Source organism: Dipteris shenzhenensis, chromosome 4, assembly GCF_047967505.1.
Source record: "Dipteris shenzhenensis isolate YYH24624 ecotype China chromosome 4, Dip_SZ_1.0, whole genome shotgun sequence".
Classification (NCBI taxonomy): Eukaryota; Viridiplantae; Streptophyta; class Polypodiopsida; order Gleicheniales; family Dipteridaceae; genus Dipteris; species Dipteris shenzhenensis.
The window spans coordinates 44,403,345-44,475,433 of record NC_141599.1 but is presented as its reverse complement, the minus strand read 5'-3'; the positions used below and the strand labels follow the sequence as shown (position 1 = coordinate 44,475,433).

The window sequence follows — 72,089 nt, the reverse complement described above, 5'->3', positions numbered from 1 at the left end:
TATCGGGATGTCAGTAATGTCCATGACAGTTCTATGGTCAAATTTTTCCTACATGTACTGCTTGCCTTTGTGTTCATTTCAACACGGTTTAATTGTGCTAGCAAGGTGATTCTTTAAAATATTGGAGTTGATGACGAGGTAGGTGCTGACAATGTTGTAGCGTGATCAAAGTATGGTCAGTTTTCATGACATCTCTAGAGATCATTCACCTTTTTTTGACTAAATCATATACTCTATATGGTTTGAATTCTTTTAAATATCCTTCAAAAACACATTTGATAGATTTAACATCAAGTTTGTTCTGAAGTTCATATAGAACATATGCATAAGCTAGAGATCCAATGGAAATACTCTTAAATGATTCGCTGAGGGCTTAATCCATATGAATGCCTCTTTTGGTGTCATATTTTGCAAGATAGCAGTAGGGCTTCTATTCATTAAGTAAATACTTGTTTTATAAGCTAATGCTCAATATGACCTTGAAATTTTATTTTCATCAAGTATAGATGTGCTAATTTTACAATGACTATACTTTCCTTTCTACTACTCCATTAGGCTTATGCATGTGAGTTGTCATTTTATCCCAAAGTATTAGCAAAAAGCACTGAATTCAATGAACTTGTATTCACTTCATTATCACAACAGAGGGCCTTGATGAATTTTCTAGTTTGTTTTCATAGGTGCTTTGAAATCGTTGAAATGCATTGAGCATTTGATTTCTAGTTTAAGAAATATATCCGGTGACCTCCCAAAGACTATGGTGGCCTCCTTGATTTTTTGCTAGGTCACAAACACCTTTTTACTACCATCTCACATTGCAAGGTCACTTTTCCTAGTCCCCAAAAACTTAAGAACTTGACATATATGGGAGAAGTGGTCATTGACTAACAAAATGGAGGAAATCTGGTTGCTTGGATTATGCAATCTTTGAAGCATCAGTGACCATGCAAACCTCCATGCTTGCATTTTTCGCTCCCAAGTTATAGAGGGAGTTGTAGTATAGATTTGTCTCAAGGAGCTCTAGATTTCACTTCTTGAAGCTTTAATTACGTTGGTTTGAATTATGTGATGCTCATTTGATCTTCTAGAATGATTTATAATGGCTTGACAAAGGGAGAAGAACTAGAAGGAAAAGAGAGAAGATTTGTGAGACAAGATTAGAGAAAACATAGGAAAAACAAAGTCGATATCTTTTGGAGCCTCATGATGTTCTTCAAGGCCTTGTTACATTGGCCTTCAGCTGAGCATTAAGATATATAGGCGTGCTCTAACATTGGCAGAGCTTCTCAATAGTATCTCCCTAACTTAGCTAGCCATAGTAATATTCGAATTGGCTTACATCCCTTGCCACAACTTTAAGCATCATTTGCAAAACTTTCAATGAATGTGAATGTCATCAGTGAAAGCGATGAAGGAAAAGGCTCTACCTATGGTAGGCTAGAAGCATAAGCCCTTAAGTAAGAATGAATGATCTAGAGAACATCTACGCTCTCATAGACCATGATGTTGGAAATGGTTGCATGTCCTGCTTTCCCATGCAACATGATTCACAAATTTCTTTATGAAAATAAAGAAATGGAAGACCTTGTATCATATCTGTAATATTGAGGTGTCCAAACATCTTATTCCACAATGATTCTGATGATGAGAAACGAGTGCTCTGTGGATTGGAATTGTTGATGAAAGCTTGGACATTCTGCCGATCTTGGGACATTCATGCTAGAGTTTGGCAGGTCAAATTCATCCATACTTGTTGAAAAAAACTTCCATATGATGCTCACTCACTTGACCAATGGAAATAAGATTTTGTGCCATTGTTGGAGCATAGAAACCATCACCACACTTTCTGTAATACCTGAATTACTATGCAATGGTTGGTTACTAATTCATTCAAATTTATGCAGTTTGTTGTCACTCATAATCACTTTCTCTTTGGCATTTTTATTTTGGATGTAGTTCGAAGAACCGATCCTTTTCAGAGGCGTGGGCTGCTTGCACCTGAATGTGGCCACCAAGTATTTTCATCTTGGCGATGATAAGTTGGCTTTCTGTAATCACATTCTCAGAAATGAGAACTTGGTGTTGAAATTGTTCTTGAGAATTATCATTATACTGTTTATTCACATAAAATACGCAGCCCATCTACTTTGATTGCCTTGATTTTGATGGACTGCCAACTCTATTGCACGGACCCCACTGACTATATCCCGTTGTTTCTTCTTGCATTCAGATTCCCAATGGCTTGAAATTCCACAGTAATGACAATTGTGTCTTTCTAGGAGCATTGTTTTGATTATTTTCTCTTCTGGATTTTCGTCTGCCTCCGGGATTCCATCTCCCCCTAAGGGGAAAGATCTTGATGCCGATTATGATAATTGATGAAGATTGTAAAGCTTATAAGAATGTCTATTAGGGTTCTGTGAAAAGCTTCCTCTGGCTTGATTGTTAAACCTGCCTTTATTTCTGCCTTTATTGCTATGAAATCCTCTTCCTTTGACAGAGTGACCATGGTTGACAACATCGACATCTCCCTTCACTTAGTAGATTAACTTTCTCACTATGATGACTCTACCCAAGTTTATATAAGTTTAGTTTGTTTCATGATCAGATCATTAAGGAAGAATGTTTCGTCATTTTATAGCAGGTCTACAAGGTGTGATAGTTGTTGCACATCCTCACCCGATGTTTGCCTGTGTCCTGTTTATCTGTGCCGAGTTGAGAAGCCCAAAACTAGGCGATTTCTTTGTAGGCTCACAAAAGCACCTTCCTTATCATAAAAACTGGGTCTCAAGACCAGATCTAGATTTGGCACATAGCCTTGCCCCTTCACACGTAAACTCAAGACATGTAGCATTGCTGAAATTTCCTTTCCTTGGTTCTCACCCACCACAAACTCATGCACCTGCTTGTTCACCTCTATCAAAGCACTAGCAAGCTTTTTCTTTGCCCTTGCATGTTTTCTCAGCTCCTCTGTTTTATATGCATCATCCCACCTGTCAACGTTTGTATAAATGTTGGCCATGAGCATATATGAAGCAGCAGATTCTGGATTTATCTGGATAAGCTGCTCAAAGCATCTCAGTCCTAGTTCTGCTTCCCCATAATTTTGACAGGCACTAAGCAAAGCTGCCCATGTTTCTTCAGACGGAGAATGCTGCATAGTACCAAGAAATTTCTCCGCCTCATACACATGTCCTGATCGTGCCAAAAGATCAACCATGCAAGTATAGTGATCTACAGTCGGTACCATGCCATACTCTTCTTTCATCATCTTGAAATATTGCTGGCCCTTAAATACAAGGTTGGCACGGCTGCATGCAGTAAGAAGACACATGAATGTTATAGCATCCGGCTCCACACCCTGTTCTTGCATATCCTTGAAACATTGTATTGCCATGTTGCCCTGGCGGTTCATGCCATATCCCTTTATCATTGCATTCCATGACACACCATTTCGAGCTGGCAGATTGTGAAAAACATCCTGTGCCTCAGAAAGTGAACCACACTTGGCATACATGTCCACCAAAGTGTTTGCGACACAAATATACCTTCCAAACCCCCCTTGTGTGACCTCAGCATGTATTTCACGGCCCTTGTTTATGGCTCCTATGCTGCTACAAGCTTTCAAAACACAAACAAACGTGACGGCATCCGGAGAAACGCCTTCCAATTGCATCTGTTCAAAGCAGGTCAGTGCATCCTGCCCAGTTCCATGTTCAGCAAAACCTGCAATGAGTGCATTCCACGATACAACATCTCGAACTGGCAACTTGTAAAAGACTTCCAGTGCCTCTGAAAGTGCTCCATATTTGGCATACATGTCGATCAAAGCATTGCCGATGAAAACATCACTTCCAAATCCCTTTAGTGCCATCTCAGCATGTATTTCTCGGCCCTTACATATGGCACCCATGCAGCCACAAGCTTTCAAGACACACACAAAAGTGACAGCATCTGGAGAGACTCCTGCCAGTTGCATCTGTTCATAACATTTCAAAGCTTGCTCACTAAATCCATGTTCAGCATATCCTGAAATTAGGGCAGCCCAAGACACACCGCTTTGGATTGGCAGCTTGTCAAAAACTCCCTGTGCCTCTGAAAGTGAGCCACACTTGCAATACATGTCAACCAAAGTGCTGCCAACAAATAGATCACTTCCAAATCCCATTTTTGCAATCTCGTTATGTATTTCTCGGCCCTTGTGTGTGGCTCCTATGCTACCACAGGCCTTCAAGGCACAAACATGTGTGACAGCATTCGGCGGGATGCCCTCCAATTGCATCTCTTCCAAACATTCCAGTGCTTCCAGACCAAGTCCATGCTCAGCATATCCTGCAATTAGGGAAGTCCATGATACAACATCTCGGACTGGCAGCATGTCAAGCACTTTCCGTGCCTCTAAAAGCGAGCAACATTTTGAATACATATTGACCAAAGTGTTGGCAACATGGGGATCACTTCCAAACCCTTTTTGTATGATCTCAGAATGAATTTCTCGTCCATTTTCCAGGTCTTTCAGCCTAGCACAAGCTTTTAAGACAGAAACAAATGTGGCAGCATTCAGAGAGAGACCCTCCAGTTGCATCTGCTCAAAACATTTCAGTGTTTCCAGAACAGTCCCATGTTCAGAATAACCTGCAATTAGCACGTTCCATGACACATCTCCTCGAGTCAGCATCCTCTCAAAGACACCTTGTGCCTCTGAAAGGGAGCCACATTTGGCATACATGTCTAACAAAGTAGTGTTGACAAAAAGATCTTTTTCAAATCCCTTTCGAGCAATCTCCGCATGTATTTCTCGGCCCTCACATATGGTTCCTATGCTGGCACAAGCCTTCAAGACACAAACGAATGTGACAGCATTCGGAGAAACACCCTCCAGTTTCATCCGTTTGAAACAGTTCAAAGCTTCCTGACCAGGTCCATGTTCTGCATATCCTGCAATTAGCGCAGTCCATGACATGACATCTTGGATTGGCAGCTTGTCAAAAGCTTCCCATGCCTCTGAAAGGGAACCACATTTAGCATACATGTCAATCAAAGCATGGCCCACACAAATATCTGCTTCAAATCCCTTTCGTGCCATCGCAGTGTGAATTTTTTGGCCATTTTCAATGGCTCCTACCCTTCCACAAGCTTTCAAGGCACAAACAAAGGTGACAGCATTTGGAGAGATGCCACCCAGTTGCATCTGTTCAAAACATTTCAGTGCTTCCCAACCAGGTCCCTGATCAGCATATCCTGCAATTAATGTGTTCCAAGATACAACATCTCTAATTAGCAAATTGTCAAAAACATGTTGTGCCTCTGAAAGGGAGCCACACTTGGCATACATGTCAATTAAAGTGTTGCCCACAAACAGATCTCTTCCAAATCCCTTCAATGCAATCTCAGAATGAATTTGTCGTCCTCTTTTAGTGTCTTTCAGCGTAGCACAGGCTTTGAGTAAGGCTATAAATGTATAGCTGCTGGGATATACACTATCCTCTTTCATTTTTGGGTACAGCATGAGAGCATGCTGCGTTTGCCCATGCTGGTTATATCCTAACATGAGAGAAGTCCATGAGTGTTCATTCCGCTCAGCCAACCTGTCGAAGACCTGCTGAGCGTCAGACACACTTCCACATTTCACAAACATTGGCACAACGTAATTCCCAACAGTTTTATGAGCTTCCATCCCATTATTGCAGATGTGTGCATGCACACGATTGGCATACGCTAGATGTTCTTTTTCCCTGCACTTCTGCATGATGCAGATAAACTTATCCACCGAAGGGAGCTCAGCCATCCTGTCCAAAACCCTGAGTGGCGCCTCCAAGCTCAACATTTCCCAATCAGTGTCCCCTCGTGGAGTCCATGCATTCTGTTGTCTATCCAACCTAAAGCTGGCCTTTCTCCTCCATCAATATCGATTTCCACAGTTTGAGGACCATTCTCAGCCTCCTTTACATCTTTAATCCACCCTTGGTTGAACCACCCGTCTATCCATTCTTTAGTACCTTCATGCCTGAAATCTGGAGCCTTTGGGTTTGTCTGTTAAAAATTCACCAAGGACTTGTCAGTTTAACCGATCAACCTTCTAATTCAGACAACGATCATCAACTGTGCATAAAAAATCATCACTTACTTTGTTCTTTCTGTTATGCCACCTGTGGAAGAGGTACGCGCAATACTCCAGCCATAAACGGTCTCTACGAAAACTTAGCTTTGTTACCGCAATCAGGGACAAAGTAAAAGCTATTGTAGGGGGTATCCACACTCGTGAAGCAACACGCCAGTAGTAACAAGGGTAGAAACATGAGCTCCATCTTGTCAAGGTTCGTCGAAAAAGGTCAAAAACCTGCATGTTGCTCCACGCCGTCTGTGCAACAAATGATAGCTGAGCAACCCAAGAGTGTGGGCGTTCGTGGGAATGTCCTTCCCAAAGCATTCTTCAACTAGGCATGCAGGTTAGAAAGGACATGGCAATGATGCAAAGAGACCTTAACGATGCAGCTCAAGTTATCTCGAGCTTATTCTGGAGGTGGCTATCCTCAATGAAGTGATTACACCTGCCTCTATATATGTATATGTAACATGTATATCTATATCTATAAATATATATATTGTCTAGTAGAAGTCTTGTAAAGTACAAGGAGATGGGTGCCTCGCATTTGAAGCTCTATCCACAAACCCTCTCCTCTCCAATTTGGAGTCATTGTCTACTCTCCTCATTAGTGGCCCGACCTTGTGACCGAGCACTTTCCTCACCCCGAGGGAGGGATTACATAATGAACCTTGGTAGAAATTTGAATTGTGGGGACTTACTTAGGACCTTGTCTTAGTTACATTAATTGTGGACGAGTTAGTTTACTTCAATCTTCGGGAATCTATGCAGAATGTTTGGTAGTACCATTTATGCTCTATGATGCCTTTCTTGTGTATGCAAGCATAAGCACATAATCTCATTTAGTATCTTACTAAGCCTTATAAGGTATGTTTTCCTGTTCCAGACCCGCTTCGTGTGTGTGTGTGCGTGTGCACGCGCACGCGCGCATGCGTGTGTGTGTGTGTGTGTGTGTGTGTGTGAGAGAGAGAGAGAGAGAGGCCCAAACAAGAGATAGCTAGCTATACACTAAGTTCTATCCAAAGAAGCTAAGAATACATGGAGTGCTTCGTTAAGCTTAGGTTTTGTCCAATGAACCCTATTGAGATGGTGCCATTTACACCATTCTCAACACAACCTCTTAAGTTGCACTGGGTAAGTAGAGTCCCTTACAAAACACAATTTTTAGATTTTCTACATGTTGTATGATGGCAACAAAAATATATCAGTTGGTGAAGACCAAGCTAATGTAGCAGTTAGTGAAGACCAAGCTGCGTCAAAAGTGTGCAAACTTGTTGAGAGGATGTTGCTTGGTGAAGATATATGGAAGAGGGGTAGGATTTATTGCAAGTGCCACATACAAAAAATTAGTAAATACTGCCTTGAGGCAAAAATACACATGATGCTCGGGTTGCAAATGGTTGATGCATATATCTCATGTCAATTGAGAGGATAAATTCCAAATCAAGAAATTAGTATTTAAGGTGCATTTGGTGAATGAATGCTTGATCCCTCACATGAGTTGAGGTGGATTTGGGGACACAAAATTTCAGTTTGGTATATGCTGTAAAGGTGTTATGGTTGATGCCATTTATGCTCAAAAATTGAAGCCTGTGCATGCCTAAAAGAGAGGATAAATCTCATATTTTCATACACTTGCAAGTGTTGGATTTGGAGAGGTCTATGCCTTTCCTGTAATTAGAAAAGATGGGAGAATAATTATCAGATTACACAAATTGTGGGTGAGAAACTTACAAAAGATAACTATGGTGTTTGGTCCTACCACATGGAAATTTTCATCATGGGTAAAGGAGTATGGGGTTTGATTACAGGAGAAGATTAGTGCCCCGAACCATTGTGGGATGATTCAATGGAGGAACAAATTGTAATATAGGAACTGGATTGAGAAGTCTAGAAAGGTGTTTCATTGAATATCAATATGCATTTCAAAAACTCTCATTTCACATATCAAGAAGGCCAACACTCCAAAAGAAGCATGAGACATAGTTCAAAAGATGTATGGTACAAGTACTGAAGCAAGAAAAAATCAGCTCAAGCAGAGACTCCACGGAATGTAGAGAGGCAATTAAAGTATTAGATATCATGTTGCAGAAATTAGGCAAATAACGGAGGATTTGGACACCAGTAGTTGCAATGTGGAGGACGATGACCTATTTCCATCCCGCTAAATGGACTAGGGCCACAATGTAAATCCTTGGACTAATCTATCTCTATGAGAGGTTCTATGCCTGATTTTGAGAAGCTGGTTGCTTTATGCACGATGAAATAAGTGAATTTTGGACTAAAAGGATAAAGTTGGCTGCTCATATGGTCATGAATACCCTATGGACAGAATTGAATGTGTGCCTTGAGATTGTGGTTATATAAAAAGAGGAAGGGGATAATCCCCAACCATGGTAGGAGCTAGAAATTGCCTTTTTTGTTGAAATATGGCCATTATAAGTGGGACTATTATGCGAAGCAAAATTCTAGAGGCCAAGCAATCTCACTTACCATTTCCAAAGAGGGGGAGAGAGGGTAGACTCCCTTTGCAAATTGTGCATTTTGAGATATGGGCACCCACCATTGGTAATGTATCAACTAGTGGTGCAAGATATTATATTACCTTCATAGATGATTTCAGCTTTTGAAGGCAAAGAGTGATGCATTCAAGGTGTTTTGCCAATACAAGAACATGGTTGAAAAGGCTTGGTTGCTAAATGCCTTCACACTAATAATGGAAGTGAATATATGTCTTAGGAGTTTGATGATTACTTGCATGATCAACGCATAAAAAGGTGGATTCCTTGCAGGTATACTCCACGACAAAGTGCAATTGTAGAAATAAAAAATAGAGTGATTTGAGACATGGCTAGAGCTATGATGGATGAGATGCATATGCCTTTGACATATTAGATTGAGGCAATGCACACAACGGTGCACATAATAAATAGAACTCCTACATATGCTATACATAGTATGACTCCCTACAAGAAGCTCTATGGACACAAGCCAACTTTGGCATACCTGAAAGTATTTGTGTGTTTTTTTTATGTCCATGTGCCAAGTGAGGTGAGGAAGAAATTGGAACCAAGAACTATAAAGTGTGTGTTTCTTGGATATCCTGCAAAAAGGAAAGGACATACGTGTTATGATCCTACCACAAGGCAAGTGTATGAAAGCTCGGATGTGAAATTTAGTGAGTATGAGTCATGGTATCATCCCAAATCAATTGTGTTCGAAGATTTATACATGCCAAAGGATGATAAGGTTGAATTACAACAAGCATGCCCTTCAAGTAAGCCTATGTCAGGCCCAGCATGAGGAAAGTAAGGATAGTGTTGACCCTTGGAGTGGAAGACTCAGGGGTGAATAATCATGTGGATTAAGGGAAGAAAAAGATTGAGGTTGATGAGAGCATAAAAGAAGAAAGTGATTTATAGGTTGTTAAATCTTAGGATACTAAGCAAGTAACAAAATATGTGCCACCACATGCTAGAAAACAAGTGTCAAGTGCACAACCGTTGAAGAGATTGTAAGTAACCTGTGGATAGATTCACATAAAATGGTTATATGAGAATGCATTATGCTTATGCTTATATGAGAATACATATAATGGTTATATGAGAATGCATTATGCTTATATGACTACAAGAGTACAAAATGTGGCACCCACTTGCTTTGATAAAGCCATAAAAAAATCATATTGGAGGGAAGCCATGAATGAGGAGATGGATGCCCTAGTCAAGAATGACACAAAGGAAGCTTATGAAACTACCTAATGGTAAGAATGCTATAGGCTATAAATGGGTTGATAAAGTGAAGTGTAAGTCAGATGGTACAAGGCACGATTGGTGCAAAAGGGTATGCACAAAAGTATGGGCTTGACTATGATGGTCTAGACATTCAGCCTAGTTGTCAAGATGACAACCATGAGAATCCATTTCTAAATGGTACTTTACATGAGGAGACTTATATGCATCAGCCGAAGGGATATGTGCACCCCACATACACAATTTTTGTGTGCAAATTGAGGAAAGCATTATATGGGCTGAAGCAAGCTCTTAGAGCTTTGATGAAAGAATAAGTAACACTTTGTTGAGTGTGAATTTTAGACAATCAAAAGTTGATAGCTCACTTTATGTGAAGCAAGAGGATTCCTAAATAGTGGTTGTTATCATAAGTGAGTTTGGCATGCAAGACCTTGGACAGCTAAGGTATTTCCTTGGTATTGACTCTCCTCAAGGTATATGGATGGTGCAACGGCAATATGCTCTTGATTTGCTTGATATATGGAATGCCAGCATGCAAACCAATTTATACTCCTCTTGAAAAAAATGCAAGGATGCATGATGATGGAAATTATGTGCAGGATGTTACCATGTTTAGAAAGATGGTCGGGATCTTGATATGTTTGACTATTACAAGGCCAGACTTGAATTATGCACAGTTGGAGTTGTGAGTCAATTTATGCAACATCCTTGCAAAAGTCATGTAGATGCTGTGAGGAGAATATAAGGTATGTAAAAGCCACACTTAGCTTTGGGATGTTTTATGCCAAAGATGGAGAGACATGCTTGCATGTATACATGAATGTCGATAGGGCTAGTAGCATCATGGATAGGAGATCTACCATTGGATATGTTTTTTCACTTGGTAGTATTATGGTGAGTTGGAGAGTAGTAAAAGAAACCTATCATGGCTTTAAAGCACATAAGCAGAATATTGTGGAGAAGCCATTATAGCATGTGTGGAGCTAGCAAAGATACCAATGTACCATGCAAGAACCAAGCATATAGAAATCCACTATCACTTCATTCGGAGAAAGTGATTAGTGGTGAAATAGATTCGGTATATGGAAGACAAATGAGCAAGTAACATATATCTATACCAAGGCATTAGGTGGAGATAATTTTAGAGAAGCTTCAGGCTTGTATAATGTGCAAGCTCATGTTGAGATTGAGAGGGAGCTTGTTCATGTATAGATATATGTATATACTTTACCATATGGTGAGATATGAATAGAGTTATGATGACCATGATATGGTCTAGTGGATTTAGGGATTTTTGTTTTAGTGACTTGAGTTTTGTATAGGGCAGTTGGTAATACATGAGCTTCTCCCTGTAATGAAGAAAGGGGTTGGGTGAGCATTGTGATTCATTCTCTCCTCTCTCATTGTTTCAACATGGAGCTAAACATATGAAAATCATAAAGCAGTAGGATCTTCAACTGAAGAGCCTTTCCTCTCAAAATCAACATTATTGCACCCTAGTGAAAGCTAGGAGCCATGGAGGATAAATTATGGGCACGGCCAGCAGGTCTAAGGTCTCATGCCATACAAATCTATAGCTTGAAGTCTAAATTCAACTTCTGCTTTGCTCCCCACCCAACTCTCATTGGCATAGCTCGCAATTCCATCGATTGAATGAAGAGAGCTGTTGATTTGGTTATGTGCAACATCCAAGATTTACAAGCTTGTCATACTGTTAAGTAATCCAGATAAGCCAAATCGCAACATATTCATGTGTAGGTGCAGTCATGTTTTTCACACTGCCAATAGTAAAACATAAGTAATGTATTGAAGAAGGCAGGGAGGGGAAAAGGAACTTGAAACTAAATGACTTTGTTGTATTTGTAGGCTACTTCCATCCATTTTCCAATGCAAGGCAATGAGCTGGCGTTCCACGAGGTGAGATTCAAATTGGATGCTCTAATGGCATGTTTGATCGACAATAAAGTTCATGCTAGAAAGTAACTCACCATCAAGAGATAAACAATCAACTAGAAGCCTGGTTGTGATTCTCAAATACCAGATGATCAACAAACCAACTAGATAGAATTGTGAGCCAGCTTGCCTCTACTGACGATTTGATCACTCACTAGCTAGGCTGAATTATCAAAAGATATGGAAGGATGGAAGCTTACTAGTTCAAATTTAGCTTGCTTGAATGCCAAAAGTTGGAGAAATAGTGCAACACTTAGCAAGATGTTCCCCCAATAGATCAAGCATCTTAGATCCACTAGAAACTCTGTGAGATTTCTATAGGTTTCATAATTTTTGAGCAAAAGTTACAATGGAATCATTGATTTTGTCACTTTGATCTGATCAATGGATCAATCAAAATTTTGTCAATAAGATTGGCTTTTCTTTGAAGCTGATGATGATCCATCCTTTACTACAGTTGCGGATTAGAGTGCCAAATTATGAATCCCTTACTCTCGGTTGGGTAAGACTACAATTGACACCACATACAGTAGATCAATCACTCTCTACAATTCAAGCCACTTGCATCTATTGTTACTCAGTGCTTGTTGGTCATGATTGTTAGGAGAAGCCTTGCCTTTTGGGTCTTCCAATTCAAATTTCATTGTATAGGTTGCCATGATGAGGAGGTCTTCTGACATGAATGGTGGACTGATAGTCTTGGATATATGTTGGAATCATGTAGTAGGCACCAATTTCCCAACCATTGAAATTTAGTTTTATAATGGCTAAATCTTCACGTTAAGTTTCAATGCAGTTTTTCTTTTGTACACCGCTTGGAATGGCCAACTTAGAATGTGTTGGCCTTTACCAAATAGGAGGCATAGCACTACATCAACTAAAACACCCTCACTACTCTAAAAATTCTATCACACTAGCGTTTGCCCTCCCTGTATAGTGTTGCAACACCTCTTGATCGCAATAGGCACAAGAGGCATCCAATCAAATGTGCCCCTTCTTTAATTCACAATCACATTGCTGGTTTACATCCAAAATACAAAAGGGATTTAGTTGGGGCTTCGGTATCCCCATCGCATTTTGTTGCTATATCCATAGCCTTTGGTAGCCCTGCAATCAAGGGCATAAGGATAGCTCAAGTAAGTGTCCAAAAATCATTGGGATGCAAGTGGATCTGTCAATGAGGTGGGTTAAGGGTTCATACAAATTTTGTTTACATTACAGCACAAATAGTGTTAAGCTTCCCTTTTGAGATGAAAGAAGACCACAAGACAAACCATTGCATGTCACTCCATCACCTGAGAAAGAAGTTTCTCGTTTCAAATTTTGAAGGTTGTAGATGATGCTTGGACTCTTCTATGATTCCACAAGCCTGTTGCACATGAGGCATATTGGTGCTTTGTTTCTATTGCTTTTGCTAAGCTGCTTGATGCTAGAGATCCCAAACCACCTCAAACACGTAAAAATAATGTTGCATGTGAAGAACAACCATCCAATTCTAACGTCACTATTGAATGCTAGTGACGATGAAATTGTATTCTACAGGCTCACCAATTATGCACAAATATTGGCATAGGGCATCCATGAGCATCGAGATAAATGCATCCCTTGTCTAGCATCCATTTATTGGGATTAATTTTTGGCTCATAAAATGACATTGTAGATGGTGTGTTCCTCATTGGACTGCATTGTGGCCCTTATAATCCCTGGCAAATTGTGTTAATAATAGGTGGTTGGTGTAATAGATTACTTAAAGCCATTTTCTCAAAAGCCTATCTTGCACAACACTTCCACGACACTACAAGATAAGCATTAAAAAATGCTTTGATTTCTATCTAACGACTTCATAGCCAAATTAAATCAACTAACATTGATGAAAAATTGCCAAATCAGGACATGGTTTAGGGGGCAAAATTGGTATAAGTGATAGCTATCGAGCCATGCAAGCACCAATGTAGGACATTGCTACATTGAACTTCAGAGCAATCCCCACAAGCAAGGCCACCATTGAAAAGGGTTGCTTTCAAAATTTTCTCACCTAACTGGCCTACAGATATGGCCTACAGATAATCAAGTCTAGGTCCCTCACTCTTCCTTTAAGGTAATGAGATAGTGGGTGTTAGAATAGGTTCAAGTAAATTGTATGTGCATTACAAAATGATGATCACTTTTGCTATCATTTGTATGCGATGGAAATTATGTCTATCGATGTGTGCATTACTTATGTGATGTCATTGGTCAATGTTGACATATTTAAGATTTATCATTTACTCAGCATGTCCTCCTTGCCATGTAGGTATCTAGTCAAATATGACTATTATCTACAAAAGTAGTGCACGAGCAACTTGATAAGGTAGTTTCTAAAGGAAGAATGTTTTCCATCTCTAAGTCCTTTGGTTATAAAAGAGCCATTTGAATATATTAGAAATGAAGAAGAGGACATTGGTGTTGTCAAGCCATTGTTGATTGTGGACACTGACCATTTGTCAAAATTGCCATGTTTGAAGGAAAGGTTTTGAATAAGTATGGGACATTTGAGATTAAAAACGTTTCATTTGAGAGAGAGAGAGAGAGAGAGAGAGAGAGAGAGAGAGAGAGAGAGAGAGAGGGAAAACACTTTTGGGGGGAAAAAAATCCCGCCTGCGGTGGTTTTTGTTGTTCCCCCCTAGTTTTTTGTTACTTTTTGAACCCCCCCTACATATTGCTTTTCAATCTCTCTCTGTACAAAGAGAAAGAGAGAGTGAAAAGAGAGAGAGAGTGTGAAGAGAGAGAGAGTGTGAAGAGAGAGAGAGAGAGAGAGTAAAAAGAAGAAGAAGAGCAATTTTAATGTATTGGAAAACAGTACATACACATCGTGTAGGGGATAATTAATAAACATACAAATTGGGAGAGAGAGAGAGAGAGAGAGAGAGAGAGAGAGAGAGAGAGAGAGAGAGAGAGAGAGAGAGAGAGAGATGTCATAGGGAGAGGGGTTATGCTGAGAGAGAGAGAGAGAGAGAGAGGTCATGGAGAGGGAGAATGATAATGTGTTAGTAAGAGATCTCTCTCTCTCTCTCTACTCACTCTCTCTACGAGAGAGAGAGTGACTAGAGAGAGAGAGAGAGAGAGAGAGAGAGAGAGAGAGAGAGAGAGAGAGAGAAGGGGGGGAGGGGGGGGCGGGGGTTACAAGTGGAATAGGTGGAACAAAAAATGGTGGTTGCCAAAAAAAACTTGTTTCTCAACTCACTCGAAAAACTCACTTTTTGCCCATCCCCTCGGTTGAGGAGTATCTACACATGTGAATCGCATTTGGATTCAAAATCCTTACAAAAGTTTATAAAATTGGAAGACATATGTTTGGTTGAGGAGTATCTACACATGTGAATTGCATTTACAGAAGTTTATGAATTTGGAAGACATATGTTCACCTTTTTTACATAATCTAAGAGATTTGATCATTTTGCTTGTTTGTTCACTACCATGACTTTGAACACTTGAAACTTGGCGAAACCCTTAGATTTCATTGAGGAAATAGCTCAAAGAATATCTATTGTAGCTATCAATGAAAGTCAAATAGTATACTAAACCATTTATTTTGCAGGTTTATGCATGACCCCCAACATCTAAATGAATCAAATCAAGAGTCTAGGCTTACTCTGAAGGTGCTTCTTCCAAATCTAGCTCTTGATTGTGAGCCAAAGTAGTATGCTTTGCAAAATTTCCAAAGTTTGGAATGCCGATTACCATATTCTAATTTCTCAACTGCATCAAACTTTTGAAATTGACATGTCTACATCTCTCATGCCATATTGTGGAAAGTGGCATAGTTGATATGTAGCTGACACCGCATGCAACCTCTTGATGCTAGCACTCTAAATAAGTGTTCTCTTTCAATCCTTTTCCAACTAGCTAGCCTTGTTTGGTTTGTATTGGATTATGTAACAACAACGAAGGAAGTAGCTACAAAAACAACCTAATAGCAGAGAAAGTAGCGCCAACAAGTAGAGCAAAGGTCGCATAGGTTCACACAATGGATATGTAGACCCACTTAAGGCAAATGTTTAGCATTCTTGGGCTATAAGTAACACTAATGGTGCTTGCTAAGTGGTTGATGCAACATGGACCCTTAGAATATGGGTGATCTACATTGCATATAAGATGAAGACAACCTTGACTCCAAGGCATGGAGTACGAAATATGCAAAGGTTTGTGTGCTCGAATTCAACTCAAGCATAGGACATAGCCTTCAATCCCAAACATGAAAATTAATGCTTTAATTGCTTCATCCTTGCCCTTTCTTTTTGTAGAGGAAAGTGGCCTAATTATTTTGTAATGTATGTGGAGGAGAGTAAGTAGTTCGCTTTAGGTGTTATTAATACACCATTTGTTCTAACTTATGGCTTCACATTGTAAACATTGGAAGGGCATCCCAAGACTTGTTTCCAAATGAATTACATCATATAATTAAAACATCATGGATGGGCATCCTGATATTTAGAATAGTCACAATAAGGCATATAGTAGTTCCAAAGCATGCATAGCTTGAAAACTCATTAACTTATACATTCTTGGGGAGCAAAACATATTACAAGTCATAATAAAAAGGAAACCAAAGTCAAAATCAAGGAAAGCATATTAGTAGTCATGATTAAGAATGTGACTAATGTCAATTTGCTAGGCAAACTTATCATCATGATGTTGGCCACTATCAATCAACTATCCATGCCAATGGGATGAACCCCTTATCAAAATTTTAGTAATGTCAATCATGAGCTTACTTTCTTTATGGAATGATGAACTTACAAGGAAATCTTATTATCTAGCCCCTCACAATAAGATTTGATTGTGTGGGGCTAGATAATACTATTTCCTTGCGAGCTCATCACTTCATGAAGAAAGTAAGCTCATGAACTGATGAACTCACAAGGAATTAAGCTTTTATTAAGGACCACTCTCCAAAAGTATGACAAGCAACTAGTTGCTTGAAAATGTGGGGCATACAGATCCCCCCTTGTGACAACCATGCAAGACCCTTTCCACATTGCTAGGACAACTTCTAAAAACAACAGTTTGCTAACTCGACAAAAAATGAAGTTTACACTTGTAGGTAACTAGTCTCAAAAATCTTAAAATTGAGGTTGTGTATTTTTAAAAAGAATGAATAATGTGCAATCCCCTAAAACGAGGCCAAGTAAAGTTCGAGAGATTTTTATTGGGAGAAAAAAGAAGCAAAATCTCTACCGATTTGTGGCCACATGAACAATTACAATTACATTGAAGGTGCATGCAGGGGTCTTCCTGAGTGGCCTCTACCAGGGGGACGATCTTCTTTAGGGAGTGGAATGGCTCCCCTTTTTTCTTGAAGTCCACCACAGGTTTGAGTTGCCATTTTCACCCTTAACGTTTGAGTTTTTTTGGTTCTTCTTAACGAGTAGTTGTCGACCCATTCAAGGTATTTTGTTTTTCATGGTATGCATGTTGTACTTTTGCCACGAGCATTTGCTCTTGGGGCTTTTTCATACTTAATAGAAGTCTTTTCATTGAAATAAAAATTACCTTAAAGGTTGATTTGAGTAAAGTTGGACTCACAACCATTCGGACAGCTGCATTATGAAGCACGTTCAGACACACCCGCTGGTGATACACTATTGATGCATGTGGAGCAAAAATCTTACCACTGCAAGGACCACCAAAGTCAAGTGTCTATGCCTTGGGCAGCATGTTGAGGTTGCTCGCCATTCTTTTTTCGATGGCACTCCCATCGGCCTATCATTGTGTGCCACTTCTTTCCCACGCCCCTTTTTCTTTTGCCTGTCTAGATGGTCGCTTGTGAAACTTGCCTAAGCACGTCTAGAGTATCTACTGACCATTTGGAAAGCTAGGTGCACAGAGTGTGAACTCGCTCTTTTGTCTGTCATAAAGTGCAATCTCGTTCGTTGTGCAAAAATCTCATTCGGCATCAACGGGCGGCCACTGTGCGGACAATGTGAAAAAAATATAGCTTTTCCGTTGCCTCTGTCCGCCCAAGTGTGAACGAACGCCCCCACCTGCCCCCTTCCTTCCACATGAACCGTCTCTTTGAAGAGGAGCTGGTGTGTGCCTAGCTAAGTGGTTGGACGTGTGCGTGAGGGAGGGAGGGGTGTGTGTGTGGGATCACTGGCCAGGTCTATGTTGTGCCCCACGGGTGGCCCCTGTGGTGAGGTTGAGGGGGGGGTGGGGGTCACCCGAAGCTTGAATGTGAAGAGTCTGGGATTGGCATCATTGGCCTACTATATAAGAGGTGTATGAGTGCTTATTGTAAGAAGTTCATTTGAGGCAACCATGGGGGAGACGGTGTCTCCTCCTCGTCGTGAAACCACCTTTAGCCTTCGAATTGTCACTCTCGATTATTACCTTGCTCCCCCTCTTCCTCACTTAGACGTCTGCTACTCTTCTTTCCAAGGTCAGCATTTCTTTGCTCCACTCAACATCCTCCTCCCCTTTTTGGGTCCTTTGCATTCACACGTTTTTCCCCTTCCAGGCTCTCCCATCCTCGAAGTTCCAGTTGTGAGAATTTTCGGCACCACTCTCTCGGGACAGAAAATATGCCTGCATTTGCACAAGGTTCGATGTGAACATGCTCAATTTGGTGCCTTTTGATAGAAAGGATCACCTCCGCCAATAAGTCCAACGCGTGAAGTCCGCAGCTTGAAAGCATAAGTTTTATACATAGGCATATGTGAACCTCTTTTCAGCACCTGGTGGAGAGTTCCATTATAAACTTAACAAATTACGAAGGCCCTATGTAGCATTAGCTCTCTCACCTTCTTTCCTATCTCCTTTCCGGACTGATTTTTCAAAGTTTGGGACTTCCCTGCCTCTTCGCGTGGTTGAAATGCAATTTGCTTTGCCAAATTGGCACCTTTCTTTAGAGAGCTTTATTTCTTCGTTGACTTACATGTTATATGCAGGCATTTCCTTACTTTTACGTGCCATATGATGAAGAGCTGCCTCAAGACTTTAATGAAGGTAAGCCCGTACACTTAATTTAGAGTGCTTTGGTGCTCCCCCTTTATTTCTCGGTTGCCATTTTGATTACTACATTTATTTTTTCCTTTCATTACGTCAGATTTTAAAGTGGCTGAGTTTCTTTTTGAGCAACATGGAAACATGTAATCGTGTCCAATCTCCTGTTTAGATAATAACTGCAAACACCTCACCTTCCAATCTCTCTTTAATGTTGGTTCATAACAAACAAAGCATCTTGGGAGACAATTAACATAGCTGCGGGTGTGACGAGTGAGTAAATGAAACCACCCTGTGTATCCTTGGCAAGCTTTAATTAATTAATGATCTAACAAGTTAGAAACACGTGGGCACCTAAACTCTTATCTAGACTCTCCTTATTTACCATCTGTTATGAGTACATATAGAGGAAAAAGGTCTTCTTAATTCAGCTTAAAGAAAGCTAACAGAAAAATAAGAACTTTATGAAGGTTTTGTTAGAAATCAATGAGAGGGTATGCATAGTGGAAAACTGATAGAATAGACCGGGAGCTCACACAGTGGTGGTGTGGGTGGAATCACATAACTTCCTTACTTAATGTGCTTCACATATATGTGCAGATTAAAAAGTAGACAATGCTCAAGAGAGATACAGGACCAACAAAATATTTTTGCCCAGTGGACACAATACAACAGAGGGCCAAAGTCCCACCAAATCGTGGTCCTTTGTCCTCACCAAAAGATGCTGTCTTACTACCTCAGACACACTCCTAGATCCCTGAGTCCGCATGCTTCCTGATGAGCATATGTAGACTTCAGTCTCCGTGTCTGATCCCCTCACCTTGCTGCCCTAAGTGTCAGCCTAGGTGTGCAGCCCTTCTTCAAGCTCTTTGTCTGCAGTACACAGCCTGCTTGGACCTAAAAAATGTAGGCCCCAATCTGCTGCTCCTCTGCTCCAAACCTGCTCCCTAAAGGCTGCCCTGGTGGAAAATGAATGAGGCCGTAAGGGGCCCCTTTTATAGGGTCTGGTAGTCCCCTATCTGCACCGACCTAGCAGGGCCAAAATGGCCGACTGCTGCAGGTCTGCAAACTGACCCACCAGCCCTTTATGGGCCTGTGGGGACCCTCCATGGGGCTGTGTGCTGGGCCGACCTGGTTGGCCAGCCGGTCAGCCAGCCCTATATAAGTGCAGGGGACTTCCCCTTTGCAGCCATTGTTTCTGGCCCCACCCTGCCCCAAGTAGAGCGCAGCCCTGCTACCTTATTTCCGCCTGATGTCAGGCCATTGCCAAGCCCTGGAACCTCTCCAACAGTTCCGTACACCCTCTGCAAGTATCCTGTACAGCGTGCGCCTGTCCTGCCCTTTCTCCAGGTCTCCATACAGGCTCGCCATCTTTTCCTAGGTACACCCTCCCACATACTCTCCTCATATGGGGGCTTACACATGGGGAGGTACACCCTCCCACATATTCTCCTCATATGGGGGATTACACATGGGGAGGTGACCTTTCCAACAGGTTTAAGGTCGTCTTACTCTTGAAATTGTCCTTCATAATGGGCAATCATTCCTCAAGACCCTTGTTCTTTAGATCTTTTTGCCATTCATTTAAAAAAGGTATCACAACTTACAATAGAAAATTCTTGATAACATTCACAAAGCTTACAAAAAACATGCTGCCTTAGCAGCCCACAAGTAAGGGCAATGTTTTCCTTGCCAAAAACTTTATAAGAATTAGGATTCCTCTTTCCTCCCAATGTTTCTGCCAACATAATAGTCCTAACTAGCTCTATTCATATCTTAATGCATGCATGTAGGTTAATCCTTGGGAATAAGAATAGAAAGGGGTTTGTTTATGGATGAACCTTGCAGCAGACGAGCATGGAAAGCTCACATACTCCCATTACATTGGGGAGTCATGCCCCTTGAAAGTTCTCTAGAACTATACAGATGGGGGAGTCTCCTAGAGCACAAGTTAAATCAATTGGCTTACATGGAAAGACAAATATGACTCCGATAGGGAGTTCAAAGTAGTGGAACAAGCTGAGCATCTGGAATAGCTTGTCGAGATCCTGAATTTATGCTCTGACATTGAGTCTTCTTTTTGCATCCTTCCCATTTCAGGAACGAGACCCTTGCCTCATTACGGGTTTGATACATTGCTTCCAAAGTGTAGCAGGCATTTTTAGAAGTCTTGCATGACCTAATATGAGGTAAATGAACCTCTTCACTGAAAGTGCAATTGAAGACAAGGCCTATGCATCTTAGGCATCCCATCTCTCTGATTTGGTGTCGGTGGAGCAGGTGCCTTGCCCTGGACTTGCTGCCCACGATGGTCAGCACCTCGACATGTGTTATTCCCCAATAGAGCTTACTTGAAATTCACATTATTGCATTTGTACCTTAACAACCTCTTGCAAGTTTGCTTATGATGGTATGAGATGTTTGAAATGAATTGACTTGAGTGTGGCTACTATTTTTATTTGACTTACTACCCACACTCTAGTCCTTCATTTCAATTAACTTGGAAACATGTCATATTATCACATGAAAACCTGTAAGAGGTTGTTAATGTAAGGATGGCAAAAGGTTTCACAAGATCAACAAGCAAACATTTTGTATATAGCACAAGCTGATCGACTAGCATGCAAAACAGATCTTGTTGTGGAGGAGTGGCAGGATTTGGCTGAAATCTGACTTGTACCTGCGAGGGCCAACATATGCAAGCAATGGAGAACAAAAGCCCCAAAATTTCTGAGGGCAAAAGATATGAGGCAAAACTGAGCAGAAAGGCTGCATCCTGTAAAATGTCCGAAAACAGTAGTAGCCTTCTTTAAAACAGCTTCAAAACTGGTTGAAACTGTCCAGCAGATATGACTTTGAGATTAGGGTTTGCAGCAGATCCAAAACCCTACAAATGGGTCTGGAAAAACTCTAAAAGAGGTTGCTCTGGCGAGGAACAGCTGCAGTGAAAAGACCTGCAGAAATGGGTCAAATTGATCTAAAACAGCCAGGATAACTACAAGAGGTGGTGGAAATCAGTGAAAATACCTGCAGAAATGGGTCAAACGGATCTGGAACAGCATGAATAACTACAAGATGTGGTGGCTGTGCTATACACCGAATAACTCCAAGGGCTGTTGCTGCAGGTTACGCCGTCTGCCAGGCCCCTCCAGGCTCCTGTGGGCTGCTTCTGACCTCCCAGGTCCCCTCGTGGCCTTCTGCTGCCACCATGCCATATTGTGGGGCTTTTTCCAAAGTCCCGCACTGTGCAGGGTCATCATGGCCTCTATAAGAGGTTGTGCAGGCTCTTCCAGCTCTTGCCTCGCCTCACACACACACACACTGAGGAGAGAAAGGAGAGAGAGGCACAGGAGAACTGCAAGTGATCTCTGGATAAAACCCTGCTACAACTGGGGGAAAACCTCGGAATCAACAGGCTGCTCGAGAGCTCAGAACACAGCTCAACAACCAAAGGAAGGGAGCCCAAGGGAGTGGATGAACTGATCCACTACCCTGCTTCACAGGTGCAAGACTGGGCTAGCTCTGCTCCTCCGCCAAGCCCTTGAATGGACTGATCTTCTGCTCCACAAGATGCTACAAAGAGGGCTGAGGGGGGGCCTATATATAGCCCCCCAGCCCCTCCCTAGTCGGGTAGGGCAGACTGGCCGACCAGCCTGCAAGGTGGCCGACCCCACAGACCAGCATGCTGACTAAAAGGGGGGGGTGGGCCGACTCACCTCTGCCCTATAAAAGGGCCTGGTAGCAGCCCTACAGGGGGCTGCTCAGGGCCGACCCCCCAGGCACATCCATAGCCGACAGCCCTAAGGGAGAGCCTCTCCTCCTGCCCCTCAATACTGATCAGACTGCAGCCCTACAGCACACACGTAGGGACCAGCATACCCTAGACTATCCTCACGGGGGGCGGGCACACCCACAACACGGGCCCTTACTCTCATGCTACCCTCACTCACTGGGCGGGCACACCCTCAAAACACTGGCCCTCTCTCATCAGAAGATGTTGATCTCTAACACCCCCCCCCCCCTCCCCCAAAACCCCCCAAATCCAAGATCCCTAGCCCTCCTTTCAGACTTGGGTGCTCCAATCATCAGATTTGGGTCCAGAAAGGTGCAAACAGGAAGCTCCAGTAACATTTCTTCACAATGCACTACTAAAAGAAAGGAGAAGGACGTTGATGGCGACCTGAAGACCACTCCGGGCTGCAAACATACACACAAATGTGAGGGAAATATTCATTTCTGCATTTCGGCATTTCTGCAGTTCTGCAAATAAACAGAGGCAATAGAGTTCTTGCACAATGCCTACAGGAGGATGTGTAGAGGGTATTTTGGGGGAAGCCAGCATGGAAATGCTTTGTCAGCCTACTCAGCAGGAACAACCCACAATGCTACATCTAATGTCCTTGCCAGCCTCAACAAGATATGTCTAGCCTTGACCGAGAAAATTGACAGTTTGGAGGCCACAAATGTAGCTCTCTTATTAGAGAAAACAATGGGGATAAGACACACTGAAGTGAAGAATCAAGGGGGGAAAATACAAGAAGAATGGAGAAAAGAGAAGGCCAAGAGAGAAGAGTGGGAGAAGGAAAAAGCTGAGTGGATATCTGCAAAAAGCAAACTCCCAAGACAAGATACAATCTTTGGGGATTGAAGTGCAGCAATTAAAAGACATGAAGGTGACTCCAGAACGGACTTGCAAGGCTATGGAAGAACTCAAAACAGAAAATGCCACTCTCAGGAAAGATATTGTAGCTATGCAAGCAACAATGCAAGGCACACATGCTGAACTCAAATAACAAATCAGAAAGAGATAAAGATGATGGAGTGGAAGGCCCAATAAGGACTTTATCTTTGAAGCCTTGGAGGAAGAAAAGAGAAGGGACAGCTAGGCACTAAATGCCTTGGTCAGAGGCCTAACAGTGGGAAACACTCCAATGGCGGATGCCAAAGTCTTGTTCAGTAAAATGGGGGTCAATCTCACTTGTTAGACAGCTTGGAGAGTGGGCAAAGTGGAGATACCAATGAGACCACTAGTGATGAAGCTTAGGACTGCAATGGATGGGTCTACCCTCATGAGCATAAGGGCACCTTTGAAAGGTAATAGGGGCTATCTGGATGACGACCTCACTCTCTTACAGCAAGAGCACTGGAGAGAGGGTATGGTGCATGTGATGGCAACAAGAGAATCAGGGAAATGGGCTGCCTACAGGGATGGTAAAGTGATTATTCGAGAGAGAGTGGACAAGGAAGAGAAGGAAGAGAAGGAAGAGGGGCAATTGGACAGCATATGACGGTGTTGGACCCACGAGATGAGTGCACAAAATAGATTGAAAATGGTAGTTTGGAATTGCAATGGCACCCTCTAGTCACCCGCGGGGTTTCTTAGAAACATACACCGATAGGGACATGATCTTCTACACTAGGACACATGAGAGCCCAGAGAGAGGACTGCCCACAGTGATAGCATATACATGGGAGTCAATCCATAGGATGGAGATGAGGAGAGACAGTGGGGTACAAGGCTCTGGGGGTGTGGCTATCCTTTTTAGATCACACGTGAGACTACTCATATCGGTGGTACGGAGAGAGGAACATGCACGACATATGTGGATATGAGTCCACATATGCGGACCGATCTGATTGTGGTGTGCTATTTTCTCCCACATACATCATCTTATGCATGAGGTCACCACAAAGGACACAGCCCATAAGAGGCGCTACATGATGACATCACGGAGTTCTCTAGGGAGGGAGATATCCTCCTCCTTGGTGACTTTAATGCTCACACAAGAGATAGACAGGTGGGCTTGCTTGACCTCGCATCTGATTCCCTCATAGTATTGGAGCTAGATGTAGCAGAGCTTGGGATAGTGAGGCATTTAGCAGATGCACCACATGTGATAGGGTATGGGTGACATCTACTGGAGTTGGGTGTAGTCCATGATTTGATTGTATATAACGGTCTCCTCTCCTTTAGCTCCATACGTCTCGGACTTTGGGGTGTGCCAGGAGTTTGCACCAAGATCTAGTTCTATCACGACCACTTCTTGAGAGTATCGGAGGATGGACTTATCATCATCATACCCCGGTACCTCGAGGATAGAGGAGTCTCACATGCATTGAGAATTGCCATTGGACAGATGCGGGTCTCGTCTCATTAGATGAGGATTGAGGCAAGGAGAGCTGTAGATATACCCAAAGAGCACCGGATCTGCAGGTTATGCACATTGGGGGAGGTCAAGACAGAGGAGCATTTTCTATGTATCTGCCTAGCCTACTATGAGATCCAGAGACAATACCATTGCCTCTTTCAGGATGGACACGGCCTTGGTCCACTCTCACGGTTGATCCACTTCCATGGCCATGTTTGCATTGGGCTCTATCTGCTTGAGATGCGACAACACAGAGAGACACTATCGCAATAGATCAGAGAGCAATAGGGGGTGTACCGTGCCACAGGCTATTGAGGCAGACCAAGCACAAAGACATGTTGCAGATTATTATGCATTTGAGTCAGCTCTAGGAGAGTGTGGGGTGGAGGAGGACTAGCTAGCTAATATGAGGGCAGTATAGATCCGCAGAGAGAGCCGACATAACGCTGCTGAACGAGGGACGCAGAGACCACACATGACATGGAGAGTGACTAGATATGATCGAGCTCCGGCCTATCTCAGCTCTAGTGACTCTTGATATAGCCCATCGGATCCAGAGATTGAGGAGCCCACGTCCTCCACCACGGCGCGAGACAACTCGACAGCCCACTGGAGAGCCACCACGGTGCCGGGTTTCGGCTTCTGAGCCTCAGCTTTCAGTTTTGTATCCGAGTTTTGTTTGAGCTATTGAGCTCCTTAGCTTTAGGTGAGCATCACACTCAGCAAGGGCCCTAGTGCGCCCTTTGCTTCAGCCCTTTGAGGCTTGTATGCTTTAATCTCGCTTGGTGTACTAAGTACTTTGCTCCATAGGCCCTGCGAGGCCTCCCGAGGACGCTAATATATCTTTCGTTCTGTCTCTCTCTCTCTCTCTCTCTCTCTCTCGTGTTTCTTCTTTGTTAGTTTCCTTTTTGTTGTCGTAGTTTATGTTTTTTGGGTTGGGATTTTATAGCTTAGTAAGCACTAGGTTTACCCAGGTGATTCTGGATTTTCCCGAAACCCAGATGGCAGCTTATGCTTGGGTGCTGATCAGAGTATAAGTGTATCTTTGCTTATTAATTTGCAAGAAAGGATGTATTCTAGTCTTATAGTCATGCTGAACTCCAGGTTGATTCTGCATGTTCGTTTTATTGGTTTTTTATCATTATCTTGCACAAGAACCTAAAATCTGTTTTATACTAGCAGCTCTGGGATTTGTGCGGCGGTTTGCGTCTGCAGTTGAAAAGGCGCTTAAGGTATTTTTTTCCATTTTATGTGTTGATGTTAAGAGGCTCAGAAACTTTTTCATGCAGAAAAGGAACCAAGTGGAGGGTTGATGTGATTGTAAAGCCTTTTCTACTGTCCATTGCTGATAAATTTTCCCCCTAATCAATCAGATTGACATCTGTACAGTTTTTGACAATTGCATGTGCTTAAGTTCTCACTCTCTCTTTACGTTTGAATTGTTTTTTGCAACTCACTTTGCACATGTGTTTCTACTATATTGCAGCTAGCTAGCGGCATTGGTGCAAAACGGCAGCATATTCATAGCTGCAGTCTTGTTCGTGCAAGGAAGTTTTATGGGTTTCATCCTCATGAACAGCTTTTTGTAAAGATAGTGTTGTATCCTTCTTATATACAAAAATGTTTTTTTGGGTTCACTCCCCAAGGCTTTCATATAATGCATTATATGCTGGGCTGTCTGTGGCAAACTTTGTGTTATTTCATTCAAGAAGTGGAGAATATGGATTGAATTTTGGAAGCTGTTGGAGGCTTGAGAATTTCCACAATTGCCATTTGGAATGCGTCATTAGAAAAAAATACATCTTCACAATGTGGATATATTTATGTATAGATGGCAATGCATCTATTGATATCTTGATTTAGACCAGTAATGGTTAATTGTTTCTAATAATTAATCGTATTAATCTTTGCATCCAATTTTCTGTGTATCTTGTAGATTGGGGATGCTTTTTGAGGAAAGCTTCACCATGCCATTGTTGTTATTTATCATTGTTTTATATGTCTGGTTGCTTCTGTTCACATGTTGGATTAAGCAAGCTTGTGCACTAGATACAGCTATTTTTCTTAATAATGATGTAAGATACTACCCTCAGGAGATTTTACGTTTAAGCGCACTCCTACTGGTAGGGATCCATTTTGGTTAACTGTTGTCTTCATTGCTTTCACTGTGCTAGTTTTTGCATTGGTGGTTGTGGAATTTTCCTTATGGCCTGTTGTTTTTTATTGCTTGAATACTGATGAATAAGCTTGAATGCTTTAGTACCACCTTGATGGTGAGCCTTAAAGAAATAGATTGTGGTGTACCTTTGTTTGCCCTGTAGACCTTCCCAAGAACGATGTCACAATATCAAGTGGAACATTAACCTGGAAGCAATATAGCTTGACACAACAATTTATACAGTTTATTACAAGCTTTTAGTTTGTACCAGATTAAGCTTTGGAAGCTCGATAAGACTGCTTCATGTTTATTGTGAAGTTTGGCATGAGGCTGAAGGTATTTGATGGCCTGCTTCATGTTTGTAAAGTTTAGTATGAGGTTGGAGGCGTTCTATGCATTTTAATACCACTTCCAGTGTTTGATCAAAGCCAGGATGAACCCTTCACATGGATGAGATGACTTGCCCTTATTTGAGCTATTAAAACATAATTTTCAAAGATATCGGTCCTAGTGTGTAGGGTTATACAGCATGCTGCCTCCTTCTATCTAGTCACGGGCATTTGTCAGAACACAGTTTTGTTATTGGTGGAGCCCATTCCACATGAAGATCAAGGGAAACTTAATTTTCACTCGTGAAGAAGGGAAAACTTATCAGTATGACTTTTCAAAGTTCGACCATTTCCATCGTAGTTGGGTTACCTCTTTCTTTAGTGCCTCAACTTATATCACCCCTGATCACCTTAAGCATTGCACAACTAGCTTGCTTTCTGGCTTCAATTGAATCTTGTGCTCCACAAGAGATACTGGTCGAACTTGTGAATAGCTTGTTGCAAAGAGATATGGGAAATCATCTAACATATCCGAGTACTGGGTCTTCTCACTACCTGATAGAGAATCACTAAGAAGATTTTCATTGCATTCCACATCCTCCACATGAAGTGTCTCAACATGATCTTCTTGTAGCACCACCTTGTTCCCTCCTAACTCCTCCCGATTAGCACCAAGACAAAGACCAAAGGCCACTCCTTCCATCTTATCCTCTGAGTTGGACTCCTTGGAGCTATATCTTGCGTACCTTTAATTTGGGTGCAAAAACACTGTGAATGGAACATTGATATGGAGAATATGAAATACAAGAACTTTGACCAAACTGGTTAGTTAGTTTGTTTGTAAGTTTCTTCCATAAGCTCTAGTTTGTATTGGTACTTTTCCTGTTAGAATTATTATTATATTCTAGCAGTGACCAATGTAATGTAATAAGTAGGTTAGGGGCACTTTTCCCTCATTTAGAGGTTTTTTCTCTTAACCATAGTTAGTTCACTAACTACGGTTAGTGAAGGATAAGGTTTTGTCACTTCGACAAAACCTATCCCACTTCTTGTATTACTCACTTCATCTATTGCAACGTTACGTTCAGCTCTCTTGCTCTCTCACTCTCCTCTCTCACATTTGGTATCAGTGCAGCAAGACCCTGCTCCTAGTTTTCGGCCTAGCCCCTCGCTCCCAGCTCCCAGCCCGTTACACCCAGCGCCAATTTGCCATCCGTACCTCCGTACAGCAGCAGTCCGTACTTGTGTTGATTGTCCGTACAGTCTGTATGGTACTCCTGCGCCAGTTCGTACCTGCACTGACTGTCCGTATAGTCATGCGAGAGATTGTCGTACAATGCCCGCGAACAGCCGTACAATGTCTGTACGTTGTACGGATTTGGAGTTTGCTGGCTGTACATTCGTCGTACACCCGCTGTACCTGCGCCATACCACCTGCTCTGTACAGGTATCTCCGTATAGATCTGCGCCGATTGTCTGTACCTACTGCTCGTCCGTGCTGTGAGCCATTTGGCTGAATGCACAGCATGTTGGCTGCTTGGTAGTACACAGCTTCAAAGCTGTTCGATGTACTACCGTCCGTACGTGCCCGTACTACGTAGGAAGGATAACCGTACATCCGTACAAAGTTACGCAGGCCACTCCCGTTCCAACTGCAGGCAGTTAGTCCGTACATTTGTACTGCGTTGCTATCCGTATAGCCACCATCAGACACAAGGTGTAGGTACTTCTATTTTTACAGCAAGTAATATTTAGCAGGCACATTGCAGTCTTTGGGACAAAAATCTGGGGCTTTTGTACATTCTTGGACAAGTATTGTAGGCAGATTGCAGATTTGTCAAGAGTCTGGGGATTTTGGACTTGCATTGCAATCAGTTGGGGCTTTTAGTCAATCTGCCCTCTTCTGGTTGCAATTTCTGGCAAGAAATTGAGGCTTTTGCAATTGGATTACAATTTTGCATAAGAAGAGCAATTTGGGAGCTTTGCAGGCTTTTTGGACCCAGTTTGAGTCACATTTGAGCACATTGGCAGTAGAATTTACTCCTTTTGCAGATAAATTGCAAATTGGGGCTTTCAATCAATTTGCCCCTTTTGAGTTGCAATTTCTTGCAAAAATTTGGGGATTTTTGCTTTACACAGTAATTTCTTGAATTTTGGGGCTTTCAAGCAATTTGCCCTCTTTTGGATGCAATTTCCCTGAAGAAATTGGGGCTTTTGGCATTCGGATGCAATTTGGCAGTGTAAAAGCATTTTGGGACTATTGCAGGCAATTTTGGACTCATTTTGAGTGACATTGCAGACATCGGCAAATTCTACAGTGTTTTTTGGAAGTTTTTGAGAGCATTTGCAGGACAAATTGAAGTGCATTCTGAGCCTTTCACAGGCTGTGACAATATTTGTCACTATGGGCAGATTTTTCTTTGCAGATTTTACTTGTGCATTTTATATCCCAGGAAGGGATTTCACTTGGTCAGTCTGCTGTATTTTTTGATATTATCTGGTATATACTATAAATGGCTCAGAACAACTCCAATGAGGTGTTCGGGGTTCTCACACAGGAGGATAAGTTGGATGGCACCAACTACTCCTTGTGGAGTTTCATGGTTCGCAATATCTTGGTTGGCAGACATCTTTGGGATTATGTCAATGGAGATGAAGCAAGACCAGATACAGCTACTACACCCGTCACTCCTACAGCTGGAGGCAGGGGTAGAGGTATAAATGCAGCACAGGTGGTTGGAGCAGCCGCTCCAGGAGCTCCCATAGCAAAACAGAAAAGATGGGACTCTAGAGATGCACAAGCTCTTTCAGTAATTTCTCTTTCTGTCAAGAGGTTCATTATACCTCATATTCGGTCATGCAAGACATCTATGGCAGCTTGGGAAATACTAGAGAGTATGTTTGCAGCAAGAAATGATGCCAGGGTTTCCTTTCTGAAGCGAGAACTTTCCCATACACATATGGAGGAGGGAGATTCCATGAATTCTCACCTCACAAAGCTTCAGGACCTCAGGGAACAATTGCTGAATATTGATGAAGTCATTCCGGATTCAGAGATGATCACCACCACTGTGAACTCTCTTCCTGAGTCCTATCTCGGTTTTCACACCTCGCTGAATTTGTCATTGAGGGGGGGCAGCAATCCTCTCTCCTTTCACGAGTTGGTAGGACTTCTGTTGCAGGAGGAACAAACTCGCAGAAATATGGCAACCTGGGTTGGCGAGCATGCTATGCTCTCCAAGTTCAAGCCCAAGGGTAAAGGGCAGCAAAAGCCACATGCTAATCAGCCCACACATCAGCATAAAGCTGATTCTGGACAGCCTTCTTATAAGGCAAAGGGTGATACAAATAAGCAGAAAAAGAAGGGCATCTGTCATTATTGCAAAAAGCCAGGTCAGTATATTGGAGAGTGCAAAAAGCGCATAGCCAAAGAGAAGAAAAGGGATTCCGGTATGGCTGTATCAAATGCATCAGTTCCACATTCTCATGATGGAGGAGATGTTGCAGCCAATTTGGTTGAAGAGCACTATGCCTTTCTGTCTTGCACTTCAGATTTTTCAGTGGGTAGCTCTGATATTACAGCCACTCATGATGATGACCCATATGCTTTCTTGACTTGCAGCTATGATCCTTCAAAGGATGAATGCTCCTTTAGTGTTGATGAGACACTTCATACTTGGTATTTTGACAGTGGTGCTTCAAAGCACATAACTTCCAAGAAAAGTTTGTTTGTGACTCTGCATTCTTCACCCATCAAGAAGAAGGTAACTTGTGCAAATAATTCTTCTTATTCAGTGTGTGGAGTGGGAGATATTATTCTCACATCCACTGATGGCACATATTTCAGAATTTCAGATGTACTCTATGTGCGAGGTAGAAAGAAAATTTTGCTTTCAGTGTCCTCACTCAATAGAGGAGGATTTCAGGTTGTTTTTGATGATGACAAGTGTGCAGACAGAGAGCAGTCAGAGACAAAGAAAATGACTATGCTTTGAGGTTGTCTGGCACTTTGTATCGGGGTCTTTTTCAGCTTGATCTATATGAAAAAAGATCCCATCTTGCATTATCAGTTAGCACTCCCACTGCTGCGATGCAGAATGCGGAGTTATGGCATGTCATGTATGGGCACATGAGCTATGGCAGCTTAATGACACTTCAGAGGCATGATATGGTTGATGCATTACCTCCTTTGGAGTCGCCTCCTCCTTATGCATGTGAAGGTTGCATTCTTGGCAAAATGCATAGGCTTCCCTTAAAAAAAGATGGTGCAGTAAAAGCTACAAGAAAATTGCAGCTTATTCACAGAGATGTGTGCAGTCCCATGAGGACACCTGCTTTTGGGGGTTATCTCTGTTTTGTTACATTCATAGATGACTTTACCAACTACACTTGGGTCTATGGTCTCAAAGCAAAATCAGAAGTGTTTATGCATTTCAAACACTTTGTGCCTATGGTTGAGAATGAGATAGGACTCAAGGTGCAGACACTTCGCACAGATTGAGGGGGGGGATATGTCTCATGAATTTGAGACATTTCTGAAAGAAAAAGGCATTATGCATCAGCTTACAGTGAGGCTTACACCTCAACAGAATGGCAAATCTGAGCGAAAGAATCATACCGCCATGGAATGCTGGTCTGGGTAGGAGAGGAAACGGGCCAACACCCCATAACTATCTCTGAAGAGGCAGTAGAAGCGCCCTTGGATCTCATGGTAAACAGGACACCTGAAGATGAAATGCTCCTCTGTCTCAACCTCCTGCATGTCACACAGTGTGCAAATGCGCCTCTCCCTGGGTAACCGCTCTGCTCTGCCGCTCTCGATACGAAGTTTGTGTGAAGAGACCCGGAGCTGCCCAAGAGAGATCCTCAGCGAGGGGTAGGTGAATATGCGTGTATCCTGGTGGATCAATGAAACCCTCTGTTGTGATATGTAAGAAGTGATCTTTGTAGAAGCCCAGCTTCACTGGAAGATCACTTGGGCCCAACCAAGTCCAGAATGTGTGTAGCTGTAGTAGATCCTCACGGATAATCTGGTTGACCTCGTGTGATAGGAGGGGAGAGAACGGAGCATCCATGTTGTACTGGAATGGAGGTAGTTTGTCCATGTGGAGCCCTAGTCCCTCAAACCATCTCTCTGTGCGTGCATACCAGTACCTTTGGTCTCTCCCTGCTGCTAGTGCCATAGAAGAGGACAGTGCTAGCCATGGTATCCTGCTACGCCCAGAGGTGTAATCCCCATATACCCTGACTCGGTACAGATAGGCGATGACCTGAAATGCAGCATCTAGCTGTAATGGGGGTGACCCAAACTCCGCCCGAATGATCTGGTGAGGAACGGATGGCATACCACAGATCATCCATGATAACATGAGAACCTGTAGCCGCTCCACCCTGACCCAATTTGTATCCGACAAGTTTGGCCCCCAGCATGGACTGCCATACATCCCTGCTGGGCGGACCAGGGAGTCAAAAAGCAACCCTTGTTGAAAGTGAGAGCGGAAGCACTGCCTCTCTAGTCTAGCCAATGAAGCATATCCTCTACTTAGACGTGCATGCATCGCAGGTCTCATAGTGAAGATGGGTCCGGAAAAGACGACCCCAAGATAAGTGTATGATGAAACTACCTCAAGAGGGGACCCATCAAATGTGAATTGCTCTTGGCGCATGACGGCTCGAGACGTATTGAAGATCATAACCTTGGTTTTACCCAAGTTGACCTTCAAATCATGAGACTCACAAAAGGACTGTAGTGTGTCAAGGTGTCTCTGGAGCCCCTCTGCTGAGGAAGACAAGAGAGCCACGTCATTTGCGTAAAGCAAAATCTGGATCAGCATGCCCGCGAGAGAGCAACCTACCCCCCCTATGTCTGCATCACTGTCTCAAGCTCGTCAATGTAGAGGTCAAACAGATAACGGACACCCTTGTTTGATCCCGATAATGCTCATGATCTCGTCTGTCCATCTAGATCCTATCCGGACTCTGCCTGAAACTCGCTCATAAAGTGCCATGACAACCCAAATGATCTCCTAGTCGTAACCCAAATCCTGTAGGCATTGTATGAGGCGGGCTCTCGGAACCGTGTCAAATGCCTTGCAAAAATCCACAAAGCAACAATAAACCCTCTGCTTCGGTGCCCTCGCCTCCTTGATGATACATCTGAGCGTGAGAATGTGGTCCAATGATCTTGTAGAGAGAGAGAGAGAGAGGGGGGGGGGGGCTAGAGAGCGAGGTCTATTAATGACGGTGGGAGGCCAAGAAGGTTTATGAGACCAAGTTAGGTTATATCATATAGAAGAATACCTTGGTGGGGAATCTAAAGGATTCATTGAAAAAAACCTCGATAAAGGAACATGTATTAGAAGATATTCTTGTAGTGTGTCATCATTGAGTAATTTGAACTTTGCACAGGCACAGCTAGGATTCCTTGTACCCTTTCCCATGTCCAAAATTTGTCGCTATTGCTCCCTAAGTCTCTGTGAGGGATGCAGTTATCGACGTCGTGAAGCAGCTGGCTTTGGGAATTGTATATCTCCATACGTACAGAAATGCCTTTGGCATAGATTTGGCATTCTTACAGGAAATATCAGATTTCTTATTTCTTTTGGCGGTTTTTACATGGTGGACTGCCATGAAATCAATGGAGATCCGTATGTAGAGCTGCTGCAAACTGTTGTAGATGCTCTGTACGCTCAGAGACAGGCTTCCATTGTTTTATGGGAATGCAAGAAAGCCTTCCTTATCTGGGGTGACATTGCTCAGCTTATGGGTTGACTATCTAGAAATCAACTGATTATTACTTGGACTGCAGTTGCTTGGCTTGCATAATCTGGCCCTCAGATCTTTCTTGAATTAGGGAATCCAGCCTTCATTGTTCAGAATGTCTTAGTTAGAAGATGCCTAATTCAGGACATTCCTTATTCTTCGTATAGAAAGCCCACTCAATAAATTGATACTACTTAGGCAGCTTATAGCAAGCATTATTGCTTGGCATCTCTGGAAAGCCAGATACACACAGGCTTTTTAGAAAGCCCAGGTCTTAACAACTCAGGTCATGACAAACATTTGGGACCATAGTGTTCACACATTGATTTGGAATCAATCCAAGGAGATTCCAAAGTTGCACGAAGCAAGCGGAAAGCTTTCTTCAAAACATGTATGGCGATTATTTGGCACCACAACCTTCCCTTATTGTTGAGAAATCGACCCACTTGCTGAGCTCTCATACTTTTTCATACTTAATAGAAGTTTCCTATTATGCTATCCATGATGGAGTTGGTTTCTTGGTGGTGACTATCAGGTGAGAAGTTGTCTTGTCTGATTCTCTTTCTTGAGATTTGGCATGTTTTAAATTCAGCTAGATTGCACTGGGTTCAGATCTTGTTCAAATGGAGATAGTTGGTTATGCTTCAAGTTTGGCAAAAGCAAGATTGAACGCTGGATCTGGTAGATCTAGAACAAAACTCATATGTATCCTCATGTCTCATGACGCCTCTGATGATTGGTATGTTATCTAGGTTTACTGTTTGAACAATTTTCAATTCCTATTCTCGTTGCAGGGGGCTGGCATTTTGAATAGACGTTTTCAACCACATGAATCACACATACCTTATCTACTTCAAGTAATGGTAGGATTTTTAAATCATTCAATTGTTTATCGGTGTTCAACTCTGACTGTTGTAATAAGGGTAGAAGCGTAACTAAACAAATGCACCCAAATCTTTTTTTTTGCATCTTCATTCTTTATTCTTTAAACCGTTTTCAAGCTTTGGCTGATACTGGCTTGCTGTTCACTCTCATTGTGTAGATTGATCATAACCTAACAGGAATGGGACTCCTCCATTTAGCTGACATCAAATTACGTCAGCCTGTGTTAGATAACCCTTTTGCTCGACTTCACTCATCCAATCTGGACTTTCGAAGGCTGGCATCTATGCTTGTGGCACACATGAATCATACAAAAAGTTCAACTGTGGAAGAGTCGGCGAATTCTTCTGCAGGACAAACCTGGCCTGAGAATGTTAGCTACATGGAAGTATGGTGCAAAAAGGGAGATTCTGGAAAGGAATCACAAGCTGAAATGATGGTGCCAGGCAAGCAGAGCACTTGCGAACTAGAGGGCGATGCATCAATGGAAGGTATTCACATGTGCACGAAATTCAAGTATGTTCTAGAGTTCTATGCATGTGAAAACTTCTGTTGCTTTGTAATACAGACATTGTGAATAGAGATGAAATATTGTACGTGCGACTTTCAAGAGCAGGTCCAGAGGTCAAAATGGTTCAGTCACTCATACCCATATGGGAGGTATGCAAGAAAAATTAGGCATTGTTGTATGCTGTATCATACCATCTCGGGTACAAAATGCAGATTGAAGCTTTAGATGTTTCTTATATTTGAACTGTTAGAATGACTTAGATAAATGCAGATAAGAAATAGCTTGAAGTTTTAGATGTTTCTTATATTTGAACTGTTAGAATGACTTAGATATCCGTCTGTGGTGTTAGGAGCAGGCAGGAAAAGGAGATGGGATTGATATTGTTCTGGGACAAAATGCTTCGCCCGAGCGCCATGTTCAAGCTGCACCGTATGAAGGTGTCTTTCGCAGGGCCTTTGAAAATATCATTGATGTTCATGAGCACTTATCAGGGGATAAGAATGAATGTTTGGACAAGAAAGAGCCTTCTGTGACTGGCCATGAACCACATATAGAGGATAGAAAACGGGCGGCCGTTCCTCCAGAAAATTTTCAGAATGTTGGAATTGCATCTTCACAGGGACATGATGCTCTTTTAAAGTGCACACAAGCTGCACACTCCAAGGGCAACATAGCATGCAAAGATTTTAAAGAAGGTGAGGAAGGTCTCCATAGTATGATGTTGGGAGGAAGAGACGAGAAAGTATGCCTGGAATCATTCTTAGAAGATGGAAAAACCGATGACCTGGTTGATGAAGATGTAATCAAGCATCAACAGACACAAAGCTCCCAGGTAGATCAATGCTTTGATGTTTTATGAGCAGTACTTATTACTTTGTGCTAGTCTTCTATGTGATTACAGAAAGTCTGAGACTTGACATAGATGTGTGAGATCACTGATCTGGGGCATCAGTAAGGTGCCTTTACAAATTTTAAGCATCTCTTGTGTTGTTTCCCCGGAGAGTGAGACATGATACTGGAAGACTATTATAGTAATGTTTCAGTAAAGTCTAGTATTGCTAGTAGATAGCCTTTCTGTCCCAATTTTTGGGAGGATAACTTCTTGTGGCTGTATTCCTTGAGCATATTCAAGTTGCTGCTTTGCACTGAGTGGATCAAGATCTGCCCAAAAAGGTGAAAAAGCTTCTTGACTAAAGTTGCCTCCCCCTATTGACTTGTCGACATATTCCTCTCCAAATGTGCCATTTTGCCAAACTCATAATCGTTACGCTAGGTCAGCTAGGGCAAATAAGAAATCACCATGAATGGACTTTCTCCATTAAGATTTTGTGCTGACCACAGTCCAAGCCTACGTACCCTATTGCTTCTTGCAGTGACAGATTGGGTCCATCCTAGGCAAGCCAAGTGATTGCTTTCTATATGAGAGAACGTTGATCTGAAGGTGCCAATTGCCTTCATATGAGAGACCATTGATCTGTAGAATGTGGAATACTTTTTTTTCCGGAGAGCTGGGCAGTGCGAGCAATTGAAAGAAGAAGAGAAATACCTTTGATGCAAGAGGAGCTTACATTGTGCATGTTTGAAGTGGTTGATGGATCATTCGTGGAATGCACCAATGATGCACCTTATTTTGGTGCCTAGGTGGCGTTAGGATTAAAAAATGATGACATTCATTAAATAGTAAATGCGCAAAGGTCTAAATGGGACCAAACTTGGTAAGATGCTTATTCACACTATGGTATGGAGTCCTACGATGTGCCTTCCACTGAAAAGTAAATCCACCTGCAGTGGACTCGCTTAGTTCCTGCGAACGCCCCCCCCTCCCCCGCTCCCGTCTACCCCCCCCTCGCGCTGCGCGGCCCCTCCCCTCCCCCTCCTCCTTGGCCGTCGCCTCCCGCTGCGCCCCTCCGTCCCCCTCTCCTCCCTCTCCGCCCGCCGTCCCCCCCGCTCCGCTCCTACCCTCTCCGCTCTCCGCTCTCTCCCCGCCCCCCCCTCGCGTTGCGCTACCCCCCCCCCCGCCCCCTCCCCCCCCGCCGCGGCGCAACGCTCCCCCCCCCCCCTCCCCCTCCTTCCTTGCCTCTCCTCCCCGCCCCCTCTCGTGCAGCGCTGCCACACCCTCTCCCTTTCCCCCCTCCTCTCCCCGCGCTGCGCTGCGCTGCCCCCCCCCCCCCCTCCTCGTTCCTTCCCCTCCGCCACCCGCTCCCTCTTCACCACCTCTCCCCCCCCGCTTCCCCGTACCTCTCCATCCCTCCCTCTTTCCTCCCCCGCCTCTGTACCACTCCCCCCCTCCTTCGTCTCTGCCGTTTCCTTCTCATTCCCCCGCCTTTGGAGCGTTCGCAGTTTGTTGGTGCGGCATGGCGGCCAAGAGCCCAGAACCGGTGGCCCAGACGGAACCCCCCCCCTCCATCTACCGCGTAACACTGACAGAGCATAGGGTCTCCTTGGTGAAGCAGGCCGCCACGGACTTCTCCCAGACATCCGTTTATGGGAGAGTCATTGGCTACTCCCCTTCACGAGCAGACATCAGGGACTGGCTGCAGTCCACCCTCTACCTTGAGGACAGCCACATTGAGGAGGTTGCACTCATGGGACGTGGTATCTTTTGGCTCAAGCTCTCCTCAGCACAGGCTGCGAGTGATATGGTCAGGCGATCCCCTACTTCTGTGGGTGGGAAGATCATCCTTATGGTCCCATGGTATAGGGGTTTTAGTGTAGCGGACTTCGATGCCCGCTTCCGCATTCCTCGCCATCCAGTTACCCTCATTTTCCTAGTCCTCAGCACAGGCTGCGAGTGATATGGTCAGGCGATCCCCTACTTCTGTGGGTGGGAAGATCATCCTTATGGTCCCATGGTATAGGGGTTTTAGTGTAGCGGACTTCGATGCCCGCTTCCGCATTCATCGCCATCCAGTTACCCTCATTTTCCTAGGCCTCGCAACCGAGCTTCGCCCGATCATCAAGGAGTGCACTTTGGCTGGCCCATGCACGACACCTTCGTTGATGCGGCGGCAGCCCAAGGGGTGCCACGTGTCAAAGTGGCAGTCCTAGATCCACAGAGTATCCCCTCAGAGTTCGAGATCGAGACGGACACATGTGTGGTGACGCAGCACATTATGGTCACTGGTTGCCCAGATCAGTGTCTGAGATGCCACGGCTTCGGGCACCAGGCGCGCTCCTGCCCTCGCTTCACGAGGACAGAACCTCAGAAGGTCCCCATCCAGGCAACTCAGGATCCCCCCCGCTAGGCATCGACACCCCTTCCAGAAGGGGAAGGCTGGACCGAGGTCAAAAGAAAATGGAAAGGAAACAAAGCTGGACCAAAAAAGCCTTCCCATCTACAGCAAGAGCCCCCCCCTGTGGTCACCAATCAGCAGCAGCCCGGTAAGGGAAAGGAGAAAGGGAAGGAGAAGATCAGCGAGCCTCCCCCTCATCCTTCACCCCGCCCTCCCTCCCCTCCCCCCTCCTCCTCGGTCCCCCTACTTCCACCCCCTCCAGGATCCCCTCCAGCACCGGTGGTTTCCGCTCCCCTCTCTTCCTCGAGCATGATCCAGAGGGAACCCCCCTCTCCGCCTGCGCCACCTGCAGCCCCGAAGCCAGCACAGACCTCCCCCACGCCTATCCCTCCTGGCCCGGCGGAGGGGAGAGGCCCTTCCCCGCAGAAGGCCAGCACCACTCCAGCTTGTTCGACGGCCAGCACCACTCTAGCTTGTTCGACAGCCAGCACCCCTCTCTCTAGTTCAGACTCCTCATCCTCGTCCCCACACCCAAGGGCTGCTCCTAGAGCTCTACCTTTGGAGTTTTACCGAGCAGGACCTTGGGATTATTTGGATGCAACGGGTATTGGCTCCTTCCCTGCATGCCTAGACATCTTGAGCAGCAGTGGAAGGAGGGTGACGTTCGTCTGAGATGGCGCCAGAGCGCCAAACAATTCCGCCTTTTGGTCATTATTCAACTGCCTCTGGAGTGGGTCTACGCGGAAGGGCTCCGCCCGTGGAGGACCTCAGAGGTAGCGGGTTTCTACAGTATTTCCCTGGCAGAGGCGTCGAGCTGGTTAGAGAGAGCTTACCACCATGGGACGAAGGGCCTATCCCCTCTGTTGAAGGTTTTAGAGGATGGGTCCGATGATCCGGCCTCTCCTTCGAAACCCTCACAGAAGCGCCTTCATCTGCACACTGGACATCCTCCGACCACCTTGACATCGACCGCAAGCAGACAGCTGTTTGTGGCCCATCTCCTCTCTTCATGAGTATACGCATTATCTCTTGGAACGTCAACGGGTTCCACTCATCAGGAACCCGCGGCCCCAGGAAGATGGTGCTCAGACAGGAGCTCCAGCCAGCCTTGGTGGGAAGGGTAGATGTGCTCCTATTACAGGAACACAAGCTTTCGGCTTCTCAGACCAGTATTTGTGGGAAGGTCCTCACAGGACGCTCCCACACCTACTGGGAACCTTCGATTGGCGAGCAGGGGAGGAGCGGGGGTGTCTGTACCTCCATCGACGCTTCTCTAGTTCAGCATGTGTGTGGTTTTGGCACCCTGATCCCAGAATGAGCGCTTTGGGTGGGCTTGAATATTGAGGGATCCCGTATCGGCATCCTCAATATCTATGCCCCGACCGACCTCAGACGGAGAGCCGCTTTTTGGAGCTCTTTGACAGACTTATTGCCAGAGATGGATTCTTGGATTGTAGGAGGGGACTTCAATAACCTTGAGACCTTAGAGGATCAGCAGGGACGGGCCCAGAGTTCCTCGGTATAGCTCAGGCGGAGCAAGTAGATTGGGACTCCTTCCTGTTCGCAGTGGGAGGTCGGGACAGCTGGAGGGAGCCTTCCTTTCGTAAATGGACAGGGAGTCTGGACTTCTCTTGGGGTTACAGGAGGGAGGGAGGCAGACTTCTGGAGCGGCTGGACCGTTTCTATGTCAACGATTGGGCGCTTGGCAGAGGTGGAGAGTCAGGAGTGGTTCCAGGGACGACACTCTCTGACCATGCCCCAATCATCCTAGTCCTGGACTCAGCCTCTCACTCCTCACCTCCACGCTCATGCCGGATCTCAGACTCCATCTACTCCAGAGCAGCGGTTCGCAACAGGATAGTGGAGTTGTGGAAGCAGGATTGGGACCCCATGGGGGATATGGCAGCACAGGTAGCTCAGGCGCTTGCCGAGTCTAGTCTCATCTGTCAGCAGGAGGTGATTCAGTTCAGGCAGCAGTGGTCTCAGACGAGATCTCGCCTCGATACAGCGGATGCAACAGTCTTCTCTAGGCTCTGAGGAGCTCAGATGGCAGGAGATTCGAGCCCGAGCCATGCTAGAGGAGATCACCGAGCGACGCTCAGAGTTCTCGTTTCATGCTTCCAAGTCCTTCTGGGCTAGGAAAGGTGACAGGATGTGCAGAGAGTTCTTCAGGACTCATGGCCAGAGGTCAGCAGGGGAACAGCTCCGATCTCTTAGAGCGCAGGATGGTAGTGTCAGGACAGATCCAGAGGAGGTCCGGGACTTGGCGATAGATTTCTACAGATCCCTATTCCAGCAGGAGCCCCCAGACCCTCGTGGCCTCCGATGCAGGGAGGAGGTGTGGAGGTATACACCGTTGCTCGTGCAGCCTAGCATGAGTGATTCCCTCCTCGCCCCTTTCACCGTGGCAGAGATGCAGGATGCGGTGAGCGCTATTGATGGGCAGAAATGCCCAGGTGAGGATGGGCTCTGTAGAGCTTTCTTCACCACCTTCTGGGAGCAGGTCCACCAGCCCTTGCTCGCAGCCTTCCAGCATATCTTCTCCAGCGGACAGATGCTAGAGAGCCTTGCGACAGGCTTGATTTGCCTCATCCCCAAAGGGGGGACCGGTAGGAGATCAGACAGTGGCGCCCTATCACCCTCCTCCCGACTGCCTACAAAATCCTCGCCAAGATGATCAGTAGCCGCATCCGCCCCTTGCTACATGACTTGATCCATGACACCCAGATTGGTTTTGTCCAAGATCGTAGCATTTTGGACAACATTTTCACTTTCTCAGAGGCGACAGAGTGGGCCCAGCACAATGGCCAGCACCTTGCCATACTCCTTGACTTTGAGAAGGCGTAGGACAGGGTAGACTGGTCCTTCTTGGAAGGTACACTCTCGGTTCGGTTTCTCGGACGAGTGGATCAGAGGTATTGCTAGCCTCTACAGGTCGGCCTCCAGCCGGGTTATCATCAGCGGCAGGATGGGGGAGAGATTCACCCTTGATCGCTCGGTGCGTTAGGGCTGCCCGCTTGCGCCCTACCTCTTCCTATTTTTTGCGGAGGCCATGACTCACTTCCTACGAGCCCATACCACTGGTCTTCGTGGGATGTGCCTCCCTATTCGAGACGATGCAGAACTTCTGGACTCCGAGTATGCAGACGACACAGCCCTATATGTGCAGGATGATATCGAGTCACTGGAGCGAGTGAGACTGTCCTTAGAGGTTTTTTGCGTAGCCGCTGGGGCGAAAATCAATTGGCATAAGTCAGTTGGTTTTCTTACGGATCCGAGAGCCCCAGCTCACAGTGGGGTATTTTCCTGGGGTTTTGCTGGATCCCTAGAGGACAGACAACACGTTATACCTGGGATTTCAGGTAGGCCTGGACATCACGCCGGCTCAGCAGTTCTTACCAGTCCTAGTCTCCATACGACGGAAGCTAGCCTTCTGGAGCATGGCTCGGCTATCCTTGGTAGGCAGGGCCCTTGTGGTCAACCAGGTCCTTCTTGCCACCGCTTGGTACGTGGCCTCTTGCTGGTGTTTCTCAAGATCGTGTGTAGCCCAGCTGAGGAGACTGGTGCGGAACTTCCTTTGGTCTGGTTCAGATGGTTCCGGCACCACCAGAGCCTGGGTCGCCCGGCAGACGGTCATTCTCTCCCAGACAGAGGGCGGCCTTGGCATCATAGATCCAGAACTGCAGAGTCAGGCACTACTTGGCAAGTTAGTCATCCGCGGTCTGACCCCAGGAGGGCAGACGTGGAAGCTCTTGCTTCAGCATGGTCTCAGCGTGTGTACCCCCCAAAGAGGGGGTGATTGGCAGCCCTCTATCCGGTGGATCTTCACTTCTGCCCCATTGACTCAGCCTCGTTCCCCCTTCCTCCGTAGCCTCGTCTCGGTCTGGAGGAAGTTGCGACACAGCCTCTCCCAGGTTCCCTTTAGCTGCCGAGAGGAGATAGACAGACAGCCTCTGATCTGGAGCAGCCAGGTGACAGATGATACAGGTCGCCAGCTTGGAGAGAGATCCCATATTCCTTGGGCGCTCTGGGCACGTGGGCCCATGCGCTCGCTCCGGGTTTGGAGGGACGTCTACAGCCAGCTGAGCCCAAGCGAGCTGGCAGTAGCAGTAGGTATGGCACGTGGGATCCAGGCTCGGCGAGTGGAGATCGATGCTGCCATTCCTGCAGGTTGGAGGATTCCCATGATCACCAGACAGCTCCTCCCGGGAGATGAGAGGTGGCTAGGGCAGTTCACACCCCGTGGCATTCCTTTGGTGGTTGCAGGCCTTTTCTCAGACTCCTCGATCCACTTCTTCTCCGTTGCCGATGATAGCCGCCTCCAGAGCAGAGAGGCCGTGATCGACCCCCAGCTTCCCTGGCAGCGCCTTCGCATCATAGGGCTGCAAGGGAAAATGTGGCATATAGACCCCCTGATTATGCAGGACCAGGACTAGAGACTCTGGATATGGGAGGGCCGTTCCTTGATAGAGGTGGAGTGGGACCCAGGGGAGTGGCGCTGGCCACCATTGGAGACCTCAGAGAACCCTACCCCCTTCTTCTCTTACAGTGCGTGTACTGGTAGGCGTGCTCTTGGGGCTATCCAGTGCGGGCTACCCACATAGGCACATAGTTGGTATGCCCAAGGGATATCTCTGGTCTTTCTTCGCACATTTTGGAAGACTCTTTGGGCAAGATGGCGGCCGAGGAAGATCTCTTACTTTTTTTGGATGGTGGCACACAAGGGGCTACCAGTTGGCAGCTGGCTGAGGCAGATGGGGCACTGCCAGATGTGTTTTCAGGAGGAGTCATCCCTGAAGCATTGCCTTTGGAGCTGCTCGCATGCTCAAACAGTTTGGAAGGGAGTCATGGGGATCTTAGCGAGGGCTGCACTCGAGCTAGGACCGGTCACTTGGGGAGTCGTTTGCTGGTGCAGCACCGAGATGGGACATCACTTGGCTTATGAGTTCTCTAGGCAGGATCCAGTCTTCTTCATCACGCAGGCCACCTGGGCATACATGGACAGCTTCCCTTGGCATCTGACAGAGACAGATGCAGGAGCGATGACTCGGCACCCAGTGTGGGAGATCATAGGGAGCATTGCAGGCTGGCATATCTGGACTTCCAGATGCGCATAGACCTTAGGAGATCAGGCTTCTTCTGCTACCCAGACCCTAGCAGACATTTGGAGCATGATCATTCGCACGCTCAAGGGTCAGTGGGATCAGATTCAGGGGGAGTCCCGGGCAGGGAAGGAGAAGAGACGGCGCTTCCTTCGCGACTGGGACCACCGAGAGCTGTTCTTCCAGCACTCTGCTCAGAGTCTTCAGTGGCATTACTCCCCCCCACCGTGGCTGTTTGTCCACTCTCCGCCGATGATTATGCCCTGAGAGGCTTGTAATTAGTATTTTGGCTCCTCGGGCTGTATCCATTTTGTGATGGCAGCTCGCTGGCCTTTAGGCCCTCTTGTACTCTCGTTTTCAAGTAATATAACTAGCACTACTTTTTGCGCAAAAAAAAAAAGGAGTCCTAGGATGTTTGGTCCCATATCATCTTTAGTCTCATCCTCAATATCCAATACCAAGCGTCCCCTTTGTGCATTTGACCCATATGGAAATCCTATTAACGCCAAATCGATGAATACATTGGGATGCAAGTGGCTTCTTTCCATAGTTAAATGCACACCTTGAGCTTTATCTTCTAGGGTACAAGGTTTAGGGAAACTATAATAAAGACAACTTCTATGGTTGGAGGGCCATTTGTGCGACATTGACTTCATAGACTATCGTTTTATCTTGACGCTTCCACATTGCTTTGTTGTGTCTTGCATCTTGGCATTGATTCAAGATTTTGCCTCTTTATGCGAGTCACTAGTATCTATATTTTACTTCCTCCCATTTTGCTCCTTTGTCAGTACCTGGGTCTTTTTGCAAATTTTGCAAACTCCCTCCTACCATCTTTCTTCATTGGCACATCTAGGGTACCAACGTGCCAATCATGCACCTTACTTTAATGCCTAGGTGGGGTTTAGATGGAGGAGGGAGTCCCCTCAGGTCCCTGCAGCCCAAGAGGTAGCTTCGAATCACATTTCGTCATGGTCACCCTGTGCATTAGGAGCTACCTTCGTTCTTAGGTGGCGGCCCTAGGATGTGCCTCTTGATCTGGCAGGAGGAGTTACTTGACTTTGAGTTTGTACATGATACGGCCCTTTTGGTGAAGGACACGACTGAGAGCTTAGAGGGAGTTTGGTATGTCCTTGTGGTGCATTGCTTGGCGTCTAGGGCGAGTATCAACTGGAACAAATCAGTTGGATTCCTCATGGTATGTCCTTGGGGTGCACTGCCTGGCGTCTGGGGGGCTAGTATCAACTGAACAAATTAGTTGGATTCCTCATGATGATTGAGGAGATCTTGGAGTGGGGTGCGTCTCTTATTTCCCATTGGATTCATTGGGGCCAGGCAATGCAATACCTTTCAGTAGAGCAACAACGTCCTAGGTTCGGAGCCTTGGAAGCTCTTGCTTCAGCTCCTCACATGGGAGGAGATAGGCATCTGTCCCATTGTTGGGTCTTCTTAGAGGCTTCCCTCATAGAGAAGGGGCACTGTTTGATGAGGATCTTACATAGGATGTGGTAGCGTGAAACCACTCGCTCATAAAAGACAGCAAATACATTCTCATAAGCTCACTCAACTCTCTCTCTGTCATTCCCTCACTTTGCAAATAGCTAGGGCCCAGGACAACATGTCGGGCTGGACCTCCCCCGAAGGTACTTTATTACTTGAGGGAAAACTGAGTACAAGAGTTCAGCGTGAAGCTGCTCATACCAATCCCAAAACGTGAATGAATAGTTACATGAGCTCTTAGGCTCTCTTTCTTGGCAACAAGCCACTTGTCAAATTCTACATTACTTTCCTAATTACATGCCACCAAGGGCAACTCTGGAGTCTTCGAAGCACTTGGTCACGCGAACAGCCTCCTAGATGCTTGTTAGGCTCCATAGCGCTTGGGAAAATAACCCTTCTTAGTACTGCAACAATTAAATAAAGCGCACCACCATGGCACCCATTAATTGTTAGCGCTTTACATGCAAATAATACACTGTGGACTAATTCTAGTCACGGTGGGCGTCCCCACTGAACACATGTGCACACATAACAAATATATAAATATATTTATTCTCTAGTTGACCGGAGTCAACACTCTTGATCATAATTAAGGTGGCTTTGACCAAGGGTCGAGGCGCCTTAATTATAGTCGAGTCTCTCCAACCGAAGTTGGCACATCTTGGTTAACTGCAGCTAACCTTCTTGATATAAACCAAGTCTTCCTGACCGAAATCAGGCTTACTTGACCGAAGTCAAGTATCTTTGACTGTTGTCAATTCTTTGACCAATAGAAGAACTCTTTTGACCATAATTAACCTAGATGGAAAATTCTTTAATTATGATTAAATAAAATGGTCAACTGTACTTTGACTTAGGATATTTACATTGTGGTGACATCCCCTTGGCTTCTATTCAGTTGACCTTAACTAAAAAGCTTCCTTGTAAACATCCAAAAGCTGTGGATGATCGGACAACATGTCTTCATCCATCCACTTGGCATCTAATGCCGTATAATTCTTGAATTTTACAAGGTACCTGTAAAATTCCTTGCCCTGAGGGCCTTTGCGTATAGTATGGTACACAATCTGCTTTGGCTGAAGGACCTTCTCTAGCTCATCCACTTCTGGTGGATCCTCTGATATTGCCTCTGTAGACTCTGGCCCTTGAAATTTCTTTAGAAGACTCACATGGAATGCATTGTGAATCCTCCAATGCTCTGGCAATGCTAACTTGTATGCAACCTCATTTATTCTTTCTGTAACCCTGAAAGGGCCATAGTACCTGGGAGAGAACTTTGCATACACTTTCTGTTTGCCTTTAAACTTGCGGAGCCTAGCTTTCTCGAACTTTAAAGGTACCCAATCCTGTTCTTTGAGATCTAACTGTCTCCTATGCTTATCTGCAGCTCTTTTATGCTTCTCTTGAGACCTTTCAATCGCTGTCCGGACTTGGATATAAGCTGTCTGTAGGTCTCTCACAAAGTGATCAGCTGCAAATATTTCGTCCTTGGTCCTCAAGATAGGTGGCAGAATCACCTTCCCATAGATGATCTCAAAGGGAGCTTTCCCTGTAGAGCTGTGTAATGTATTATTGTAAGCGAACTCTACCAATGGTAGGTACTTTTCCCAGTCTGAACCTTGGTCACCCATGTAGCATTTCAGCATATCCAATGCTGTAGAATTTGCTACTTCACTTTGACCATCTGTCTGAGGATGGAAAGAAGAAGAAAAATTCAGATTCATCCCCATATTATCAAATAAAGCTCTCCAGAATAGACCGGTCATTCTGGGATCTCGATCACTGACAATGGACTTAGGCATACCATGGTGCTTAAAGATCTGTGCCATGAAAAGCTTAGCCATATGATCTGCCTTTATAGTTTTGCGAACCGGAATGAAATGAGCTTGTTGGCTGAATCTATCAATGATAGTCCAAATCCCATCATTCCCTGACTTTGATCTTGGCAAATAAAAAATGAAGTCCATTGTAATACTTTCCCACGGTGCCTGAGGCACGGGAAGAGGCATAAGTAGGCCAGGTGCCTTCCGTCTATCATACTTCACTTTCTGACACGTAAGGCATTCAGTAACAAACTGATGTATATCTTTCCGCATCCTTGGCCAAAAGAAATACCTCTCTAATGCTAGCATAGGGAGGTGCATGGCATTCTTCCAAAATCTTTTTCCTCATCTCCTGGGTGATACATAGGCAGTGATCTTTCATTAGATACCCATCTTTCAGGGAATAGTGATTGGTGGACTGCCCCTCTTGCATTTGCTGTAAAATCTCACCAAAATCTGCATCATTAGCATATTGCTCCCTTATGCCTTCCAAGTCCTGATGATAAGCAATAGTCACATTGTTGATTTGGGGTCTTTGGGACAAGGCATCTGCCATTCTGTTCCGAATTCTTGCAGTATGGACAATCTGAAAATGATACATTGACAGCATATTTGCCCATTTCATATGCTTCTCGGAGAGTTTTGTCTGAGTTAGAAAATATCTCAGACTTTGGTGATCTGTTTTAATAGTAAAATCTGCACCCAAAAGATAATGCATCCATGTATTCACAGCATGAACTACAACCAACAATTCATTCCCAGATATCTCTCAGCATCACGCAATCTTCGGCTTTCATATTCTACTACATGTCCATTTTGATGTAATGTAGCCCCAACACACTCTCTACAAGCATCGCAATCAACATCAAAAGGTTGATAAAGATCCGGGACTACAAGAATAGACTCTGTAGTCAACTTTTCCTTGAGTGTATTGAATGCTTTCTTCTGTGACATTCCCCATGTGAAGGCTGCATTTTTCTTAGTAAGGTCAATGCCTGATGAATCTCCTGTAGTAGGAGCAAAGTCCCAAAAAACTACGGACCTCATGTACAGTTTTTAGCTCAGGCCATTCTTGGATGACTCGGATCTTTGCAGGATCCATTTGTATTCCATTCTTGGATATTATGTGCCCAAGATAATGGATCTCTTCAAAAAAGAATTCACTTTTCTTGCTATTGGCAAAAACCTAATGATTTCAAAGTTCTTGAAACACCAAAGCAAGATGTTCCCTGTGCTCTTCTTTTGTTTTTGAAAAGACTAGGATATCATCAAAGAAAGTACCCGTGAAGTGCCTATACTTTCGGAAGATGCGATCCATCATTCCATTGAATGTGGCTGGAGCATTTGTCAACCCCAAAGGCATCACTAAGTATTCATACAACCCAAATGTAGTGCGAAAAGCTGTCTTATGCACATCTTGTGGTTGTATTTTGACTTGATGATACCCACTCTTCAAGTCTATCCTGTTGAAAACTGTTGCTTCTCTGAGCTGGTCAAGCACATCATCCATGTGTGGTATCGAAAAATCTATTTTTGATGGTCATCTTATTTAATGCACGATAATCAATGCACATTCAAAAAGAACCATCTTTCTTTTGTACTAAAAGTACTGGTGAGCAAAAAGGGGATGAACTGGGTTGAATCAACCCTTTGGACAGCAAGTCCCACAGCTGAGCCATAATCTCCTCTCTGAGTCGCACTGACTCTATAAGGTGGTCTATTTGGTGGCTCACTACCAGGCATTAACTCTATCTGATGATCCTCTAGTCTCTCTGGGGGTAACTCCCCTGGCAAAGCATATGAAAAACAATCTTTAAAGTTTACAAGAAACTGAAATTTATCTTTGTCTGCATCATTCATTTCAGCATGCATATCATTCTCTTTTTCTTTTACAAAAACCATGTACATGGAAATTGTAGACTTTATTGCTTTACCACATGTAACATCAGATACAATGGGGATAGTTTCCCCTTTATTCCTGGCAACTAAACGCTGGTTTTTCCCCCTATGGATAAAACTCAGCACCCTCTCAAGGTATTCTATCTTTACTTCCTTTCGATGGAACCACGGTGTACCAAGTACAACATCATGCTGCTTGAGAGGAGAAATTAAGAAGTCCTCCTAATCTACATAACTCTGAACATGGACACGAAGCTTTCCAATCAAAGGAGTAACTTGCACTGGATTTCCCTGGAACATTTGATCAGCATCAAGAGCTTTGCCTAGCTCTCCAGTTTTAATCCCTAATCTCAATCTTCGGATATGAAATTGTCTGTAGACCCTGGATCAAATAGGATTAATGCTTGCTGATCTCTTACCTTTCCCCATGATAGCAAAAGCTCTTTTTCCTAACATATGCTCATCCCTACGAGGCTTGTTGCATCTGTGTACAATCAATCTCCTATCACAAGAGAAAACTATGAGCTTCTAGCACTCCAAGCTCATCCACACACGTTGAGAGACGACAGCTCCAAGGTCGCTGTAAATATATAAGTCGTGGAAGATCTGCATGTTGTCGTGAAGAGGCAGAGACTCGTGCCAGCGTTTCCATCCAATAGCATGAGAGTCACGTGAAGGTCGACTCTCATGAGAGGTTAAGGGCTCACGAACCTTTCATGCTTGCATACGCCTCAGAGAAGATGACCGTCACCTTGTTATGGAACCACGTAGAAGGTCCTTTCAGATTGTGCCACATGGCCAATTCGCTCATAGAGAAAGGTGGGATTGACAAGAGTTTGAGTAGGAGCTACTTCACCTCTTTTATGGAAGGCGAGAAATTTGCAAATGGTTTCAAATACCCTACTTATTTGTGTGTCGCCAATCTTGAAGCATGCATTCTTAATCATGCATGCAGTTGTGAACTGTGCTTAGGCCCTTGCTCTTGGCCTTGCATGGGAAAATTCACCCAAAATTGGGACATGCAATGGGATTTGGACGATTGCATGAAGTACTTGTGTGTATTTTGTGGCTTGCATGTTGTCTTCTTTCAACATGATGGAGGATTTATTGTCATGCACCAATGATTGGCGATTCATAATTGTTATGCAAGTAAAGGACAGCCAAAAAGCTGCACTAAAGGTATGTAACTACAGTTCTAAATGAAGGGTTCTAATTGATTGTTGGACAAGAGGCTATAGATAGATCATTTTGCTAATTTGAGTCAGCCTTTCCAAAAGTGTTCAAATTTTAGCTAAAAGATTAGGCCTTGAGTCTATTCCGAACATTGATGGCCAAACTAAGTCTTTGCCTAATTTAGAATCTTAAGTCTTTAGAACCAGTTAGGTTTGACGATTTCAGCATTGTGTTATTGCCTAGTTTCTTACGGACTTGTCGCCTAGAGGCTAGCACTTTGATTGTTATCCACTTGCTATGTTGTCGCCTGCTGTAAATTTACCGCTTTTGATCGTTCAGATACGCTCCTACCATGGCTTTTAATAGAGGCTCAACCATCCTTTATTTTGCTCAGCTCTCTGACTTATCAATCCCCCGATAAAGAGTGATCAGCATCCTATTCTGTATATAGGATTCGTCTGACAAATCTAGGGCATGCGTGAACTGAAGCACTGCAGGAGTATTCGGACAGCTTCTTTACAAAAGTCTAGCTTAATTTACGATTCAAAGACCGTATTTCCCTTGCCTAGTAGTCGAAGGCTATCTTTTATAAATTGTCTCCTGTAAGAAATTAGAATCAATTCATTCAAGTAGATGTTGAATGTAGTGTATTCAAATCTCGATGAGAATTGAGTAGTGAATTCAGAATTAGTTTCTGAATGAAGTTGGAAGATTCTGGAGCTAATACTTCTCCAATATAGCATGCTTGGTAAATGTCTTGATTCCAAAACTCCTTTGAAGGGATACCTAAAAAAATACTCCTATTTGGAATGACTAAGAAGTATAGGTTAAAAATCATTGATTCATTTCTTCTACCTTGATTTATGCCAGCATAAATCTTATTTGGAATGCTGGACTAACTAGGGTATAGGCTTACCAAAGCCTAGGCTTGCTAATCTGGGATCTAGGATTAGATATGAGGTTAGAGCATGGCCTAACTCAAGGTTAGAAATAACCTAGAGTTATGACAAGAGCTAGCAAAGGTAAGTGCTAGATCTTGTGGTTAGAGCTGGCCCACTAAAGGCATGGCATGGCTAGCAGAGGGTGGTCACAAAGTAAAATAAAGTCACTTTACGCATGCATGCTAAAGAACAGCCTATGAATAGGCACAATCATAAGGTGATATCTATCCTCAAAGGGGCAAGCACACCCACATAGAAGTCTCCTCACTCAATAATTGTACACGTGAGATGATAAACTCTAACAGGGGGATCCCTGTAGGGGAACTAGTCGGTTAGTTGTCCACCAAGGTTTGGGAACCTTTCTATGCTATCTAGGGGAGTTAATCCGCTGGCCGGGCAAGGATACAAGAGATGATCTCGGCCGATAGTGCTTTGGTGAAGGCTAGCGTCGTTGAGAGAGGAAGTCCATGATAGGATGTTGTTGATGCTCAACTTGGGCAGCTTGCTTGGGTCCCTTTCTCCTATATGGTCTCTGAGAGGTAGCTTGCCGTTTGGCAAGCACCACAGTCACTCCCGTCATTTGTCTCCCCAAGTCAGAGAGTAAGGAGGTATCTGTCACGTGTGGTCCTCATGTGTGGTCAACAGATGACGAGTCTATGGTGTCATGCTCTCTGGATCCCAATTGTGTTGTGTCGCTTACAGCAGAGAGAGAGAGAGAGAGAGAGAGAGAGAGAGAAAGAGAGGTTTCAAAGATGGTATCAATGTCAAAATTTTCTTCTCTTTAGGATACAGATCAAGAGGCATTGGAGCTTCTTAGATGGATGATCAGTTCGCAGCAAGATGATGATGTTGTGGGTTATGAGTGTGACAATGAAAAAGTGGTGGACGAGACATCATGGAGTCAAATCTTCCAATCTGCGGATGAAGCTCTTGCGGAAGCGATTTTGGAATACGAAAGTTTCTCACAACATGAGTGCCAAGAAATCATTGAATGTTCTAATAACATGCAACAGTCAGAAGGGTGCACCCATGATGTAAGCAATCAAGGCAGTGGTGCAATGGTAGACTTTGTAGGAGCATGGAGGGGGGATGATGTGATGTCAATACCACAGTTTGATGGTTCATGCGACGAGAATCTTCCTTTGGATGGACGTACACTAAGCAGTCTAGGAGAGAGGAAATATGGGCCTCACACAACATCCCATGTCAGTATGGAGCACCAGTCTTGGAATGATGCTGCAAAGCCTTGTGTAGAAGGGGGACCGCTTTTTTTAATTGGCGAGGGAAGTTTACCTTCAAATGGGGAACAGATTTGCTGTGGCATGGGGCCTGAAAAGTGGGAATCTTCTAAGCATGAGACAGCATTGTATTTAAATGAGGGACGGATAAAAAGCATAGAATCTGACTGTAAAAAGAGAAAGGAGCAATCTTTACGAGACATGATGCGAAGGAAGCGGAAACAAAGACATCAAACGCATGTAACGGCTCTTGAATTTTCCCCAGATGGTAAATCTGCAGACATGGAGGATATGATATTGCTAAATGGATTGACAAAATCCTCTACAGATAGCCATCCTACTATGAAGATTGTTGCGCCATTTGAGGCTCAAAAATCAAGAATCCTGGAAGAAGATAAACCATCGCAAAAGAAATTTGCAGAAGAAAGATGCCTAGAGATACATGCACAGCACAAGTGTCCTCCACAAAATACTACATCACAACGGTATTTGAAGTATGGACCTTTGCCTCTTGTAAATACGGGCATTCAGGCTCTTACTTCTTTTCCTTCACCTTCACAAGATCAAGACAATGAAGCTCCATTGAGTGTTTCTTTAACACAAGAGGATACCATGAAAGCTGAAGGCTGTTGTCCATCAAGTGCCCCTTCAACAGGAGACAAATATACTGAACCTGAAGGTTTCTGTCCATCAAGTGAACTGGAGGATGACTCTAGTCTGAGCATACCTTTGAATCTTCAGAATGATGGCACAGTTTTTTGTCTGCTAAAACCTGCAAAGTTGCCACCTGCTTTAAGTGAATTGAATTGCTGGCTCAGGGGCCAGACTATGGACCTTGATCCTCAAAGCAACCAAACTATCCAGCAAAGCAAACATGATGCTGAGCAAAGTGATGATCGCTCAATCAGTGCTACTTACATTCCAAACACAAGTCTGTTATTTTCGGTAGCCTATTGACTTTCTTATCGAATTTGTTTTATTTATATTTAATTTGGATATGTCTTATACTTTATTCAGTCTCTGCTTGTTTGTAAATTTCAGTGAAGTTCAACCAAGCTGGACAGCTTCCCCCATATTTTTTGGGTGATGATACAAAAACACGAAATTCAACCAGAGCCTATGCCCATAAGGATGTTTGGAGTCCATTGCTGGAAGATTACTACTCTCTGGGCATACCTTTGCATTTTCAGAATGATGGCACGGTTTTGTTCCTGCTAACACCTGCAAGGTTACCACCTGCCTTAAATGAAATTGACCACTGGCTCAGGCACCACACTAGGGACCTTGATCCCCAAATGGATCAGGCAGTCGAGCAAAGTGGTCATGGCTCAACTAGTGCAGTAGATACTCAGGGAAGCTGGACACAATGCGAGGACACTCCGGTGTCCTCTCAAGTTTTCAAGCCTTCATCTCCTAAGTATGATGAAAACCAAGCACTTCCCTGCCACGTAGATGACTATGCCATACCAACGGCAGTGACTCATCATCGTGCTTTTCAGTTGAAATCTGCTTGTTCAGGAATGGTAAGAAATACATCAAAGTTTGCAGAACAAGAGTTTTCTGAGGTTTTGGCCCACCGACTTGCTTATGCTTCTTTTTGTGCAGGCTACAAGCACCATTGCATGTGAAAACAAGCAGGTTGCAGACAAAAATGGATGTCAGACTGTAAACCAGCATAACCCACAAGAACATTCCTCTTACTCGAGAGGCCTCAGTGCTCAGTGGACAGAGACATATGCTGAAGAGAGATGTGCTGGAGCATCCAGCTGTGAGCCAAAAAAGTTTCTGGTCGCAAGAGTAGGGAATCAAAAAAAGAGGACTGGATTGGATGCAAGTTCTGGTTTTCAAGATACAGGGCCCCTGGACAGAATGCCACAACTTCCGTTCAGAATCAATGGGGACATATCACAAATCTCTGGCCCCACCTCTGCAGGAAATGATGTCACACCTCCCAGTCAAGCGGGTTTTAGGGATCCAGCTGGTTCTGGTTGTGGCCAGCGAATCTCATTGATGAGTATTGAGGTTATCATAACTCTTTTTGATGCTATTCTTTTGGTAGTGGTTTTCATTTTCATACGACTGGCTTCAAGCGAAGCCAGGGATGTTTCTGACCTTCAGCGTTCCATTTTTTCTGTTGTTTTGAGTGTTGGGACATGGGCTATTTAGGCTCTGGCCTTTTTATGCATCTTATGAATGCTTGACATTGGCCATCTAAGCTGTGACATTCTATGCATTTAAAGGATGCATTTTAGTGTATGGATTTATCTTTTAGTTGTAAGTTAAGGTCTATGGATAAACTTGCAATACTAAACAATGGTGCTTCTCTTCTGTGAAGGTCTTCGCAAGCACTCGTGGCGACTTACGACCAGATCCCCGATATGATGCAATAAATTGCATTGTAGTGGTTCTGCACGATGATAACACTCAAGAAAATTTTGCGAGTCAGACCATAGTACTTCTTTATGATACAACTGCTAATTCAGCATGCAGGTTGGTCATTCTTTTATTTTTTGAAGTGCTTCTAGATTGCATATCTTAATATTAGTTGGTTTTGGGAGTCAGCTGAGCATTGACCTGAAGATGTGAAATATCATGCAGAAACCTTGATGTGCTTAGAGGCTGTGAAGTCGTCACGCTGAAGGATGAGGCTTCCTTGTTGCAAATGTTTGTCTGGCTTGTTCGTGTATACGATCCAGATATGATGGTTGGTTGGGAGATCCAAGGGTTCTCTTTGGGGCTTTTAGCAGAGCGAGCAGCCAGTCTTGGTATAGGGTTGCTGAAAGAAATTTCAAGAATCCCTGTAAACAAAACAGCCTCAAAGAGAGTGGGAAATGCAGGCAGTGAAACAGAATGTGATTTATTTGCAAAAACACATATAGAAGCGGGGATTGGTGATGCTTCAATTATAGATGACGAGTGGGGTCGAACACATGGAAGTGGGATATTTGTTGGTGGTCGAATCGTCTTGAATCTTTGGCGAATAATGAGAAATGAGCTTAAACTTGGAATATACACCCTTGAAGCGGTTGCTGAAGCTGTGTTGAAGAGAAAAGTTCCATTGATTCCTTGGCACACATTGACTCGCTGGTACTCAAGTGGACCTGGAGGAAAGCGATATTGCTGCATAGAACACTTCATGGATAGGGCAAGGTTAAATTTGCAGATAATAAATCAACTTGACCTGGTAGGGTTTCGGAATGGGTTTTGGTTTGCAATTAGATCAAGAAAGGACTTTTTGGACTGGAAGAAAAAGATTGTAAAAACAGGATTTTTTGTTGAGGGCTTCGTTTAAGAAAAACTTCAGAAAACTTTGCATTGCAAGATTGCAGTAACAGTAGCTAGTTTGAACTTATTTTAAACTTCCTTCCATGTAGTTTCTTTGTCATTTGCTCATCAGCTTTGCCTTACATCCTGTTTCCTTTTATTTTTAGGTGAATCGTACCTCGGAGCTTGCTCGCGTATTTGGCATCGATTTTTTCTCAGTTCTGTCTCGTGGCTCCCAATATAGAGTTGAATCCATGATGCTCAGATTGGCACATACCCAAAACTTTCTTTTGATTTCTCCAAGTAGGCAACAGGTGTGTACCCTCTAATGACTTGGTCTTGATAAGTTCTTCATATTTTCTTCTACAGTTCTTGGTGGACAAGGAAGCTCTCCAAACACCTTTCACTCTGCGTCATTAGCTGCAGATCGTAGTAATGCTTATGAGACCCAATGAACCAACCATACTGATAGTTAAAAGCTGAGTGGGAGTGAGTGCTCACTCGCTAACCTGTTGTCTTTTGCAAAAAAACAACCTCCCAGAAAAAAAAGCACACCATAGAACACAAAGCCCACTTTAATGAAAGCTTCCTATATCTTTTTTTTCAATCCAGGCATCATTAAAATTTTCATGATGCCTTAACCCATACCTTGATTTAACAGAAGAATCTCATTAACTTGATAATTTTATTTCATCACGGTGCAGGTGGCATCACAACCTGCAATGCAATGCCTGCCGCTTGTAATGGAGCCAGAATCAAGATTCTATACCGATCCAGTGGTTGTATTGGACTTCCAGTCTCTGTACCCATCTATGATGATTGCTTACAATCTGTGTTTTTCAACTTGCCTAGGAAACGTTGTACCTGATAACCCAAAAGTTCTGGGTGTCACTTCATTGGATTTCCAAGCGGGGGTTTTGAAGGATCTTAAGGACTGTGTGACATTTACACCTAATGGTGTCATGTTTGTTGCTTCTAAGGTCAATTCCCTCTCACCTTTCAAAATTATAATCCTGGTATTTTGAAAACAAGCTAGCATGTGCGCTTGCATGGTTGTTTGAGTTTAAAAATGATGGGGCATGGATCTCAGAGAGTTTCAACAGATTGCAAAATTTGAAAAACAAGTTGTTTTAGTGTGAGGATAAAAATGCATTCTGACTCACGACAGATGAATAATCTTGCTTGCTTCTTGTTTACTTTTGGCAGGCCTATTCAATTGTGTAGAGCTAGTCTCTGTATTCAAGATTATTCTGGTCAACAAAAGCATTTTAGAAGGCTGTTCCTCCTTGTGCACTTTCTGATTTTATAATGCTTACCTTTTTTTATGGGTTCAGGTCTGTCCAGGTGTTCTCCCAAGGTTGCTACAAGAGATATTATCAACCCGGATCATGGTAAAGAAGTCAATGAAGAATTTGAAGCCCACCGAGAAAGTGTTACAAAGAGTAAGTCTTTGACTTGTGAATGGTGTGCGGATGGAATATAAATACTGTGTGAGTTATATACTCTGCTAGAGAGCTGCACAAAGAACTTGCCAGAGGCAGTGGCTCGTCATCATCTGCATCATGGAGTCCGGGTTTTTTTAACCCCTCTCTTTTTCATGATGAGATTGCTTTGTCTTGTTCCTGGATAATGTTTGTATTTTAAAAACAGGGGCTACAAATCAGTCTACCATTTCAAGGTCATGCAAATTGCATTCATTTGCTATTTTTAACCGAGTATGCCTGCTGGGCCATTCTTAACATTCAACTTTTTGGACTAAAAATACCATACCTTCATTGTTAATTTAGTTGAAGCTATGAAGCCTTCCTAAAAAGAAACATGTTGCGCTTTTGACAGCTGGATATTGACATTTGTTTTTTCCTCAGGTGCTCAATGCAAGGCAATTGGCTTTGAAGCTTATTTCAAATGTTACGTATGGCTATGCAGCAGCTGGATTCAGTGGCCGAATGCCTTGTGCCGAGCTTGCTGATAGTATTGTGCAAAGCGGTCGATATACATTAGAGAGAGCAATCAAGTTCGTCAACACAAATTCACAATGGAAAGCACATGTGGTTTATGGAGACACGGACAGGCATGCCCTTGTTTTCCCCTTTTTGCTTTAAAAGATAAAACGTTGAGAGGAATATAATATATATATATATGTACAGGCACGCATGCATGAATGAAGAGAGAGAGAGAGAGAGAGAGAGAGAGAGAGAGAGAGAGAGAGTACAATGAGCTGAATGGGTGGAGCCGGCATCTACTTTTAAGACAAGTGCAACATAAACATAAAATCACTAGTGCAAAGTGCAAAGTGTTTGAGGGCACCAGAAGCAAGGATGCTGTGGTGTGGTGTCACTGTAGTGATCCTCCGTGATGTACAGGGATGTGTCGGCCTAAGACCCATGATAGAGCGCTGGCAATGATCAGTATGCATGGTCTGCTGTGGTCTCCTACCTGTGGCCCTGCGTCGGACAAGTGCCACTGTTACACCCACACGCATGCCTGATCTGGTTATCATGGAGGGAAGATAACCAAGCTTGATCAGTGCATCGAAATGCCGGTGAGTTTGTCACAGGGCCTATGTGATCACTCTTGGAGTGGAATCTAGCTGGACACCCTGATCTCGTCTATGTGCCCTGAGCAGCTGGTCTTTGTGTCGTACGGCCTCATGAATGAAAGTCACCAAAACATCTCTGATCCGAGGGCTACGGGAGGCTGGATAGCTTAGCACTTGCAATGATTTAAAGATCTCGTTCAAGATCGTACTTCCATGGGCAGAGTAGTGGGGACGGTAGAAGACGCAGACTGTTATGGGGACATCTGGGAGATGGCAGAGGTGAGTCCGTCTGTAGAGGGGAATGTTGGCTGGCTAAGGGGTAGGGATGACAAGGAGTACTGTCAGGAGGCGTAAGGGGGTATGGTGCCGGTCAGGCTAGAGGGGCATGTTGAGGCTGGCACTGATATCGATGCCAATGCCGATGGTGTTGCTGAAAATGATGGTGCTGATGCTGTTAAGATGGTGACGATGTTGAAGCTGAGAATTCAGCTGTAAATTAGAAAACAAAACTATAGAGAATTCAAATATAAATTAAAAAACAAAACAATACAAATACAAATATAAATATAAGATTGTGGATATATTCTACTTTTATAAAGGTATATATGAATACAAAACTATAGTAACAAAAATTGAGATATAAGCAATAAATAAAAATAAAATAAAATAAATAAATGTATGGATATATGTATGTATGTGTGTATATATATCTATACATGTATGCGTCTCTCTCTCTCTCTCTCTCTCTCTCTCTCCTACCACAATATATGAGTTTTCTCCAAACATGGCTTTTTGGAGTTCTCTCTTTGTTGTTTCCCTCCTTGCTTTCTCAGGTGCATGATATATCCTGTAGTGTTGCTTGTGCAAAATTTTTCAACTTTCAAAAGTTATATGACTCTATCTCTTTTGCCATAACCAGCTGTTGTCATTATCTGTGAAGTCTCTTGCATTTGTTGTTGGTACATCAATGTACAGCTTGTACAAATTTCTGCGCCTTACTTCTTTGCAAGTACACTCATGCTATTTGCTTTGTCTAGAATAAAGAATTCCTCCTCATCCTATGTTTATTTACTGATCTGAAATTTTACTTATATATAGCAAATTTAGCAAGAATCTGACACACAGTACTTGTTTGTAATGTATCTCATCTCAGGCATATGGGATTATTATTCATTGGGATATCACCCATTCCCTTGGTCAGAAATTTCAGCCTGTTCCTATAAGTGATCTCAGGACTATCCAGCTCCATATTCATATTCAGATGGCTAACGAACTCCTCCTTGGTGTCCTGTGACTTGAGGCATTTCAAGCCACTACCCAAGTGTCAACATAACAGTGACTTGAAAATTGGGATGTCTCCCGAAGGAGTCAAGCATTTTTAACCCATACTTGGACCCTGGCTGTCCTGGTTCTCCTCACCTACAAGATTGTTTTCATGAAATAGAGTAAAATCAAAGAGTAGAAGACGAAAGTTACAACTTGCTGGGTAAAGTACATATCCAAAACAGGGGAGACTATCCCCCCCCCCCCCCCCCCCCCGTCCCTGTCCCACTCCTCCCTGACCTTGCTGTCCCAGCTGCCCTGACATCTTATCTATGCAATCTTTCTTTTAGTAAAGTAGATACAAGTCTATCGAGGCTGAATCTTCTTGATACTTTGGAGACCAAACCTACCAAAATACTTCTACTCTGATTGACCGTAGAAGTAGACAGAAAGTACAACATAACACAAAGGGGCTAAGGCTTTTAGATTTTGACTCCCCACCTGTGAGAGGTGAAGTGGGACCAGCAGGGGGAAGGGAGGGATTGAGAGAGGCTGCCATGTGGGCACAAGGAGAAGTGGGCTTGGCAGGAGGGAGAGAGGTATTGAGAGAGGTTGCCATGTGGGCAACCCATATGGCAACCACAGGGGCAGCAAAGGTTAATCCTTTTTGGTGTTTATTTGATGCACCCAATAGGACACTTCATTTTGGACTCCCTAGACATTTGAGGACATAAATATATATGCTCATGAACCGTTTCACAATTCACTCAATAAAAGTTGTCTTTTCGGTTTTCTGCTTCAATTTGAAAATATGTTCTTCTTTAAATGGTTTCTATCGTTAAATACTTGATTCAAACTGCTGTGATTGCAGTATGTTTGTCCTTCTCAAGGGCCGGACAAGAGAGGAGGCATTCAAGATAGGGGAGGAAATTGCATCGGCTGTCACGGCAATGAATCCACATCCTGTTACTTTAAAAATGGAAAAGGTTTACCATCCATGTGTGCTACTCACAAAAAAGAGGTATGTCGGTTACAGTTATGAGAACCCCAAACAAGTCAGACCAAGTTTTGATGCAAAGGGAATCGAAACGGTTCGGCGGGACAGTTGTGGTGCTGTTTCTAAAACCTTGGAACGATCGTTGAGAATACTTTTTGAAACGCAAGATGTATCACAAGTGAGTGGTGCGATCAACATTTATCTTAGCCTATTTATGCCCTATGAAACATTCCTTGAATTTCCACCTCAGCTGTACAGAGAGAAAAAATGCAGAATTAGTGATGATCAGGAATATATTTTCGAAAGGTTGCAGCTATCTATTAATGTGTGCATGAGAATCTGCCTGTAAAGACTTCAAACTCTATGCATAATTGTGCTTATGGTCCTCATTGTTGAAGTTTTAAATGTCTCTGTTATAAAGGTGTGAGACATTGATCTATAGAGTTAAACTATAATACGTTTTCTCAATCACCTTCTTGTCCCAAAAACCAGGGCTTTCTCCTCACCTTTTCTTCTTTTTCTCACATCAGGTCTGCCTCTCTCCCTTTCTTCTTCACCAAGAAGAGAATATTGTTTACAATTCAAGGAAAAGCAAGTTTGTTGCCTTGCCAAAGTTAGAGATCCTTAGACATTTACTCATGATCGATCGTTATCTGTAAAGCGGGTAGACTGATACTGTCCGTCGCATATAGAGATTGAGGACAGCATTGATGGTTACCGATGACGCTATTTTGAAGCCAAATCTTGTCATGGACTACAAGTTTTTAAAAAGCCATCGAGGTTTGACGATGACATGTAAAATTTATCAGAAGCTATTTCAATTAGTTCACAAATTGTAGTTTGCTACAGTAAAAGTCAGCCCTCATATTTGCTTTTCAAAGTTTCACAATTTTTTTTTTTTTTTTGGGGGGGGGGGGGGTGGGGGCAGGGTACCTGCTGTGCTTGATCCCGTAATCATCAATGTAAGGAAACGATATATTTTACTTTTATAGCTTTAGTTTTAACATCCTTCTGGATCTGGTTATAGTCTCTAAAGAAATTTAGATATCACCTTGAGTTACTGTTTGCAAGCAGTTCTCATGCAGATCGGTACATTTTTCTGTTATAGCATGTGTTGTGAACAAGAGTTTTGCATGAGGAGCTTGGTGTGCATATCTGGTCTATCAAAGTGAGTTTTTATACTTGACATGGAAATGAGCAGGTGAAATCGTACTTGCAAAGGCAGTGGGTTAAAATTTCGAGTGGCCGCATTTCTGTCAAGGATTTTATCTTTGCCAAGGAGGTTCGTCTGGGCAGCTATAGTGCAAGGGCTTCAGTTTTACCTCCAGCAGCAATAGTGGCGACCAAAGCTATGTCTATTGATCCTCGAGCAGAGCCTCACTATGGAGAGAGAATACCCTATGCCGTGGTCCATGGAGAACCGGGTGCGCGCCTTGTTGATATGGTTGTTGATCCCCATGCTCTTCTCAATATGAATTCTCCATTACGGCTACACGACACATACTATATCACAAAGCAAATCATTCCTGCATTGCAAAGGGTTTTTGGTCTTGTTGGTGTTGATTTGCATGCTTGGTACAGTGACATGCCTCGTCCATTTCGTGCACCAATAACAAAGAGGCCCATTCTCACCTCATTTTCAAACCTTGGGAAACTGTCAAGGGATATGAATGTTCAAAAGGTCATAACAGATGAAAATAATGCACAGAGCAAGTCATCATGTAGACGTACCATAGATCATTACTACCTTTCACAACATTGTATGGTATGTGGAGACCTGATCAATGCTTCCAGTGCAGTCTGTGATACTTGTTCAGGCAATGAAATTGTTGTCGGAAGTAGTATTTTTGGAAGAGCATCTCGATTGGAAAGGGAGTTCAAGCACCTCGAAGCAGTGAGTGTGCATCCCCTGAAATCTCTCTTTGTTGTGCTAAGCAAATATTTGAAACTCTTAGTGTATGAAATTATAATCGAATATATATGCATGCAGAAGAGCCACAAGTGAAATGACCAACGTGAAGGGAGTTGTTCCTTATGTTTCCTTCATTTATTCACATCATCTGTCAATTTTCTAATATAGCTGGTGGCCGTGTTTTGATGCAAAATTGGTTATACCTGGAGCATAGTCTTTCAGGAGACCTGGATGCTCAGCCTTGATTAACATTTAAAATTTTCAATAGAGTATATTCCAATGAAACTTCAGCCTTTAAAATATCTCAATGAAACCTCTAAAATGCATATGTTTAGAGAAAAAAAACTGCAGTTAGTAGTAGGTCTTTAAAGATTTCTTGAGATTATTGCAGTTTGAAGTAACAGCAGCTAGTTGTAGATTGTAAGTTTCATCAACTCTCAAAGGTTTCAACCTTTGTCGAAACTGGTTACTATTGATTTAACATTTGAACAATGTTTATTTTAACCATTTCTCTTCTCCTAGTCTATGTACCATAAACATTCAAATACAAGTTGTATGTATAAATACATAATATACATAGATTTATAACTATAACTATCAATAAATAACACTAGCTATTCTTTACTGGAGCAGCTTTTACTTCTTTTAGTTGTCAGTATTTTGTTATGAGTACTAGCTGTCCCACTGTGGGACAGCTATGAATGTAAATGCTTTCTTAATGCAAAATTTTAAAAAGTTTTACCCAAAAAGAAGAAGAAGAAGTGTGTGTGTGTGTGTGTGTGTGACTGTTCTGGTCTTCTGGCATAGTCATCGCTTTTCTTTTCTTGGGTTCGCTATTGGGCCCTATGGACTATTTGGAAGGAGAGAAACCATTAAGTTCTCTTTTTTTCGAGCGTCCCTCAGGCAGTCCTTTTGACTGTCTGCATGTGGGCCAGTTGGATTACTCTAAGTATCTGACATATATGCAAGTTTTCTAAAGATGTAATTGCTCTCCTTCTTGGAGACAACTTCTGTTAATAGATTTATTTGGATCTCACAAAAAAAAGCGCCCACCCGTGTGTGTGTGTGTATTCGAGAGGCTATGCCACATTTGCCCAAAGTCTCATGATTTCTTGCTTCTTGTACAGCAACGACTCCAGGCTCGTTTCCCCAATGCTTCCTTTGGCAAGAATTTCTTGCTGTTTAGTTTTCATCTCGTGAAGCAGGGCTATGATCTGCTTCTTCTGAGCATCTCTATATGACAATCATTGGCTAATTATCAGTTTTTCTGAGCATCTCTATACGACAATCATTTTATGATCGCCTACATGCATTGGATCTACATTATCTTGCCTTCTTGTCATATAATGACATCTTCTGATGTTCGTAGCTGGTTGTCCCTTTCTTTGGGATTGTTCTTTGTAATATAATGACAAATGGATTTCACCCAAAAAAAAGAGTAAGTGTGTGGATGTGTGTGTGTGTGTGGTGATCGTCTGATTCAAGAACCCAGTCTTTGAGACGGGTCTTTTGGGAATAGGCAATGACTGCTGTAGTCTTTGGGTTTTCCTCCATCATACATGTTGAAATGTAAGCAATAGTGCCAGACCTGTAACCTTTTGTTATTCCTTTGTAATACATAGTTTCTCTTGCTTGTCTAAGTATCAATCATTGATATAGTAGGTGTGGTGAGTGGTGTCCATACTTGAGAGAAATTAACATCTCTGCATATATATCCTTAAGAGATGTCACCTCATCTTCTACTTCATAAGTCACTAGTAGTGTCGGCTACTACCAAGAAGGGTTCTTGTATGTTAGGAACGATCAAATTGAGGCCTGTGGTTAAGGCATGTTTCAGCTTTTGAAAGCTTGTTTCTTTTTCAGATTCCATCTAAACTTAACCTTCTTCTTGGTTAGACCATGTAGAGCGACAACATCTCTAAAAAATGGAATTCCTGTAAGGAAGCATTCATTGTCTTTATCCTTTATCAAAATGGTTTTTTCTGATAAACTGAACATAGTTGCGAATGCTCTCTATGTTCCTCCTCATTCTTATTGAAAATAGATAAGAATGTCATCGGAGAAAACTCCCATGAATTCTTGATGATCTCTAAATAATTGTTTGATGAGCTTGTTGAAGGTGGTTGGGGCATTAGTAAGGCCAAAAGGTATTACTAGATACTCTGAAAGTTGGTCGAAATGTGGTTGTATGGATATCTTTAGGTTTTACTCAAACTTGATGATAAGCTCTATTTGGCCAAAATACGTAGATCCTCCAAGATGAGAAAAATGTCATCTATTCGAGAAATAAGGAACTAGTTTTTGGTGGTGTGTTTATTTAAGGCTCTATAGTCTACACACATCGTCTACACACATCTCGAAAGATGCATCTTTCTTTAAGGCTAGCAAGATAAGAGAGCAAAAGGGGGAACGACTAGGATTGGACGAGGCCTCCCCAAAAGTTATTGATCTTGCTTGAAGATCTCATCTTGTTGGGTTTGACTAACTTGGTATGGAGGTCTATTGGGTGGAGAACATCCGAGAACTAAGTCAATCTTAGGCCTTTTTGGTGGAAGTTGACTAGGCAACTCTTGCGAGAACTATTTGAAAATTCTTTAAGTAAGTTTAGCATTCCTTGACTGGGTGGATCTGTAGAAATCTCTTCTGGAACTTCCTTTTCAACAACATAAATAAGGAAAGAACATATTTCTTTTCTAACAATTGCTGAAGGTTGTGAATGGCCTACCATGGGAAAAGTATTTCCTGAAACTCTAGCTATTAAGAAAACAAATAGTATTTATACAATTACTTATTTGCGTAATCAATTCTAGCTTAAGGTGAATGGTCAGTTACTTCTTTGCGTAATAATTCGAGGATTGGCTTGCTTATGCCGAGGCATTCTGAGTATGACATTAACACCTTAGATTGGAGCAATCATAAAAGATAGGTGATCAAGATAACCTTGAATGTGAACCTTGAGTTTGCTAGTGAGAGGACACACCTTTTCTTCATGACACTTGAAAACCAAGTGCCTCTTGTGCTTCACCTTTGTCTTTAGTAGCTATGCCCAAACTTTATGCTAACTGATATGATATAAAGTCATGTGTTGCACCATCATCCAGCAAGAAAATGCTGAAAGATCTTTTACTTGCTCCCAAGTTTTGAGCAAACTATGGATTGATGAATCCTCATCTTTTTGTGGGGGAGTCTCCATGTTGTGGGTTGCCGCTGCCATCTTCAAAGCCTCCTTGTTTGCTTTGTCAGCTTTCTTTTGGGGACACTCATAGAAATTGTGCACCGACCTTTGGACTATTCCTTTGCTTTTGTTGATGAGACGAGGTATTAGAAGACTTCTCTTGATGGACATGCTTTTGAGGTGGTCTGTTGGATGCTCCTTGATTTTTCTTGAATTCTTTTTGGAAGCTCCTCTTCTTTGGGTTGCACTTGCCGGAGAAGAGTAGCTTCTTCTCAACCTTTAGTGCCACATCTAGAGGCATGGGGCTGATGTTGTCGACTTCGTTTTGAATGGAGTTTCCCAACCCCACATGAAATTTCCTTTGTTGCTCCACCAAATCCTTTTTACTTAAAGCTTGAACTTTTAAGTAAAGTGTCCCAAAAGCGAGTAACATGCTCTCAAACCTTTCTTGTCTTGTCATTGCCAAAGTATATCCCATTGCACCATCATGTCTCTTTTGCATTCCTTTGACAAGAAATGATCTTGCAATTGTTGCAGAAGGCTGCTGCTCTGGAGGAGCTGCTGCAGGAGGAGGAGAGTATGCATCAGCAAGAGGGGGAGAGAGTGTGCACAATGAAGGGGATGGGTTTGCTTTTATAGATACAAGAGGAGGGGTTGCTTTAGGCATGGGAATTTGGGCCCAAAATGGTATGAAGGGAATGGAAACGCCTCAAATAGAAGGTGATGGTGGTGGGCTGTGTGGAGACTGAGTCCATGTAGTAACAATTGGCCCTACCACATGTCCATTGCCATTTTAATGCTACCTCATGGGCTGCCATGCTCCAATGCTACGCCATGGCTGCCACATCTGCATGCCATGTCAAGAGGGGGGAGAGCGTGCACAGTGAAGGGATGGGTCTCCTGTTATAGATGCAGGAGGCTGGGCTGCTTCAGAGACTGAGTCCTGCAGTGACAGGTGGTGCTATGGGTCATGCAGGACTCTGCCACATGTTTTGTGCCATCTCACAGGCTGCCATGTGTCCTGTGCCACCTCATGGCTGCCATGTGTCCAACGCCATTTCTTGACTGCCATGTCAATGCGCCACATTAGCGTGCCGCGTCAGAATGCCACATCAGCAATTGCTGGGTCTGTATGCTTTCTATGCGTTTGATTGGTTCCATGTTTGGGTAACTTGGGTTGGTTGTAGTCTCAACTTGTGAGACACTAATTCCCGTTACCTCTTCAATTGGTGCCCACTCTCAAATGCTAGAGCAACCATCCTAATTTAAAGAACTTGAAATTTCAGAAAATAAAGATATGCAATAAATGAATTAACAAGCAAGTGGATATGTGTTTCGTGTGACACACACATATATAGAAAAGTAATTAAATACACTCACACACTTTTTAAAAAAAAGTGAAAGCTTTGATTGATTATATTACAAGAATAGTCACCTCAGAAAAGAGGCGCTAGAAAAAATCAGTAAAAACCAAATATACATCCTGATCTATTTGGCGAGTCTGCAAGCAATCAAAGAAAGATTGCTGCTGAGAACGCTTAAAAACACACACACACACACACACACACACACACACACACACACGTGTGTGTGTGTGTGTTGTTAATGTTCCTGGATTCATCTCTACACATGCACGTGCACGCACACACACCTTTTTTTTCTTTTGGTGAAATCCATTTGTAATTTTATTAAAAAAGCAGTCCCAAAGGAAAAAGGGACAGCTAGTTACAAACATTAAGAGATCTCATTATATGACAAGAAGGCAGGATAGTCAAGTTCCCTCACCCGAGGACAAGCATAAAATGATTGCCGGAGAGAAGCGCTTGCGCGCGTGCACACACACACAAAATTACGTGGTAGACATGTCACTGGCAAAGATTTCAGAGTTTCCCTGAAACGTTTCATATTGAAGTGTTTCTGAACCGTGCAGTGAAAGGTTTCGTGGTGACTGTGACCCGGAGATAGCTAAATGCTAGCATCTTTTCAAACAAAGAGGTTCACATTTAGAATTGTATTATCATTTGATACACATATTTTAACCCCCTCTTGATTTACAAATAGCAAATTACAGTTGAGATATGAAAAAAGTCATGCTAAGTATGCTTTTCTTTAGATGCTCCTAGATGTACACTCAACTTTCCATGCTATTTCATTCGTGAATTTTCAGATCTGCAGACACTGCGGAGGGGGCGATGCAAAGGATATTGAAGAAGGAACTGGCTGCAAGTCCCTTGATTGCTCTGTTCTCTTTGAACGTACAAAAGTTCAGAAAGAGTGGAGATCAGCTGTCACAGCCATAAAACAGCATGGCTTTAATTCACTGTGATAATTCTGGTCCATATTAGTCTGTAAAACATCAGAGTTTCCAGGCCTGTAATCATCTAAAACATACTCTACTCTTCTCGGGTGTTTCACTGTTGCATTTTTAATTTGTAGGATTTCCCTCACGTTTGGCCATGAGTTGAGGTTTCAATTGTGCCTTACTAAGTGGGAACATTCAACAAAGAAAGGTTGGGTATCAATAATATAATCTATCGATCATTTAGGATTGCATTTTGGGTAGTCTTCCCTGTAAGTTTTACCCTCTTTTTCTGGAATTACTTTGTTCACCTTATTCACAAGGTGGATCAGTCTATGAATGTTTACATTGTGAGAACATTGATGCATGCGTTTTTTTCTTGATCATCCTTTCTCATGCTCTTCACATTTTCTAATATCATTGGATTGTGTTACACAGGACGCCTCAAATATATTGACATCATGCAAAGCAGACACAACATCTCAGAAAGGGATTTTGAGGAAGGAAACAGCTGCATATTGCAAAGTGGCTTTCCTGTTCTAAAAAAAGCAAGGATTTAAATTCGCTGAGGCAAGTTTGAAAACAATGTCAGTCTAAATATTGGCTGAGATAAGTCTGGAAACCAAGTCGGTCTAAAATTTATCAGATTTTCCATAAAATTCATTTATGACACTCTTATGTTTGTCACCTGCTTTTCACACTTCACATTGTTTCTTTCTAATTTGGTACATGATGTAACAGGTGAAGTTATCAGATATAATGTATACCATATACCCACCAGTAAGGCATTGATCTTAACTACAGAGGTATTGTATATAGTCAGACCTTTGGATGAAGCACTTGTACTATAATCTTGTGTAAACGAAGGATATATACCTGTCAGGGTCTCTTGTATTCTAACTGGGAACTAACATATTCTTTTGTCCTCAGTGTTTGTTGGTCTTACCATTGGCCTGCTGTTCAAATAATTACAGGGAATTGGATAGTTGTACATATGGGTAGAGTTCTCAGCCTTCTGAGTACCTTTTGGAGCTTTTCTGAAAGGGCTTACCTGTTACACGTGTTTTCTGTTAGATTTAATCAATGTTGCACTGATGCGATCTATTTATGTAAACTTAAGATAAACCAAGACCAGCTTGGCATGCCAGTTCACCAATATATTTATGTAATCTATTTGCCTTGGTTGAATATATTCACCTTGATGGAGTCTTAGTTTTCAAAGTGTGTGTTGGTTGGCATGCGAAGCATCAATATGTTCATCTTGATGGGGTGTTGTCCATCTTAGTTTGTTCTTGGTTTCAAAGCATGTTTCAATTGTTGGGACCTGTCCACCGTTGTACTTTGTATTGTATCTAAAGTCTGGCGTTGGGCTGCCAGCATGTTCCCACTGGAAGGCATTGTAATAGAGGTTTCAAGCTGGTTTCTTTCGAAGCCTGTTCTTTTTGCCTAGTAGACAGTCTTATTTGAAGAGTAAATTTTTTGTTGTAAAGTTCTTGTATATTTCATGAAAAAAAGATCGGTCACAAAAAAAAACAGTTGAATATAGGCCCTAAGGGCTAGTGTAGGAGTTGGCATTTGCTTGATTGCTTTGTAGAAGCAAGCCAAATTTTCAAAGGTGCTCATCTACTTTTCCAAATTGGCATTTACAACATTAAATCAGGTTGAATAAAGTGATATCATTTGATTAATTGTCTTCTCTGCCTAACCCAGTAACCACAATCAAAACCATATTTTCCATGGATCCGGGATGTTGGATGCTGGAACGGGACATTCGATGTAGACTTGGAATGGGACTGCTACATCATACGACACGGTTAGAAATATACCAGAATGTGAAAAATAATCACTTTGTGTAGGTCTGAACTTTCCATTTCAGCTTTGAACTTACAAAACACACGAAAGTACATATAAAATTGTAGCCAAGTCCGAGAAGCTGGGACGCCAAGCAACCGTGTCAAGGAAATTTTCAAGACAATCAGAATGCTGTTCCTAGGAGTCTTGAGTTTCTGGTATGCACACCTGATGTTCCCTTTTGCCCTGACCCTCTAGAACGGCATTCTCGTGTTGCAGGAAGAGGGACTGTTCTTGTTGTCCCTTGGTAACTATGATCTAAACTCATGGTTTCAAGGGATGGTGTCTCTTGATGCAACCATTCTTGTGACACTTTCGAAGACAGCTGAGGGAGATGTGGTGGACGTAATTAAGTTGGGAGAAAATCGGTTGGTCTAGGAGAATGGTGGCACAATCATGGTGGCATACATAAGTTATGTTCATAAATGTTGCGTATAGAATTCGAACCACAAATTGAATCTCTTTCTTTTAGTAAGGCTTCTCATTTTTGTCAAGATAAAACAAATTATAAGCTGAAAATACAACTCGGTTATCTAGTTTTAATCATCTATATGCACACGTACACATACATCTCTTTCTCTCTCTCTCTCTCTCTATATATATATGTGTGTGTGTGCGCGCGCGCGCATGCGCGTATGTGTATGTGTGTGTGTGTGTGTGTATGTATGTTTGTGTGTGTGTGCGCGCGCACACACACACTTTTTTTTTTAGTAATATCCAGTGCTATATTTATATGCTCATAAATTTACAAGATGGGAATTCTCCAAAATGGAGAGTATCCCAAAGATCAGAAACATAAAAAGAGAAGCTCTATGCAAGAAGCATCTAGATCACCCTCATGGCAGGCATCATATAAGGATTGCCGCAATGAGGCTCGGAAGGATTCATATGACTTGTGAATCTGTCGACCCAAGTATGCCAAATTATGCTCACTCCAGATTGTCCAAAGGGCCCAGTATCTCACCCAAGAGAGAAATAGTGAGTATTGAGACAAAGACCTCATAAATCTGCCAAATAGCCAAAAATGTTTCCCAAATCTGTGACTCGGGAAACGGAGTCGAAGATGATCTGAAATTCTCCCGAGGAGGTTTCTAGAACACGGGCATTGCCAAAGCAAATGGGGGACAGTCTTTGAAGGAGCGTGACATCTCAAACATGTGGATGGTGCAATGCGACGTTTGGCAAGTGTGACTCCCATTGACAATGTGCCTGTCATGCATCTCTAAAGAAAGGCATTTTACACTTCCATAATATTCGGAGATTCTTTCGCCACCATGAGAGGGGCTTCTTGATATGCCATAGAGTATTAGCATATTGTTGAATCCATGGAGCAGGCAGAAGAAGCCTGTAGGCTTTGATGGAGGTCAAGGCAGGTAGAGGAACATGATGAGAGCATGTAGCAGATGGTTGCAATTGCCAATCCAATAGCTTGTTTGTGTTAGCCATAAGGGGAACAAGTAGAAAAGGATGTAACAAATCAGCAATTTTCTTCCATATCGACCTACGGTGCATTCCCAATGCATAGGAGGCAGTGGCCTGAGGAAAAGATAAGACATAACCTTGATTATCTACCACATCATGTATGTATCTAATGCCCAATTTCAAGAGGTTGTATGCACGAACAGGTTCCTGTAAAGCGAGTGGAATGTCAAAGATGGCACTCCAATGAATACTTTCTTTCCTCATCGAGTTTGTCCCCGAGCAATTACGAGAAGTCCATTTAACCTTAGAAAGTACTTGTTTCTAGTCAAGTATTAGAGCAGTAGAGAAAGGACAGCTAGGTATCTTCCCTACAAATCTCCCAATGACAACCTCCCAATGATTAGTAGTCCAATGACCATAAGCAAAAGTCCTCATGTTGACACACATGGATGCTATCATATAAGTCCATGGTGGTTGTTGGCGGAAAAAAGTATGGAGCATAGTTGCCTTCCTTGCAAGTACATGATATCTTATATTGAGGATATTAAGTCCACCATGCATCCTAGGAGAGCATACCAGTTCCATCTTCATCAGTCTGAATGCTTTCACAGCAGTTTTTGTCCTCCATAATATCTCCATAGCTTGAGACATAAAGTCTGAAATATCTCTGGAGGACCAATGTAGCAAAGGCAAAAAGAACTGAACATAGGACATTACAATGGGCTGTACTATTCTGAGCCTGACATGAAGAGGCCAAGTATAAATTTTCCAATATTCCAGTTTATGTTGAAGTCTTTGGAAGATCCATTTTAATTGCTGCTTCCTGGTGATATGCCCTCCTATAGGATATCCCAAATGCCTGACTACATCTTTGG

The 72,089-nt window shown here is 43.3% G+C and overlaps 2 protein-coding genes across 2 annotated transcripts; one reads left to right on the top strand and one right to left on the bottom strand.

The window, feature by feature from the left end:
* Positions 1–1,658: 1,658 nt before the first annotated feature.
* On the bottom strand, positions 1,659–6,517 carry LOC147902927 (pentatricopeptide repeat-containing protein At2g33680-like). Its single transcript, XM_087374134.1, has 2 exons — positions 6,128–6,517; positions 1,659–6,033 (listed from the first exon to the last, which is right to left on the bottom strand). The coding sequence occupies exon 2, from the start codon at positions 5,825–5,827 to the stop codon at positions 2,702–2,704; it is 3,126 nt and encodes a 1,041-aa protein (XP_087230260.1). The 5' UTR covers positions 5,828–6,033; positions 6,128–6,517; the 3' UTR covers positions 1,659–2,701.
* An 11,591-nt stretch (positions 6,518–18,108) lies between these two features.
* Positions 18,109–69,112, top strand: REV3 (recovery protein 3). The gene is made up of 24 exons (XM_087373968.1): positions 18,109–18,229; positions 18,308–18,390; positions 18,738–18,795; positions 26,124–26,173; positions 26,428–26,540; positions 27,022–27,064; positions 34,985–35,053; positions 35,233–35,563; positions 35,641–35,732; positions 35,933–36,415; positions 52,040–53,423; positions 53,534–54,015; positions 54,098–54,514; positions 54,828–54,982; positions 55,091–55,676; positions 55,924–56,070; positions 56,461–56,736; positions 57,091–57,198; positions 57,622–57,827; positions 60,430–60,733; positions 61,757–62,449; positions 67,810–68,048; positions 68,380–68,511; positions 68,683–69,112. Exons 1-22 carry the CDS (start codon positions 18,109–18,111, stop codon positions 67,966–67,968), a joined length of 6,360 nt encoding a protein of 2,119 aa, XP_087230094.1. The 3' UTR covers positions 67,969–68,048; positions 68,380–68,511; positions 68,683–69,112.
* Positions 69,113–72,089: the final 2,977 nt, after the last annotated feature.

Bases quoted from the DNA above. Each gene is read 5' to 3' on its own strand.
- LOC147902927 (XM_087374134.1), bottom strand. From the start codon at position 5,827: ATGTTGAGCTTGGAGGCGCCACTCAGGGTTTTGGACAGGATGGCTGAG.
- REV3 (XM_087373968.1), top strand. From the start codon at position 18,109: ATGGGGGAGACGGTGTCTCCTCCTCGTCGTGAAACCACCTTTAGCCTT. The intron at 36,416-52,039 runs GTAGATCAATGC...TCTTCTCTTTAG, and splicing joins AACAGACACAAAGCTCCCAG to GATACAGATCAAGAGGCATT. The intron at 56,737-57,090 runs GTCAATTCCCTC...TTATGGGTTCAG, and splicing joins TCATGTTTGTTGCTTCTAAG to GTCTGTCCAGGTGTTCTCCC.